We start from the raw sequence: 57,500 nt of genomic DNA on the forward strand, positions 1-57,500 counted from the left end.
TAATTCCCCAAGGATAACACCTGGGCCCATTGTTAGACTGCACCCATGTTTTCAGTCTTGTCTCCCGTTCGTGTCTTTTGGGTTTTTGATGTTGGCCGATTGTCCTCTGCTTCCTAGGTAGGCCAGCAAGATATTCTGAGGGCAAGCCCAGGAGACAAACATCCCCCTATCAAAACCGGGAGGAAAGGCAAAACAAGTCAGTGGCCAATGAACCATAGTGGAAGTCACAAGCTGTTCTTCCTTCTCCAAGGGGCCTTTCTCCTAATGGCCTCTCTATCCTGATGGCAATCCAGCACCCACTAACACGTCCTACCACACCCTGGAGGAAGGAACAGCACTACTCATTGCTTTATGAAGCATCTGCAATTTGCAAAGGTACGTCTGGGAAGCAAGGAACTCTGCCTGGTATCTGTTGTCTTTATCTTTTTCTCTCAAACTTACTCACGTTTAATTATTCTGGTCGTTTTTGCTCTCAAGTGCAGTGTAACGTATGTGTCCCAGGTGTTCCCTTAAAGGCCTTGAATTAAAGTTTCTCCCATTTGAAGACGCAAAATTAACGTAATACTCCCTCCCGATTCTTGCATTAAATTAGATGTGTGAGATGGTAATTAGGACAGTGTGTTATTTAGACATCTCTCTGTTTCTGCAGGAGTGGTAACCTGGGTTGATATCTCAAGTGTATGTCTATCCTGACCCAAGATTTCTGGGAATTGCATCATTAGAAAACTTTGTTGCCGTTCATTTCATTTACTTAAGAAATAGAATTTCCTTATTCATTATTGTGCCCTTTTGCAATGGGGATTCTCTTCATTTAAACATTGAGTGGTGTCCTGGCGTTGTTTACACTGTTAATTTATCCTGTAGACTTGTAATTAAAGTAATTGTAAATTTCTAGGGCTTGATACTGAGTGAAAATGAGATAAGAATGGTGAACCTGTTGAGATATTTCATTTCTCTGGCATGAGAAGAGTAAAAGGGGTCATAAATGTGGAACTGAGTAAATGTAGAGAAAATGTTAGTGCAGATTAAAGGATAAATCATTGTGTCTTATATGGTCTGGTCATGCATAAAAAACGAAAAACGAAAGTTTGGTGAAAAGCGTAATTCAATTCAGAATTTGTAAGAAAAGGGAAACTTAGAAAGTGCCGGATGGCTGTGATAAAAGAAGTGCTGGAAAGAAAGGAGGGGACTGATATTCATGAGGTGCAAAGATGCCTCTACGATGGAAAAGAACAGCGCAGTTTGAGTGTGTGACGGACTCAGTGCGCTCCATATGTACGTGCTGTACGTCCTAATAAGTGTTACAAGAAGAAATTCTTTCATTAGTTTTTCCTCACAGCAGTAGTAGTGTTAGTCTAGTAATGAATATTGCATTTCTTTTTCTGTAACCACCCCTTAGCAAGGGACGCGGCTAGATATTGGGGATATGCACATACAAACACACACACACACACATACACACGCTCTCGGGTCTGCCAAGTTCTTTCATCATCATTCCCGCAGACCTCTACAAGAGAGTTAGGAAAATAGCTCTGGAGAAAAGGAGTACAGAATTTTCTAAGAAAATATGTCAATGAACCTGAAACTTTCGCATTTTTATGGCCTCCCAAAACACATAAACACATAACCCACCGAAATCTATCATTCAGGTGCGAGGGTTTTGTGAATAAAATCTCGAAATGGTTGGCAGGCCTTCTCTCCCTTTATGGGGGAGGGGTGGATATTACTTCCGTTCAAGTAAGATGGTTTTAAGAGTTATACATGATATTCAATAATGGAAATATTCCTATAGACAAAAATTCCTGTATTTAATGAAGCACTTGCATTTGTGCCCAAAAACTTTGCTCCACGTATGTACTGACCAAATTATCGTTTTTAAGTAATTGTGATTTTCAAAGACAAAAATTAGAATTCTGCCTAAGTAATCCATTCATCCAGATTCTATTCATTATATATATATATATATATATATATATATATATATATATATATATATATATATATATATATATATATATATATATATATATATATATATATATATATATATATATATATATATGACTATTTATCACATCACCGTGATTCATATACAATCAGAAAGCTACAAACGTCCTTTAATATCCAATTCACTCTACCTCGGAAGTAATATATTTTTTCATATATGTTACCGAAGGAATTTTTAGTTGATAATAAGTCCACCGTCCGTAGGGTCGTAAACCAGCGACGGACGAGGAATCAGGACTACAGTGACACACTAACCAGTCGGCCACAAGAGAGGTATAAGTGAATACCATCTCCCATCAACTCACCCGTCGAACTCAGGTGTTTGGCGTTTTGGAGGCGATATCCACCCACCTCTGCCATGTTGACCGTGTAGTGCGTTTGTCGCCGCGTAGCCATATATGACTATATATCACATCACCGTGATTCATATACAATCGAAAGCTACAAACGTCCTTTAAAATCCAATTCACTCTACCTCGGAAGTAATATATTTTCATATATGTTACGAAGGGATTTTTAGTTGATAATAAGTCCACCGTCCCGTGGTCGAACCAGCGACGGACGGGAATCAGGAAGTGACACACTAACCAGTCGGCCACAAAGAGGTATAAGTGAATACCATCTCCCATCAACTCACCCGTCGAACTCAGGTGTTTTGCGTTTGAGACGATATCCACCCACCTCTACCATGTTGACCGTGTAAGTGCGTTTGTCGCACGTAGCCATAATATGACTATTTATCACATCACCGTGATTCATATACAATCAAGCTACAAACGTCCTTTAATATTCAATTCACTCTACCTCCACAAGTAATATATTTTCATATATGTTACCGAAGGAATTTTAGTTGATAATAAGTCCACCATCCCGTGAAGGTCGAACCAGCGACGGACGAGGAATCAGGACTACAGTGACACACTAACCAGTCGGCCACAAGAGGGTATAAGTGAATACCATCTCCCATCAACTCACCCGTCGAACTCAGGTGTTTTGCGTTTTGGAGACGATATCCACCCACCTCTGCCATGTTGACCGTGTAGTGCGTTTGTCACGTAGCCATATTATGACTATTTATCACATCACCGTGATTCATATACAATCAGAAAGCTACAAACGTCCTTTAATATCAATTCACTCTACCTCAGAGTAATATATTTTCATATATGTTACCGAAGGAATTTTAGTTGATAATAATCCACCATCCGTGGGGTCGAACCAGCGACGGACGAGGAATCAGGACAACAGTGACACACTAACCAGTCGGCCACAAGAGAGGTATAAGTGAATACCATCTCCCATCAACTCACCCTTCGAACTCAGGTGTTTTTTGCGTTTGGGGCGATATCCACCCACCTCTGCCATGTTGACCGTGTGAGTGCGTTTGTCGCCGTAGCCATTATGACTATTTATCCATCACCGTGATTCATATACAATCAGAAAGCTACAAACGTCCTTTAATATCCAATTCACTCTACCTCGGAAGTAATATATTTTCATATATGTTACCGAAGGAATTTTAGTTGATAATAAGTCCAAAATCCTGTCAGGTCGAACCAGCGACGGACGAGGAATCAGGACTACAGTGACACACTAACCAGTTGTACAAAGAGAGGTATAAGTGAATACCATCTCCCATCAACTCACCCGTCGAACTCAGGTGTTTTGCGTTTGGAGACGATATCCACCACCTCTGCCATGTTGACCGTGTAGTGCGTTTGTCGCACGTAGCCATATGACTATTTATCACATCACCGTGATTCATATACAATCAGAAAGCTACAAACGTCCATTAATAACCAATTCACTCTACCTCGGAAGTAATATATTTTCATATATGTTACCGAAGGGAATTTTAGTTGATAATAAGTCCACCGTCCCGTGGGGTCGAACCAGCGACGGACGAGGAATCAGGACTACAGTGACACACTAACCAGTCGGCCACAAGAAGGTATAAGTGAATACCATCTCCCATCAACTCACCCGTCGAACTCAGGTGTTTTGCGTTTGGAGGCGATATCCACCACCTCTGCCATGTTGACCCGTGTAGTGCGTTTGTAAGCAACGTAGCCATATTATGACTATTTATCACATCACCGTGATTCATATACAAGAAAGCTATGAACGTCCTTTAATATGCAATTCACTCTACCTCGGAAGTAATATATTTTTCATATATGTTACCGAAGGAGGGAATTTTTAGTTGATAATCCAGTCCGTCCCGTGAAGGGTCGAACCAGCGACGGACAAGGAATCAGGACTACAGTGACACACTAACCAGTCGGCCACAAGAGGTATAAGTGAATACCATCTCCCATCAACTCACCCGTCGAACTCAGGTGTTTTGCGTTTGGAGGCGATATCCACCCACCTCTGCCATGTTGACCGTGTAGTGCGTTTGTCGAACGTAGCCATGTTATGACTATTTATCACATCACCGTGATTCATATGCGGTCAGAAAGCTACAAACGTCCTTTAATATCAATTCACTCTACCTCGGAAGTAATATATTTTCATATATGTTACCGAAGGGGAATTTTAGTTGATAATAAGTCCACCGTCCCGTGGGGTCGAACCAGCGACGGACGAGGAATCAGGACTACAGTGACACACTAACCAGTCGGCCACAAGAGAGGGTATAAGTGAATACCATCTCCCATCAACTCACCCGTCGAACTCAGGTGTTTTGCGTTGCTGGTTCGACCCCACGGGACGGTGGACTTATTATCAACTAAAAATTCCCCTTCGGTAACATATATGAAAATATATTATTTCGAGGTAGAGTGGTGGATATTAAAGGACGTTTGTAGCTTTCTGATTGTATATGAATAACGGCGATGTGATAAATAGTCATAATATGGCTACTCAAAACAAACGCACTACACGGTCAACATGGCAGAGGTGGGTGGATATCGCCTCCAAACGCAAAAACACCTGAGTTCGACGGGTGAGTTGATGGGAGATGTATTCACTTATACCAAACTTGTGGCTCGACTGGTTACTGTCACTGTAGTCCTGATTCCTCGTCCGTCGCTGGTTGACCTCAACGGGACGGTGGACTTATTATCAACTAAAATTCCTTCGTAACATATATGAAAACATATTATTGGGAGGTAGAGTGAATTGATATTAAAGGACGTTTGTATTGATTGTATATGAATCACGGTGATGTGATAAATAGTCATATTATGGTTAATAAACAAACGCACTACACGGTCAACATAGCAGAGGTGGGTGGATATCGCTCCAAACGCAAAAACACCTGAGTTCGACGGGTGAGTTGATGGGGAGATGATCCTAAATTCACTTATACCTCTCTTGTGGCCGACTGGTTAGTGTGTCACTGTAGTCCTGATTCTCATCCGTCGCTGGTTCGACTCCCACGGACGGTGGACTTATTATCAACTAAAAATTCCCTTCGCAACATATATGAAAATATATTACCTCCGAGGTAGAGTGAATTGATATTAAAGGACGTTTGTAGCTTTGATTGTATATGAATCACGGTGATGTGATAAATAGTCATCATATGGCTACGCGAGAGAGACAAACGATCACAGTCAACATGGCAGAGGTGGGTGGATATCGTCTCCAAACGCAAAACACCTGAGTTCGACGGGTGAGTTGATGGGAGATGGTATTCACTTATACCCTCTTGTGGCCGACTGGTTAGTGTGTCACTGTAGTCCTGATTCCTCGTCCGTCGCTGGTTCGACCCCACGGACGGTGGACTTATTATCAAAAAATTTCCTTCGGTAACATATATATGAAAATATATTAGGTTGAGGTAGAGTGAATTCATATTAAAGGACGTTTGTAGCTTTTTGATTGTATATGAATCACGGTGATGTGATAAATAGTCATAAATATGGCTACGCGGCGACAAACGCACTACACAGTCAACATGGCAGAGGTGGGTGGATACGTCTCCAAACGCAAAACACCTGAGTTCGACGGGTGAGTTGATGGGAGATGGTATTCACTTATACCTCTCTTGGCCAACTGGTTAGTGTGTCACCAGTCCTGATTCCTCGTCCGTCGCTGGTTTGACCCTCATGGACGGTGGACTTATTATCAATAAAAATATCTTCGGTAACATATATGAAAATATATTACTTCGAGGTAGAGTGAATTGATATTAAAGGACGTTTGTAGCTTTCATGATTGTATATGAATCACGGTGATGTGATAAATAATCATAATATGGCTACTATGCGACAAACGCACTACACGGTCAACATGGCAGAGGTGGGTGGATATCGTCTCCAAACGCAAAAACACCTGAGTTCGACGGGTGAGTTGATGGGAGATGGTATTCACTTATACCTCTCTTGTCAGCCGACTGGTTAGTGTGTCACTGTAGTCCTGATTCCTCGTCCATCGCTGGTTCGACCACGGGACGGTGGACTTTTACAACTAAAATTTCTTCGGTAACATATATGAAAATATATTACGATCCGGAGGTAGAGTGAATTGGATATTAAAGGACGTTTGTAGCTTTCTGATTGTATATGAATCTTGGTGATGTGATAAATAGTCATAGACGTGGCTACGCGCATAACAAACGCACTACATGGTCAACATGGCAGAGGTGTGGGGTGGATATCGCCTCCAAACGCAAAACACCTGAGTTCGACGGGTGAGTTGATGGGGAGATGGTATTCACTTATACCTCTTGTGGCCGACTGGTTAGTGTGTCACTGTAGTCCTGATTCCTCGTCTGCCGCTGGTTCGACCACACAGAGTGGACTTATTATCAACTAAAATTCTCCTTCGGGTAACATATATGAAAATATATTATTCGAGGTATAGTGAATTGATATTAAAGGACGTTTGTAGCTTTCTGATTGTATATGAATCACGGTGATGTGATAAATAGTCATAATATGGCTACGTGCGACAAAAGCACTACACGGTCAACATGGCAGAGGTGGGTGGATATCGTCTCCAAACGAAACAACCGAGTTCGACGGGTGAGTTGATGGGAGACGGTATTCACTTTATACCTCTCTTGTGGCCGACTGGTTAGTGTGTCATCATGTCAGTCCTGATTCCTCGTCCGTCGCTGGTTCGACCCCACGGACGGTGGACTTATTATCAACTAAAAATTCCTTCGCAAATAACATATATGAAAATATATTACTTATGAGGTAGAGTGAATTGGATATTAAAGGACATTTGTAGCTTTATATATGATATATATATATATATATATATATATATATATATATATATATATATATATATATATATATATATATATATATATATATATATATATATATATATATATATATATATATATATATATATATATATATATATATATATATATATATATATATATATATATATATTTTTTTTTTTTTTTTTTTTTTAAATATTACGCTGTTCGCCCTCGAACATTTAGGGATAGTAGTATCAGCCTGATCAAGACAGGAAATTGCTTTGTCCCACTCTAGAAGCGTCTTCAGTTCAAACCTTAACGTCCGTTGGAGAACGGGATAGGTAAGTTAGGCCTTCCACCCTATAGGAAAATTTCCCATATCAGCCTTAAAAATAGGTGGTCCTAAGGTCCTTTTTCCTTTTACCTGTCTCTCGTGGCGAATGTTTTTAACAGAGCGTAGACGCCTAAGGCATGACTGTAGGCCTGTTTGACCCAGGCCGGTCAGGGAACGACAGAAAGACTGGAGCATTCGGAGAGCCACATGTCCGACTGGGCCTCTTCTCCTTTCTTTGTCTATTATCCTATTAGTGAAGTGAAGAAGCAATTTGAAGAACCCCGGCGGTGTTGGTGCGCACAACGTTCGTCCTAAGGTAAAGTCGCTTTTGTTCAAAACTTCTCCCATTCTTTTATTTTTTCCTGTATTTCGCATTTCTTTGTTTCCTCCTTCATCCCCACTTACTGTATATGTGTTTACGAAGTCTAGATTAAGCCTCATTATTATATTGTTAGCGTCAACCCCGTTATTCCAGTAAAATACCTAGGATTTAGGGTAAGCAAAATCAGGTTAAATCTCGATGCTTTGTATGCCTCGCGTCGAATGTTTGGAAGAACTGTTGCGTTTAAAATCAAATTCATCTCACATATTCTTTGTTAAGGTTAATAACCTTAACTGGCGACCTTTTGGCTAATTAACGACTGTCTTTGAGGTTAACTTTTGGCTTCAAGTGGCAGGTTACGTGTAATCTTGGTTTGCAGGGCCGTGAAAACTACGTAAATTGAATAATACATGATCAACCAAGAACCTCACACGTAACATTGGCGACCTTTGCGTAGAATCTAAAGTACATTTTAGAGAAAGAATCTGGAGAAAAGGAAATTAAAATTACATTAATTCCAAAGATAAAAGTCAGATATTGAATTCCATTTCATTCTTCCAAACCAGGAACGAGGCATAATAATAAGCAGTAAAGAGGATAGTTATAATAACAAGTGTAGTGAGAATTAGCTGTAGGTAAGAAGGGACTCGAGAGCAGAGCGAATCACAATTTATAACGTCTAAGACAAGGACATTACCGTGTTCGGATCGTGAATCAAGTCGTTCAAGTAACGAATTCAAAGGCCGAATCGCGGAGCCCATTTCATGTACACAAAGTAATATACTAATCGCGTCAGCAATTCCGATCGTTATTGTTTGCATATAGCGGGGAATCATTCAAAACCGTGTCAGTGAAGTAGCAAACGAACTGAAATAGTAATTTTACAATAAAGGTACCGTTCAACAACGTAAATTTACGCAGGCAGGCTAGCATTTCTCTTTTCATTCTTTTGTTTAATGTCCGGGTGAGAATACGATAACAAAAGACAAAGTTGTTTGTAATTTAGTTTTCCATCCGTAACGTAAAACGCTATGCATGAGTGGTATATTTAAAGTAAAATCTGGATACCTGCATTTGTTGCGTTGTTTTGAATTTGTTTGAAAAAGAAAATACCCGCCATCTTGGATTCCTCCGCCGTGTTCATTGGTTGTTTTGAAATTGTTCGAACTGTTTGTGAGAGAACGGCCATTTTGGTGTTCCTTCGCCGCCCGAGGTTGTTTTTGAAATTTAGGCCTAACTTGGGACCCTGGCCGCCATTTCAGACCCTTGTTATTGTCATCCGCTGTTGTGACCAGACTCTGCCCGAGCCACTCTTGAGGTTATATATCTTTTTTTTTCCTTTCATGAGCGAACCCACCTCGCAATATCTTAGCTAGAAAAAAACAAAAAGACAATTTAGGCAGGGAAAGATAGGCCTTAGTTAGGAGTACCATAACAAGTTCCTACTGGAATACCTGCTATAAAAATCATATAAAGAGAATTTAAAGTTTTACGATAAACTTTTTGTGACGTCGGCTCCCAGGAAAATTAAGATAATAAAGCCATCCCTAAGGAAGTCAAGACTGACGCATCTATATCATTTTATTAAGATCCATGCCATTGTGCATGTATAAAATCTTTGTTTACATGTTCTCAAGCAGCAAGAAATTAGCTGATTGAAAATCTCTCTCTCTCTCTCTCTCTCTCTCTCTCTCTCTCTCTCTCTCTCTCTCTCATTCGATTGTTGCACTCTGCAGGGGTGTAGAGTGCCTTTCCTCCCATATAGCCTAGTTGGACTCCAGTAGAGGGTCCCTAGGAACACATTGGCACCATAAGTGAAAACTAAAGAAAACAAAAGGGAAACACAGAGAAAGTTCTTCTGAACCTAACCTGCACCAGTGCCTAGGGATACTGAGTGCCACCAGTGTGACCTGTACACGGCACACCCAAACTACAGTGCCACCTTTTGAAAGGGTGCCACGTCATTTGAAGAGACACTTTCCTCGCTGCCCAAGTACGCCCAGTCGACCCGGTTAGACGCCCTTCCCCACCAGAACCATGGCAGCAGAGCATTATAAAACCTTCCTGGGGCTGGACGACTGAGTGCCGGCAGGTCTCACCGGCTCGGAACTTACCACCTGGGTTAAAGGAGCAAGTGGACGACTTGGCCAAGCGGGAGAAGGAAGAAAGACTCGAGCAGAGGAAGTATGAAGCTGAGCAGAGGAAGTATGAAGCCGAGCAGAGGAAGTATGAAGAAGAAGGGGGAGGAGGTGTATGAAGCCGAGCAAAGGCAATATGAAGTGGAAAGAGAAGAAACAAGGAGACAGCATGAGTTAGCCTGCAAGGAAACTGAGTTAGCCCTAAAGGAGAAGGAGCTCGAGCTTGAGAGAGCGAAAATGGAGAATGCCGAAGCTATGGCTAGCCATCAAGCCTCCAGTCCTACACCTGCTGCATCAAACGCTCCAATTTCGAGCATCAATTCCCTAGTCCCCAAGTGGACTGAGGACGAGCCAGAAGCATGGCTGGAGAGATCGAGGCTCTTTTCGATAACTACAGCACCACGGAGACGGAGAGAGCCTTAATACTGGCCAAGCATATGGAGGGGAAAAGCCAAGGCAGCGCTTCGCTCACTGGAAAAGAGCCAGAGAGGCAACATGGCGGAAGTTCGTAGAGTCATTACCAAGGCCTGAGATAACCCCAGAAAAATGGAGACAACGGTTCCGGGGTCTTGCCAAGGAAGTCGGCTGGTCTTGGACGGAATGGGCATGTCACAAAACCCAGTCCGACGCGCTGGTTCGACTCCTTGGCCTGCACGACGTTTGAGGATCTCTTCAATCGGACCATGCTAGAAGACCTCTTCCAATGTGTGCCAGGGCCCCTTGCAGTATATCTTAACGATAAACAGCCCTCCACACTTATGGAAGCTTGTCGCATGGCTGATTCGTGGGAAACTTTCAATCAGTCGCATAGCACCTCTCAGAAGCGAATCATCCCTCCGGCCTACCTCTCGAACTCCACTCGCCCGAAGAATGGACTACCTAGCAAGACCCTGTGCAACTATTGCAAGAAGGGGGCCACGCTGAAGCTGAATGCCGATACAAACTCGGCACAAATAAGCAGCCTAACCCTACCAGCCAGAACTCCGCTCCTGATTCATCCGCTCAGCCCTCTCCTCCAACAGTTACTGCAGGCCACCCGAGCCCATCCAAAAGGCCCGTGCAGATCCTGTGGGGCTGCTAGCCACTACAATGCTGGATCTCCGGCCTGTCCACATCATGTCCCCACCACCAAATTTGTCAACCTAATCAGCACTTCATTTTCTGCTGCTGGTCCGCACCGGATCCTTTACCCCGAGAGACTGAAACCCAGTTCATCTCGGTGGCCCCTCTTCAGAGCACTAGCCTGCCCGTGACCCTTCCGGTCACAGTAGACACTGCGGCAGACATTAGCCTGGTCACTAGGGCCCAAGTGCCAGCCGGTGCTGTGGTTGACGAAGAAACCCGGTGGGAAATGAAGTGGATGAGGGCCACGCCATCACCGTCCCCACGGTCCAACTCAGGTAATGACACCTTGGGGCACGATACCCCACCGCCTTGGCGTGGTAGGTGGAATTCGGCCCGGGTGGTCTTCTTGTTGGGTCGGGATCTTCTCTGCGGAAGCCCGTTATAACGCCACTTCCAGCCGCGTTACCTCCTCCACAGAGGCCACATGTAAAACTCTCAACCATGACAAACCTCCACCTTCCGCCCACCAAAGTGGTCCCGGAAGGGGCACAACAAACTATTCCAGGCCTAGCCCTCTCCAATTGCGAAGGGCTGGCCTGAAGGTCCCCCCTCCACGAAGAGCGATTCAGGAGGAGCAGTACCGCTGCAGGACGTGCAAGCGGGCAGACCCTCCCACAAATTGGGAGGGCTGCCCAAACAAGCAACGCCCAGCGGGCGCCCCTGAACAAAACTCACCGAGAGGCTACGATCTCCGCTGGGGCAGGAATCTCTGCCGCAGCCAACCACAAGTCGTCCGCGAGGTATTGCACCTCGGACCCCTCATCAGGCATGCCTGACCCCTCAACTGCTGCCAGTGCCACTTGCGAGCACTGAGCAGTGCCAGACTCCGTCCGCCACGGACGTTGAGCTACCAATGGAAAAGGCCCTATGCCGGGTCTAAATCATGAGGCGAATCCTCCTCCGGAGATTTAGGATTCCCCATGCAGTTGATCATCGTGACTGGAGAGCCTCCAGCACCGAAACTTCTTCTTTGCAAGATTCTTCTTTGCAAATTTGACTCCAGGATGAACCCTGGAGGATCGAAATAGTACCCCTTCCTTGGAAGACCAGGAACTGGCATCCTCGGATGCAGAAGTTGAGATCGCTCTCGCTCGGTTGTCGCAGCAGCCGGAGTAGGGAGTCCTCCCGCAGCTTTTGCAGTTGCCCCTGACTTCGCGCCCGCTAGCCCTTCTGGCCTGTCCCTGGAGTCGGTGCTCTCATCACCTGCTAGGCCAGCTACTGATAGGCCTTGGAGGAAACCGAAGAAGAAGAAGAAGGGGCGGAAGAGAGCCCAGTAGTTGCCGAGCTATACGCTCATCCTGGCACTAGTGCCCTCTCGGCACAGTGCCCTAACATCTAAGAGTGATCCTGGCCCCTTGCCCAGAGAAGGTAGCCAGTGTGATCTCTTCCTTTTATTTTGTACCTAGCCTAGGCCACCTTAAAGTACAGTACATCAATTTAGTAGCCTTGTTCTTTCCACTTACCACCGAGCCGCAGTAATCATGTAAGTAGCCTAACTAATTTCAGTAATCTTAACTATTGTGAAACGAGCCACGATGCTCGTGACACGCATGGCCTAAGACCTCAGTGAGGCACCCATTTATCATATGAGGCAACCCTCATGAATTAACTAGTAAATTTTAATTGTATTAAACATAAACCATGTTGTAATTTAGTTAGAATATTAACTCTTATGTTGGTGCTACGGTCGGGTTAGGATAGGTTAGGCTAGGGAATATCATAGAATGTACCACTAGGCTAGGTCTAAAACACATCATGATTGTAGGAGGTAGCCTATAATAACCGTGAGCACCTTCTAGTACTATTAGAATTAGGTTAAGTAGTGATTATAGCTCATATCCTATCTAGGGTTAGGTAGTTCTGTAGCTAGGTAGGCTAACCAGGACTAATCTGCTCATGGGAAGGAGAGTAACCTATGAGAGGCGAACAGCTTGTTAGTATAGACCTTCACGCCCGAAAAGGGAGTGAAGGCCCTCTTAAAGGGGGAGCTTTTATAAATATTTACGCTGTTCGCCCCTCGAACATTTAGGGATAGTAGTATCAGCCTGATCAAGATAGGGAAATTGCTTTGTCCCACGCTAGAGCGTCTTCAGTTCAAACCTTAACGTCCGTTGGAGAACAGGATAGGTAAGTTAGGCCTTCCACCCTATAGGAAAATTTCCCATATCAGCCTTAAAAATAGGTGGTCCTAAGGTCCTTTTTTCCTTTTACCTGTCTCTCGTGGCGAATGTTTTTAATAGAGAGAGACGCCTAAGGCATGACTGTAGGCCTGTTTTGACCCAGGCCGGTCAGGGAACGACAGAGAGACTGGAGCATTCGGAGAGACCACATGTCCGACGGGCCTCTTCTCCCTTTTCTTTGTCTATTATCCTATTAGTGAAGTGAAGAAGCAATTGCAAGACCCCTGGCGGTGTTGGTGCGCACAACGTTCGTCCTAAGGTAAAGTCGCTTTTTTGTTCAAAACTTCGCCCATTCTTTTATCTTTTCCTGTATTTCGCATTTCTTTGTTTCCTCCTTCATCCCCCACTTACTGTATATGTGTTTACGAAGTCTAGATTAAGCCTCATTATTATATTGATAGTGTCAACCCCGTTATTCCAGTAAAATACCTAGGATTTAGGGTAAGCAAAATCAGGTTAAATCTCAATGCTTTGTATGCCTCGCGTCCGAATGTTTGGAAGAACCGTTGCGTTTAAAATCAAATTCATCTCACATATTCTTTGTTAAGGTTAATAACCCTTAACTGGCGACCTTTGGCTAATTAACGACTGTCTTTGAGGTTAACTTTTGGCTTCAAGTGGCAGGTTACGTGTAATCTTGGTTTGCAGGGCCGTGAAAACTACATAAATTGAATAATACATGATCAACCAAGACCCACACGTAACAATATATATATATATATATATATATATATATATATATATATATATATATATATATATATATATATATATATATATATATATATATATATATATATATATATATATATATATATAACCTGGCAAATAAGAAACAACCAAAATTCTAATGACGTTAATAGAGAAACAATCAAGAACTCTTTCTCATAAGAAATTTGGCTAGAATGCAATCATGAACTATTCGTTAAGTAAAAAATGTGACGATATTGCAATTAATTATTTAAATGCCCACACACACGTACACACACACTCACACACATATACAGTATATATACCGGTAATGATGATTATAATCACTCTAACGTGTGATTCGTTTATCACACATTAACACTGGAGAAAAATAAGAGACCGGTTTCGACTTTATTTCCAAGTCATTTACAAAGAACTGATAAATAGTATTAGAAATCACAAATGTATACATTACGAAGACAGCACTGAAACACATATACGCAACTATTTGAGTCTACAGATCCCCCGCTGACAGGTGTCAACTTACGAGTGGCTTCAAAACTCATCTGGGTAGAAATCACAATATACTCTCGATGGACAATACCCATAAAACGATAAACGTACTGACTGTAGAAGACTACAAATCCACACCTGACAGATGTCAGGGAGGCGGGACAGGAAAACGCATTAGTACTCCTGGCCCCGTACTGTGCTTACATATAGCTCTAGTGCTTTCCTCAAAATTTAAACATTTAAAAAAATTATTTTGATATTATAGGATCAAGTTTATACATGCCTTTATGGCCATAACATTCTTTTATAATGCTAGATTTAATTATATTCCTTTCCAGTGCATTATTAGAATACACTATCTGGTTTGTCCCTTCCCAGTTGATAGAATGATTGTTCTCACTAACATGTACGTCAATACCACAGTTCCCCTGTGAAGTTGGTGAATGGCTGATGGCAACTAAGGAATGCCAGTTTTTGCTCACTTATAAATTACGGTTATTTGTAGAAAGATAAAACAAGAAAAGCAGAGAAAAAAAGCTAAAATAACGAGACAAAGAGAAATAAAACAAAATCATTTGGAAGGAGAGCGACGAACAGCTAAGAGTTCCCTGCTAAGTTCAAATTCAAATTCAGATTCAAAAGGTTTACTGATATACATCAAATGGATTGTAGCAACATGCTGCCACACCCACCAACAAAATTCAAAAGAGATTCCAGGCAATGAAAAACAAATATTTAACATGATAAAAATTTTAAACCAATTCAAACAAAAGCAAATGTTACACTAAATCAAAAATTATATTAAGCAAAAGTTAAACAAATCAGTCATACTAATGCCAAATTATAACGCAAACTTTATACAAATCGAAAGTTAATAATATACTATAGCAAAATTACATTAGGCAAATGTCATACAAATTAAAAGTTACAAAAGTAAACGTTATATGAAAGGAAAAATTATTTTACGAAAAGGTATAAAACTCAAAAGTTATACAAAAATTATACTAAAGCAAAGGTAAATGGATCAAAAATATTTATTCCCAAATAAATAAGGAAATTTCTTTACAATTCTGGAACAAACATCATTTTCAGAAAAATAACATACTTCAATTTTGTTATGTCATCTATTCTGGGGTTACGAAACTCCGATAATCTATTACATTCCATTGCAAAGTATGTTTCCGTAACTCACCACATAACTTACATTTAGAGTTTTCATCATCAATGTATTCCAGAGAATATTTATATCCCAAACGTAACTCCATTATCAAAGTAAATGCCCTGCCATATACAATATTGTTGTTTTCGGACACAAACAAAAAATGTCTCATGCTGACACTACCATCATTTAAAATTTGTCGAATTTCAGCCGCTTCCCACAAAGACCTCTATTTTTATCCCCTTCTTTATGCTACTCAGAGTCATTGTGCTTTCTATACCAATAATACTTTTATTTGTAGCATCCTTTGCCAAACTATAAGCCATCTCATTCATGTGAATACCAACGTGAGATGGTACCGAGAAAAACTTAACAAAATACCCTGATCTTCTATTGCATATACAAGTTCTTTACACTTACTTATCTAATTCCCTGCCAACCGAGTATCTATAGTTACGTGCAAGAAGAGCACTCAGGCAACCAACGAAAACAAACACATCTTTCATCTTGTTTACTACTAAGGTTAACCTTTCATGAATAGCATGTAATTCAGGGAGTAGTAGAAGTAGTTTTATCCTCTATTCGTTTTGACAGTGTCTCATCAGCACTCAAATCATTTCCATGATATCTCTTAAAACCACCCCACATCCAACCTTGATACCATTCACTGAACCATCGGAGTGCATATGTATACTCTTAACCTTAGGCAATGAGTTAATTTTAGATAAATTAATTCTTTCAATGCATGCGTATTACAGTCATTTTTTTTTACAATCAAGTTTACAAATACTTACATTTATTTCGTAACACAACCACGACTTAATTGGATCTCCTTCTGGTAATTTTACACAAAATTTTTAAATATCATATTTCATCAATATATTATACAGTTACTTAAAATAAATGTTATATTTAACAGTCCTTTCTCTTCTAATCATACGAAGAGCAGCCATACCAGCTACCTCCCGTATTCGGTCAACAACTCTCGGTGTATTTAATTCCAGTCTCATTATTTCAATCCTAGTACTCATGGAACAACCCAAACTAATTTTCAGTGTTTTATTCTGAACAACTTCCAAAGGTCTCAACACTGTGTTCGAATAATTCAACAGAACAGGTGATGCATAATCAATAACTTTTTTTTATCTTTTATTACAAAAATACAATTACATTTCAATAATTTACATTGAGTAATTCTCGTAATACAAAAATATAAATATAAACTTAGACAACATTTTGCTACAAAATAATGCAAATCAAAATCAAAACTTATAATTTAAAAATTCTTTGGTTACATACTTGGAAATATTGCTTGTATATCTACATTTAATATACATCCTTTGTGATTCTAGTTTATTTTTCAAAAAATCAATTATATTTTGGCAGCTATTGTTGTGTCTGTAACACATCCACAAACAGTACAAATAGCTGTTGATCAATAAAATGACTGTGTTTTTATCAACGTTTGATTTCCCTACTATATCATAGAATAATAGTTTCAATAAACTTTAATTATTTAGTTTACAGCATTTCCTTAGAATGGAATTAAACTAATTTACTATATTTTTCTTTTCTCTACAGAAGTAAAAAATATGCATTTGAGAGACTGTTTCCCCACATTGGTCACATTTTGAGTCCTCTCTTAACTTCAACATATGGAGCCTTTGTTTTGTTGCTAGTGACTCATGAATATACCTGAACACAAATTCCCTTTCCTCTACTTTAATGAATTGACTATTAATATTTCTCCAAATATTTTTCTATTTAAGTGTGGGATAATTATTTTCTACTACTGGAATTTCTTTCCTCCAAATGATTGAAAACATTTCCCTGTTATTTATATTTGGAAAGAATTTATTGTGATATGCTTTCCTAATATCATCTACTGCCAAAGAATAATATGCAGGGGTAAAATATGCTATTTCTGATAAATTATCTAATTCCATCATACCATCTAATCTTACAGAACAATCATACCTGGTTAACCCGTTACAGTTTATTATACTTTTTAAACAAGTTACACTGAAGATTGCTCTTGCCTTTTCCTCAATACTTATTATTCCTAAATCCCCTTCTATTTTTGACAAATGCAGGGTACTGCGTTTTATAGGTCGATACATACCACACCATACATACTTGAAAATATTGCATTCACCTTTTGAGCTTGTCTTTTACTTAACGGAAGTGTGTGAGCTACATACCATATTTTTGACAATATCAAAGAGTTGATTATTAATGCTTTCTGGTAAAGTGTTAAATATCTTTTACACAACATGCCTTTTCAGTTTTTTTCTGTATATCTGACCTAAAATTTTAGCACAATCCACAACTTTGAAACAAGTTAACTTCCAGTCTCTTCTGCCGGACCATTCACCTATTCCTAAAATGCCAGATTTTTCTTTATTTAATAATGAGCCAGTTGCTGCTTCAAATTTCTTTATTTCATAGTGAATCTCTATTAATGAATCATCGTCTACAAAGATTACTGTTGTATCATCATCAAATCCCTGTACTTTAATTTTGTCATTGTTTGGTAATGTAGGGGGTACAATTTTTTTATTGGTTTTTAATGCTAGGTACAATGGTTCTTGGAAAATGACATACAATAACATTGATAGCAGACAACCTTGTTTAACCGACCTTCTTACATTAAAGGTGCCTATAAATAGTCCATTCACACATATCATACTTTTACAATCTTTATATAATATTTTTAACCATGTAATAAATTTTTCTGAAAATTCAAACTTTTCCATAATTCTAAAAGGAATGGCAAGTTCACCCTATCAAAGCTTTGGACCAGTCCAAGTTTAGCATCCCTGCATTCAAATGATTTTCCCTTACATAATTTATTATGTCTCTTATTGTATTATTGCAGTGAATTATAGATCTGTTTGGAACACCACAATATTGTTCAGGTGATATGATTTTTCCAAGTAGAAGCTTCAACCGATTTGTCATTGTTTTTGCTATAATTTTATAATCAACATTTAACAGAGTGATTGGTCTCAGTTTTCAATCAGTTCCAAATTTCAGCTTTTGGACATAGTTTTATTATTCCTAAATTTTGTGATTCCGATAAATTTCTTCCTTTCAACACACATTTTATTACCTCTAAAAATCGTTTTTATAATATAACAAAATCTTTTATAAAACTCTACAGTCAATCCATCACTTCCAGGTGATTTCCCTTTACTCATTTTATTCAATGATACCCATAATTCTTTTGTATCAAATTCCTCCCTAAAATTTCATTGTCCTCTTCATCTACCTTTTTTTTTTTTTTTTTGCATTTCTCAAGCAGATATGATTGTTCTTCGTGATTTCCTCAATAAATTCATACATTATTTTAAAATGATCCTTAAGAAACAGGAGAACAGCCTTTGTATCTGTTAGCATATTTCCACTTTTACCTTTTAGCTTCTTTACCAGGTAATTGCCTTTATGCTTTTTTCCCTCCCAAGTAAGTGCGATGACAATTTTTCCCCTTCCACTTGATCTTTTAATTTTGCTCTTATTTTAATTCCTTCACAAAGTTCGTTTTGGAGACAGTTTATTTTACTTTTTGAAAGCATAAATTTCATCATATCTATCATTCCCAGCATTACATAAGCCATAAAAGATATTTTAATCGATACTGCAATAAATTTATTAAGCCATATTTTTCATTTGATACCCTCGTTGCAACCTTAATGAAAAACCTTTTACATTCCTTTTGAGCAAATTCCCACCATTCAATTATATTTTTAAAACTATCTTTTTAAGTTTTAAATGTCTCCAAAAACATTCAAAATTTTCGCCAACTCCTTCTGTCTCCAGTAAAGACGCATTCAATTTCAAAATCCTTTCCCCTTTTGCACATCGTCTTTCCTGAATTTAGCAATGACCATACAATGATCAGAGAAGGCCACAGGCACTGTATCAGTACTTATCATATTATGGAGTAGCTGTTTAGTATATAGGCGATCTATCTTAGAATCATAGCTTTTTCTAATGTAGGTCTATTTTGGAATGCCTTTACAAGTGCATGTTACATCTTTTAATCCTACATTTTTATGAAGGTCTGCAATGATTTTGACACTAAATTATCTTTCCCCTTATTAACATCTCTGTTAGATGTAACATAATTAAAATCCCCTGAAAACTACATTTTCAACATTTTTACGAAAATAATATAAGATTTTATTACTAAAAATTATTTTTGTTCTTTCTTTTATCTGTACCAGAAGGTGCGTAAATATTCACAACTGGTATTTCATGATTTAAACAGGATATTTTAGCTCCTATTATCTGTCCTCAGTATCCATTTCCTTGCTTATGACAGATAATGATTTAAACTTATTTATACAAACTGCTGTATCTCCTTTAAGATTATTACTTGTGTTTAACAAAACATCATAATAATTTGTGAAAAAAACTCAGGGCTTTTAAATCCTTCACATTATGTTCTTGCAATAACCAAACATCTATATCATAATACCTAGACAAGGATAACAACTTCATTTGTTTACGTCATTTAATCCATTCACATTTAAACAACCAATTGAGAGATTGAAGGTGTAAAACTAGGAAGATTCCAACTTTTTCCTTTTCTGGTCTCTCAATTTTTTCCAATTTTCCTCATCACTATTGTCCTCAGATCTTGAATATTTTTGGGTTCCTATTTTCTTCTTTGAGATTCTCATCTTGACGTCATTTTCCATTTGAATTTTCCAATTTCCGCTTCCAGACGCACTTTCCAAATTTCCATCAGTCTCCATTAATCCTTCGTCAATATATTCTGCACTAGTTTGTCCTCCTCCTTCTCGTCCTTGACCAATTTCGTGTCCCGGTTTCAGATTTATCTTTCTGTCCTCTTGATGAACGTCAACATTCGTCGTGACAACGGTGTTGCCTTCAACAGGTGTAGTTTCTTGTGGTATAATCACCAATTCAGACGCTTCCCAACTTGGTCCACTATGTACCTCCTCATCGATAGATATCACCTCCTCCTCCTCATTTGAATCCTTATCCTCACATTCTTTGAGTTTTTCACTATCCTCAAGCTCAATATTCTTCCTTTCCGTTAAAACACTTGGCTCGTTGTTGCCATTTTCCACTACTTCACTCTTGATATTATGAACATTTTTGCCATTTGGTGTATCTTCACCTAGTGACTCTTGCTTTTCCTTCTCAAAGTTTTGTTCGTTCCCTTGTGTTTCGTTCTCTTGTGTTTCGTTTCCTCGTAGATTCGGCAGACTTGGAAAATCCTTATCATGATAAAAAATATTCACTATTCTGTCCACGGAGCAATCTACAGCAAAATGATTCTCACTGCCACATTTGAGACATGTCTTTTTTTGTCCGTTATACATGAAAGAAATATGTCCTCCTATGAAAAGCGCCGATGGAATGTTTTTCTTAATTTCCATTTTAGCCGTCCGTATTCCGTTTAACAGTCCTTTATGTCTACCGAGTGAGGTAGTATTATCACGTATCCCAATAACTTTCCCGTACGAGCTTAATACATCACTCAACACACTGTTTTGCATATCAAATGGAGCGTACCTTATTGAGACAAATGTAAAGACACTGTTGAAATTAACTACTTTCACCTCCAGACCATTAGGTAAACAAATTACTTTTTCATCATAATTTTTTAGAAAAGTTTCATATACACATTGTTCCGGAACTTCAAGATCACTTTATTGCCTCGCATTTCTTGAACACCAATCAAATCTTCAATATCAATTCTCAGCTTTTCAAAAACTACATCATCAACATCATTCAAGCTCGGTTTACCCGAAAATATTAAACCAACGGAGTCTTTTCTCCTAATGGGTGCCGTATAAAATGAAGCTATTTTCACTTCGTCTGAACGCTCTATACGTCACTTCTATTACGTCACAGCCATAGCCCGAGGGCATATGGCCTGCCCGGCCAGGCCAGGAAAGTGTTCAGAAAATTTCTTTCCTGTCTACTTTAGTTTCACTGTCAACAAGGAAATGTTCAATATCTATGCTATCCTTGATACTTTAAAAGCTTCATGACATTACCTTAGGCATTCTATATTGTCCTCGTTCACCGAAATAATCAAGAAAAATAGGAGCCTGTAAAATGCCGACCTTTGTTTACACTGCACTTCTTCCATAATCAATAACTGAATGCTTCATACAGATGTACACCCTTAAAACAGGAATACCAGCACCATTACCTCTCTTTGCTAACACCTGCAAAGGTCTCATTCAAGCTAGACAAACATTTTCAAGTAATTTCATCCATGCTTTCGTTAAATCCAGCACACATACCTAGATATTTATGATTATTTACTTTTTCCAATGTTTTACTATTTATGGCAACCGTATTACTATTAACCATCCTTGACTGAAATTTGCTCTTTTCTTCATTTATCACCAAGTCCATGAGCATGCATAAATTCTGTAATTCTGCCATAGCCCTCATTAAAATGATTTCACTAACACACTGTATTAAAATGTCATCAGCATAAAAATTAGCTTCAGTACCAGCAGGAAAATTATGCCTCGCAATTTTATCCATCAAAACATTACAAAAGGTAGGGCTCAGAACACCACCTTGAGGAATACCTGACTCCATCACCATTTCCCGGACTCATATCCTTGGAACTAAACTTTTGCTCTTCTTTCAGTTAAGTAACTCCTAATCCACCTCAGTAAAACCACCCTGACACCTTTGTTGATAAGCTCTTCTAGAATAACATCACTGCAAGCCCTATCAAAAGCTCCTTTTAAGTCAACAAATGCTCTACTTTTAGCATTAGCATCACTTAAGGCCTTAATAACGCAGTCTGAAGAACTCTTCCCCTTTATAAAACCAAACAGATTCGACAATAATTGGTCACCAATCATATAAATTAATGTATTCGATACAAATCTCTCCATTAATTTACACAAACAAGATGTAAGTGAAATAGGCCTATATTCTCAGTTGCCCTTCAGTATAGGTACAACAAGAGCTATTTTCCATTTCTTAGGTAGCCTGCCACTTTTATAAGAAAAATTAATTAGATCTAAAGAGGACTATCCTCCATCATGATTAAACAGTTTATAACATCATATGTTATCCCATCCTCACCAGCAGCAGTAGATTTACCCTTCGTCATGCAAAACAACAATTCGTCTTTTGTAAATGACAGACAAGCCTCACAATTTATAGCCTCTTGTACACTACCAGCCACGAGTTGTCTTCGTTTATACCGCCTGTAAGGCCCCGTCCACACGGTCTAGCTTTGCTCTGCGAACTTTGCTCGGTGTGACGTCAGAAATGGAGAAACGGGGAGCAAAGCTTCGTATAGGGCTTTCCTAATGTTTATCGCAGTATCGAGGCTTTGCCTGCAGCAGAGCTGTTAACTGACGGAAATATTTCTGGTAGACGGATAAAGACGTCACCTACGGAAAAGTTTCTGTAAAGAGCAATTTCATGCAAAACCTTCACGAGTAAATAAAGGAAAATAAACAAGAGTTTCCCGTTATTTTACCATTCATAATGAATACGTCAGGTAAGTATGACTTATGGGAACTTTGAAAACCAAATATATTAACATCCTTTATTGTAATGCTACGGAAATGTCAGTCTAGCCCATTATGCATGGAAATCCTAGTGTTATACTGCAGTGATCGGTAGTTGCATCCTGTTGACAGGTCCATTCTCATATAGTTGATGAAATCTGATTCATAGCCATGTCTCAGTTCCCGCAATATCATCATATGACTTCCTATGTCTGCTCTTCTTTCTAGCCACTCTTTACACCACGTCCTTTTCCGCCTTGTCGCTTTTATCTTTGCACACATTGCTACAACAATACACAGCGCGGTCTTCTTCTTGCGTGTCTCACGATCCATATTGTACACAACTCGGCCCTGTGTCAGTCACCGCCAGGCTCTACCCAACCAGCGTCGTTCAAGATCATAAATATACGAAAGGGCTGATCTCACACCTGGCTCACGCCCAAGTCTCAGCTCTATCAACCAGCGTCGTTCAGACATCCTATGCAGCATAAATTGCGCATGCCAAAAGGGACACGAGTATATTTTGTCCAAAATTGGCTATTTCAGAGCCTTCAAGAGAAAGTTTGGCTGTATGTTTAAGGTAAAAAAACACAAAATTAATTAATGAATTTTTACCAAATATAATTATATTCCAAATGCTATGCAAATATTCTGTCCAGCTCGACCAGTATAGGGCTAAATCGAACCTTCCTGTTTGAACTGAAAATAGAAGTTTGCTTAAAAAGCAAAAAAGTTCCATAGGGTAAAAAGAAATTACCCTTCCACAAATTCAAAAAAAGTCTACATTTCATTATAATTTTCTTAGCCTGTGACCATGGTTTGGTTTATCATTAAAGAATATTTGAGCGCGACCAATTGCGTGACCGCAAAGTGGCAAAAGTTTACCGAGCAGAGCTCGACCGTGGACTAAACAAGCCTGTCCATGGTTTGGGAGACCGCTGATACTTGAGGCTTCAGACCATTTCCTAATCAGTTCATTGGCCTTACCATTCGGATCATGATGAGCTACGATTTTCTTCCTTTTCTTTCTCAATTTATTGACTAAATTCCATACAGACCTAACTTCTTTAGTAAAAGAAATTTCTTCTAAGAAAATATTCCAATATTTACTTCTTACCTTCCTCTTTCCCTCTGCCGTGGCCGTCCCGTCTGCTATCCGTATCATAGTTTCTCTACTCTGATTATCATTTGATTCTTACTCCAATTACTTTGAGCTTTTCGAAGCAATTTATTCCAACCCCGAACTATTTTATTTGAATATACAGGCTTTTTAAATAACATGAAGCCGCTTTTTATAGGAATATTTAAAATACTATCGATGACAGTGAGCAAATCATCTTAGAATATGTTTTCATCGTTTTGATGACTATTAACATCCTTGTAATTATGTACCACTCATCAACTTTATTCATGAACTCTAATTTTTATCAGGTTTTAAATTATACCATTTCTTTTTTTTACTGGCAAACATCTTGTTTAGGCTTAAAGATACTTCTATAGCAAAATGATCACTAACAAGCTCACTAACAATTAATGCATCAGCTGTACAATCAAACATTAAAAAGTACGGCGTATAATGACAGAAACTGCATTGAAATCCTAGTTGTACACTTAGCGATGAGTAAGAACACCCAGATGCTGAGAACCTCAGTGTTGCTTCCAGACGACCTTCTACACTTACACTCGGCCTGAAGAGGGTAACCTGCTTTCGGATGTATGGTTCCACTTTCGCAAGGAGAGTATAAAAACTATCTACGTCCATTCTCATGTACAGGGTACTTAATAAATTCATTGCCACGGCTATCTTGAAGTTCACGTAATACAGTCACTTTACTTCCCAACTCTTCTCTTGTACGCGGCCACTCTTTACACCACTCGCTTCTGTGCAACAGTTTTCTTTTCAATCTTTTTTTTTTAAACACCAACCATTACTCCACACAACGCTTTTTTTTTTCTCTCTCTCTTTTCCGTGGTGCTGGGCATGGTGAGACTACCTTCTTCTTCTCTTGCCTACTCAACGAGCTTTACTGACCAACCGAATATGGAGCCAGAACGATGCGATTGTCTGGTAACACTGCTTCAAAAGAGAGAGAATACATAAACAGCTGGAAGTGCCCGACGGGCATGCCGCTAGTGTGGACAGGCCATAACAAAATGTTTGAAACAATAAAGCTTAATTCAAGAATCTTGACATGACAAGGAAGTGAGTGTGGTACTTTTTAAATATTTTCACTACCTGTCAATGAACTCTGCTGTGTAGATTTGGCTAATCCCCTCACCATTCGGGTATCTGACGGTGTTACAGCAACAGCACAAACGATTACCATTATTGGCCACTCTAACGTTTGAACATTTGACTTTTGGGATGTTAATGAACTTTGTGCTATTGTTAGTAGTGTGAAATCTATAAAGAGCGTAAAGGCTATGATATTCAGGTAACAATAAGCTAATAATACGTTGGCATACATCAAATGCGCTCCGATTGTCAAAACCTTTTAAATCTTTTTTTTTTTTTTCCTTCTTAACCCAGTATACAGTCATATTACATAAGGAAATGGTAGTGCATTTCTACAGTATTAAAAATTAAGGAACGCGAAAACTGCTCATTCATCGCCGTTGTAACGAGGAGGACTGTTCATTCTTAGCTAGACGTTAACATTACTGTTCTTATATCCTTATTGTATCAAAGACATCCTTATTGTATCAAAGACATCTGCGTCAAGTTAGTGAAGACTAAGCTTATCCTTTTTAATAACAATGTAGCTGAGTAAACACTTAAATAACTGGCAGTTACTATATTAAAACAGATCAAACTAAAGCATACACTCATATTCCTTGTGGCTGTTTAGCGTCATCATGGAATAATAACGTGATTACTGCCTCAGAGCCGAGTCAGGGTTCAGAAGGTTCAGGAACAATTTTTATTGCTACTTAACAATAGTCGTAAAAAAACAAGTCCCTAAAAATTCCAGTGGTCTTATGACAAACACGTTTCACTAATCATATCTTCCACTCCGTTTGTTTAAGAAGATGAACGTTTGTTATCAACGGAAATCGTTATTACTCTTTATAACTGAAAATATCAGCCAGGCGTAGATGAAAGCATTTCTCGTTTGAGATAAAACATTTACCTTTACTCAAAAACCAACACATTTCTGACAATGGAAATATTTAAATTTTTAAAGATTATGTTATAAAGTATCTTTTGCAAAAAATCAGTGATGCAAGATATATTCACAACTGACACGAATTCAGCTGAACTGGAATGAGGCACATACCATCAGTCATAAAAGCATTATCGGTTCAAGAAATTGTACTTCCAAAATACTTAACTTCGTATATTTTCGTAATCTACGATAATTCTGTAATGGGGTTTCTCTTAGCAGTTTGAAAGCCAATTTACATTTTCACTTATTTATATATTTTTAAGACTGACAAAAGATCTTAACCCTTCAAGGGAATTTGCAGTGCTCATTCAGTTTCATTTGTCAATCTCACGTTCTGTGTCAAACCGTAGGTCTGGTGTCAGATGGTCATATAGGCTTATGAAATATAAACAGGGAATGCAAACCAACATTTCCCATTGTTATAATGCCCTAGTTAATGTGAAGCCCTTCAATCATATACTGTGGCACTCAAAGTGAGAATAGTGAACACTACCCAACCCTCCAATCATATAGTGTGGCACTCAAAGTGAGAGTAGTGAAGACTACCCAGTCCCTGGATTTGACTCATTTCTATTTTATTGCTTTAAAATGTGAAAGAAAGCGTCTTCAATTACTTTCAAGTAGCTTAGCTGGACACTGTAGCCACGATCATTAAGATTAACTACCGACTGATATTGCTCAGTATAAAACTACCTACAAAAGTTGCTTGATAGGTAAATCTATAACTGATAACCTTCGTCTAAAGAGAATTCTTCTCCGTATGGAAATGCATTGCCATAGAGATTGTTTAGGGTGTGGATCAAGTCCCCAGATAGAAAAGCTAAGTTGAGTTTAGGTTGCTTCATCTTGAGGCTTCATGAGTGCCTTGTCAACTGCCTGCAGTTATTTTGACTGTATTTGCCATTTATTGGCTCTCAGGACTTCATTCAACAATTCTTGATCCATCGATTCTCAAAGATTCTAGTTAGTTGCTAACGTGACAAAACACTGAAAACAGTAATTTCAAGTATTAACGAGTAAAAAACCTCAAATTTTTCCTTAAATTACTAACTGATGGAACATCAGCCTTTACCCAAGGTCTTCTAGGTAACATTAAGCCACAGTATTGTAAAACTCAACCCGGTCAAGGTAAACTGCTTAGGTTCTTTACATAATTCATTTTGGTATTATGGGAAATTTATGCCAAGAAAATCTAAGTCTGCAATTTCTTTTAGTGAAGGTAAGGACGTTCATATTTACATGTTATCTTCATTGAACAATCAGTTAACTAATTACACCTTGTAATCAAAGCAAGACAACTTTCGGCATAAAGTGCAGTACATCAGTAACACCAGGCTCCTGCCTCACCTCATTAAAATATGTTGTGTTGTAAAAGCAAAGAACACAGGAGTTCTTGAATAACAGGGTCTCAACTATCCCAATACACAGACTGTAAAGCGAAAAAACTACGGCAGAAATGTTTGTACTTATTACAAATAAAAAATTACAACACCTAAGATTCATTTGGTCAGTAAAATATAAGGTTTTATTCACTTAGATGAACTGAAGCCTTCGATAGTTCCAATTTGCTTCTGACCAACCAACCACTCAATAAAACCTTTGACCAAAGCCAAAAAAAAAAAAAAAAAGTGTTAGCAAACCAAGGAACGGGAGGCGTCAAAAAGTGCCAACAATTGAGTGACCAACCAGGGAAACGACCGCATCAAACGTCACGACGTTTAAAGCCGCCCAGCAAAATTACAAAAGGTCATTTTGCCAAGTTTGTTAAAAGAGCACAGCACGTTCTGGCATCACTCGCTGATTGTATAAAATAGTGTAGCTGTCTATTGTACTGAAGTGAAAACACTCAGGCCTGTCCATTGTATGATTAACATGAGTTTCGCTCAAGTTAAAAGATTTAAACTATTAACGGCAGCTATAACTTACGTTAGAATATCATATGTTAAAAATTAAAATTAATATCTAAATAAAAAGACGTTAAATCTTCGTTTTTGAAACCATGCATTATTAAAAACTTAAGTTATTTTTTCTGAAAACACCAAAAGTTAAACCACCTTATAAGTACAGATGCAATTGCTAAGTTTGGAAATTGGGGCCTTAAACGATAAATATATTAACTAAAATCTCTCAAGAAATATTTAGAAGATTACGTGAACTATTTTACTATAAAACTAATTGCAAAATAAGTTAAAAGGTCTTCACTGATAACTGCAAAATTCGAGAATAATCCTTAAGCGATCAATACAAACGTTACATTACTTTAAATTTAAAAAAATCTGAAGTCAAGTTTCTTTATTACTAAAAATAGCTAGACTGATGCACTCACCACCTGAAAGGGAAAATTTATTAGTTGGTTTGAACCTCCCATGCACCCGCCAATAGGCCTAGGACCTATCGAACAGGGCATGAGATGGGCCTCCACCTGTAGGGGTGGGGGTAAAAAAAATGTTAAATAGATGCACAAAAAAAAAAAAAAAAAAAAGTCGGAAAACCTTTGCACAGATGCCAAAATACTTCTAGCTTTTAAGCCAAAAATGGGGAGAGTTAAAGTCCGATTTTCAGTAGTTGGAGAAACTTTCTGGCAGGAGAATTTTGACCTCTATTTCTCACAAGCGTAGGTTGCTTCATGAAATGGTATAGATGTCACAAATCTGGAATTAGTTTAAAATTAGAATTGTAGCAGGATATGGATTTTCTTTAATAAATTAGAAATATAACTTGTCATATCTTTGCAAGATACAAGGTAGATATAAAGCTTTAAAAAAGGCTTTACACGAAAGTCAAGATTTTAACAGGCACTTCATTTCCAAGTATAAAGTAAATTAAATAATAAACTTCACGGACCATCAGATCTCCTGGCCCTGAAACATATATTTATACTGCTGAAGTAAATGAAACAACCTACTACAGTTTTATAGTCTAAAGGCGAAATATAGGATAAAGTAATGCTATATGATAACTACAGCTTAAAGAATTACTAAACTTCAGTGCTGTCATTAAATGGCTGTAAATTAATATCTTCTGTACAGCAAAATTTTAAGGTAAAACATGACATGAAATACTTAAAATATCAATTTAGTCTAACCTAAACAAAATCAAAATTTAAAAATCCTTGTTCAACAAGCAAAAGCCTGATGCAACAAACTATTACGTCATGTATCCGTACCCGTGAACCCTTGCGATAATGGAAAAAAACTATGGTAGAACTATATAGTAGCTCCGCGCAGCCGACGCCGCTATAACTTGAATTTTTCTACAGTTTTTTGGTTGCTAATTATGAATTTACCTTTAATTTTTGGAGCTCGAGCCTAATTAACATGTAATTAACCCCTGAAGTCCATCCAACAAGGGGTTCCCATACGCGATCTTCACAAGACAGCACGGGTACGTCTGTTTCGAACGGTTCATATCCGTCCGGCAAGTGCAATAACTTGTTAACGTATGGGTAACCCGCCCCCGAACCGGGCCCAACAAACAGATGCACCGCCAGTATCAGAGTCCTGAAAGTGTAGAAAAAAACAGTTGAAAAGGTAAAAACAGGCGCGGAGCTAATGTATAGAATTACCAGAACCATAAACTGAGGTCACGAAAATCTTTATGTTAAGTATTATAACATGAACGTAATGAAACTTAGCTTTGCAGAGCCCGGGAGAGTCGCCACAACTAAACCTAGACCGTTTATCACGCTACCAAGTTCCAATAGCAAAATCATCCAGTTCGGAATTACTTCCGGCTCCCAGGTAGCGAGGAACCAACCGAAAAACGAACAGGGTAACACTATAAATATGATACCTCACTATTCTAGAGTCGAAAACGAATCTTTGCTAACTAGATTACTTTTATTGTTAATAAAGTAGTTTATCCAGACCACTGAGCTGACTTTCCGCTCTCATAGGGCAGCAGCAATTTATTAGGGCTGGCCATTTACTAACTAGAGGATTTTCTTACCGAGAAGGCGAGAACCCGGTTGCTGTTGGGGTCACCATCAAGGACCATGGATTCACCTGTCTTGAAACTTGGACGATTTATGCAGAAGAGTACTAAGACGTCCTTGGTTTTGCTTAAGGGGAAACTTTAAAAGAATTTGTGGGTGCTTTAATTGACTGATTTTTCGCTTTATGACTCCCCGGTTCTTGATAAAATTAACCTCTGTGTTTCATAACAGAAAACCTTTATCAGTAGTTTACCGAACAAGAGAATGCATTACGTATTGTTACGCAGTAAAAAAACAAAAATTATTGTTTACTGTTTTTTTTCTCAGGTCCCACTCCAGCGAGAGTGCTCTGCGAAACTTGCAAACTCAACTCGTCACAAACAGTACATAATAATGCAAACACATTTTCGGATTCTTTTATTTACTGGATTGCGTACTCCCCATAACTTTTCAAATCTACACTGTCATCGCACTCAGAAAAAGTCAGGTCTTTAATTTTTTCTTGAACGATTTGATATTTTTAATCTTCCTGACACCAAGTACGAGCTTATTGTATAGTCTTGGGACGGCAGATTTCAAGTTTTTAAAGCCTACTTTCGAATTGCATTTTGGCTTAAATAACTTGAGTCCATCTGTACCTATTCTTGTGTTGAATCCATGCATTGGATGTATTATATGCAGCAAGTCATTCAAATTTTGTGGACACCGAGTCATGACAGCTTAATGAATCATTTCACATATTTTACACATTATTCCAGCTTTGATGTAGAACCAGTGCAACTCAACTCAAACAATACACGCTAAGTCCAGTCATGCGGTGCAACACCCTTTATTAGTCTTGGTACTCTGTTTAGTATTTAGTTTCACCTTAGGTAGATTATTTTCTGCAGTCACGTGCTTCGTCAGTGATCGAAACTATATTTCTATATATATTAGGCCGAAAACCAGCAAGGTTTCTTATTTCATTTTTCCTTCTTACCAACATAAACTCAGTTTTATTTTCATTTAATTTCAGCTGCTTAATTGTTATCCATTCCTTACACCGGTGAGGACATCATTTATTATCTCATTTGTATCGTTAATATCGTTTATGTAAAAACAAAATTGGGTGTCATCTGCAAATAGCTCGAACTTTACCCCTAGGTCTTTGTTTATACGCAGTATTTTCTGTCTAACAGGTAGCTTTTCAAATACCTAAAATCATCTTTAGTAACATCAATTATTCACATTTGCGTTCCCTTCTTCTTCTTCTTCTTCTTCTTCTTCTTCTTCTTCTTCTTCTTCTTCTTCTTCTTCTTCTTCTTCTTCTTCTTCTTTCCCTGGCCATACACAAATTATCTCGTCAACATACCTGAACCATGCTGCATTGAGAAGAATTATTTTGTTTTATACTTTCTTTTAAGTAAATTCCATATACTAATTACTTATATATTCATTTCTTTTACCTAGCTTTTCATGTCACCTCTCTCCAGAAGCGAAGCCATTGACAAATCTGTTCCAGTGAGGCTGATTTTCTTTTCATTCAGTTCTTTATGGAGAAAGCCTTCTGTAATTATTTTCGACATTCACTGCATTACTGAAACAACAACAATAATGAACCAGGTCATATGTTCTTTGGAAAAGGTTTTATTTAAATACCTTGTTTTTTTTATATCTAAATGTATTAAACTTGAGCTGTTACTTTTTATAAGTTGTAACAACCACTCACAGGAAAATAGCAATCCGTCTTTGTACTTCCACGCACGGAACCAGAAAAAACATCACGTGCGAGATTGTTATTAAATTGGGTTTCACGAATTTCGCCTAGACCACTTTTTATACTTATATTTTATCAAGAAACCTGAGAATTAGTCGAAGTAGAGAGTCACCATACTCAGGCTTTCTCGATTTTATTTCAAACAGTTCGTATTTTTATTAGAAATGGCAAGGACAGTCATACCCAAAGGAACCGCAATTGAAGCCTCTGAATTTCATCTATGGCTTTAGGGAAAGGAAGCAAGATAATCATATCAGAGGTTTAATCAACCTACCTATATTTTTGAAGATTACATTTACGATCTTGAAAAACGGTGCTTGTTCCATATGAATGCAGATTCTGTGGTTAAATAAGTTTCTGGTCGAAGCCTTCTGAAAGTGAAATGGATACTGTCTATCTATCTGAATCGTCGACGGGTCTGAATGTTGGGTGGAGGTCAGCAGCTTTAAAGGGGAAAATTGTCCATATTGAAAAAGCTCCGAACATCACATCCAAAAACACATTCTCTCCCTTTTATCGAGGGACTCCGCAATGGCCTGGTGGCTGTCAGTTTAGCTCAAAGGAAAACTGGAGTTTGGGAAATTGTAAATATATAAAGCATGATGCTTGTGTTCAACGTTGCCGTTTTTCATTGGGTTCCTCGGAAGGCTTTGTTACCTTTTAGATAGGTTTAATATAAAAGAAATAAGTAGAATGATAACGAGAAAAAGAATAAGATCTGCAGAAATATAAGAAATAAAACACAAACATGTAGAATGGGATTAAGGTTGAAAAAAGAAGCAGGGAAACAAGGAGAAATACACAAGAGGGAATGGCAGAGATCGGAAATAAAGATGAATAATTTAAGCAATCTTAGACTACTGAAAGTACTTAAAATACTGAAAAATACTTGGCACTTTAGCATCCCCGTATTTTACTTCGTCAGAAGCAGGATTTATCAAGAGTTAGAGAAACATTAAGATTTTACTTATAGTTCCTCCATTTATATATCATCTGCGAAAGAAATAAAGATTCCAAGTGAAAAACGTATTTGTTTTCTTTTCCTCGATCTCCTGAAACGATGGGGCAATGCCTCCTGGCTTTAACATTTGATAATGATTGCCGCAACTTTAGCAATTTTCTTTTGGAATGAGTCAAACACAGTTTCGAGCACGAACACAATTCGTTTGATGGCAGAGTGTAGAATTTTTATGTTGTCATTTCCGTTTGTGTTACAGATACCCGGTAAGAAAAGGAAAAATCCCAACAACCTTCTCCGTAAATGAAGTGGGAAGGAGTGTCTGTTTTCAGCGTATGTGTAAGCAGAACATCCAAAGAATGGGGTAACAGAATTTAATAAAACTTGGTAAATGAATTTATAAAATATTGAGAAGATTTACCTTAGGAGGGAATTACCAGAGATGATGATTTCTTGCAATTGGTTAGGTATACCAGGTTTCATCACATTATGTTCATCGTTCTCGATGCACTGCTAACAATCAGATGGCCAAAACTAAGACCATCGACAACTCTCAGAAATGTCTGGGTTATCAGCTGATTAAATGCTTCCCTGCACCTACGTATTACAAAGCCCTTGTTTTATCTGTTTTATTCTCAGAGGAGAAAAATAATCTCAGACACGTTTATTTAAAGGCAATCATCGTAACTAACCACATGTTTAAAAATCTACATGTAAAAGATATAGAAACAATGTAGCGCAGCAGAGGCGGAATGAATCAAATAAACTTGAGCGTATTCTATTGGGTTGGTCAAATTGAATTCTCAAGAGCAAGAGGTACAACATTTCTCAGCGTCATGAGTCATCCAGTGGAGCGAAACGAACCTTTAACAATAGACATTGAATTATTTCGCTCTCTATTTTCTTTTTAAAAACCAAGTTGATTAAATTATGTAGTGTTGCAAGCATATTGTATTTGAATATTCTACGAAAACAGTATTGTCATTGGTTTTCTGACCACTTTTATTAAAGCTTTGCTTTTCCAGTGCTGACTAATCAAAATTTTTGCCTGTTCATTTCATGCGTGAATTTCTCTCATTTCGTTTCATCGTTGTGCATATTTCAAATCTTGCGTTGACGTATCCATTAATCGTTTAAGTAATTTCACAAGTACCCTTCGTTATTTTAGACCATTTATTTATTTTCCTTATTTTGGTAATGAGTATCTGATTGTTTTGTGAAGAAAAAAGCAAACAAAAGCAAAAAGTTGTCGTTTTTGTACTATAAATCTATTTACGAAGGCTAAATAACCACAAGCCTGCAGCGAGTCGTATCTGATAGTAGGTGAAAAAAAAGTGAAAAACAGCTGATAAATTAAGCAAAAGAATTCATTACGTCAACTGAAAGACCTAGTTTCGATATGTTTGTTTTCTAACACGTGGAAAGAAGTATAGGTCTTAAAAGCTGCATTATTTCCTTTTTATGAAATTCTAATTTTTCATTTATTCTTTCCATAGTCTTTATTTTCTTTGGTAGTAGGATTACTATACCGTGCTATCGTTCCATATCTGTTTTCTTCACCACGGCGATGTTGTCCCCAGGTTGGCTTTGACTAAAGGTGGTGAATTTTCTTTCAATAATTGTGTACTTTTCCTCATTAATCAGATATTATAAAGTTAAAAGTGGAGCTAATTTATTAGTGGCCCAACCCATACGCGTTCTGATTGATCCTTCTCCCGCTTACAAGGGAGCCGGATTGTCCATGGGGACATCCAGGTTTGGGTTGCCCATGGGAACTTCTCCTCCTCCTAGACCCTGCCTTGGCGGTCACGCTAGAGACCTCTGGGTAATGCCTTCGGAACCGAAAGAGGCTGGAACGACGAAATTGTCAGCACACCATGAGCACTAATGCTTGAGGGAACTCACTTGATCATATTCTAACATTTTTTTCACCTTACTGTGAAACAATGGGGAGACTGACGTTCACACTCTAATGTAAGCGTGAAATGCATGTACACTCAGCAAGGAAAGTGAGGATACAGTTTTCATTAGATTTCGTTCATTGAATTTTATTTTTTTTTCTTACAGAAAACACATAATCTCAGTAAATTTACTCTAGAATATGAAAATACAATGAAAATTATATCATATATGTTAAATCTGCAAAACAAAAACGTTCAGATACTTAAAAACACCATACATGCCGAAGTAATCAGAATTTCTCAGATGACTTCGTTCATAGAGATCTAAAAGATAGTTTGTGGATATTTCAGTGTAATACTGTTATCAGAACGGCAATATTTACTCGTTTTCCATTATGAACAGGCTTATTATTGCATCATCATACGAGGTAATGATAATTTCTTTAATTTGTACACATTCATATTTGTATTTCACGATGTTAAAAGTCAGCTGGAATTAATGGCAGTAAATGTTGTGACAGCTAGGGTAGGTTGACCAAATCTATTTAAATCTGCAAGGGCATTCTCTATGATGTGAGGAGCAGCGCGAGAACTTCAGCGGGAAAACACGAGTAACTGGATGTTTCTTGACGTTGCCATAGTCTCTCTCTCTCTCTCTCTCTCTCTCTCTCTCTCTCTCTCTCTCTCTCTCTCTCTCTCTCTCTCCACTGCTAAAACATACTATACAAACATAGTATCGCTAAATCTCTAAAAGAAAAAAAAAATAATGAAATGAGTAGCTCTACATATAGGCCTAGGCTTACACAACAGCAGACTCTCTCTCTCTCTCTCTCTCTCTCTCTCTCTCTCTCTCTCTCTCTCTCTCTCTCTCTCTCTCTCTCATCATAACATTGCATTCATTCCTTTATGTTCCCCACGTTTTTCGCTGGACATTGCTCAAATTTAACTCTTGATTTCATTATGGAAGATCATGTTTCCGATTATGCAAGCATTCCGTTCATTGTGATGTCATAAATTCATTTGTGTAAGGTTACTTGGTAGGTTATGTCGAAAAATGTTTATTTTGCTCAGGACTGTCGCTGCAAATTACAACTTAACGAATACTGTAAAGCTTACTATTGCATTTAAGTATCAATGATTTCAGAATCGTAGAATATGATTGAAAGTTATAGGTCAAGCAAAAAATAAACACAGTAGGACCGAAGCTCCTCCCTTTCTAAAGTTGCCAGATGTCGCATTATTAAGCAATATATGTCCGAAGATTTAAAAAAACTGTATCCTAACTTTCCTTGCCGAGTGCACCTTTTCTTGCATAACCGGGAAAAATAATTTCAGGTAAAATGAATAGCTCAATAATGCCAAACTGATAAAAAATAGATAAAAGATAATAAAAGTAAGGAAATTGGACATTTAAAAATTATTTGAAATGACTGGAGTAAAAACGCTTATAATGAGAATCGAGATTTCTCGTTATTTTTTCCACTTACCTGCTGTTGAGTAACAGAAAAATGTAACAAATTGCGTCTGAATGTCGAACGTTATTTGGAAGAATCTCGGATTCACATTAAAAGTCTCTTCTTGCACAACTGAAAATCTGAAATGTGCTCACATTTTTTACACTCACACAGTAGTATGCTTTCAGCCTTTTATCTACTTATTTTGTCTCTATATGATGACGGCATTACTTTTCATTACTTATTACTTTACGATGGTGTTTTGTAAGTTTTTGTTTGCTCAGGAATTCTACTTCATCTGTCACTGAGAACTATTCTTGGAAATTTGAGAGCAGGTTTCCTATCAGTGCTTAAATGAGTATTGTCCTTGATGAAGGTAGTCTCAAAAAAAAAAAAAAATCGCCATGCTTTTCGTTGAACGCATGCATTCTTCGTAAGATTCAACCACAGAATGAGCAAGTTGTTAAAATTTCTGAACAATATTTATCCAGATATAAGATATTGAAGCATTCATGATGCATAGGCAAATGATGAAATGGTTGTTTTGTGAAAAAAATAAATGAATTTTGAGTGTGGACTACTGAAAGCTGAAAGCATTTCCGAAGTCGATGACTAGTTAGTTCTTTCATCGTTAGTTTACAAAAACTGAATCAAAACAGCCGTGTTATGAGTCTGATTCTTCATTTAGTCCACATAGTTTGCAGTGCGAACCTCCAAGTTGGACCGGACCTTCTTTGACTTCTCTGCCGGGGCTACGATGCGTCATATTGCAATCCCGCAGAGGTCAGAGCTTCAGAGGCAAGGTCTCTGTCATCTCCTTCTCTGCGTTCCATCACAACTCTCTCATTACGACGATAACGAGCGTGAGTGTGCCTGAAACAACTCTGAGAAGCGACAGTCGTTGCTGAAAATCGGTATGCGCTGCACAAAACACTAGTAGAGGGATTATTTCATACGACAGAAAATTTATCTGAAATTCCGATTATTCTTGATTCCAGAATCTATTAATTCTTTCATTATTGTTAAGAAGTAGCATTTCTCTCTCCATTCTGCTTCAAGTTTCAGTGTATACAATTTTCTGATCATTTAAGTCAAGCTGTTGTCGTATACCACAATTTTGTCAGGGGCTTCATACCCAGGACCCATTTTCTATTCAGCTGGATATTTTATTGCATCTCAAATCGTTGAAGGTGTCTTTGACCATTTCATTATGATTGCTGCTTAATTATTTTTGTCTCGCTTTTTTATAAAAGCGTGTTCAAGGTGAGAATAAACTTAGCTGCGACGCAACAGTGAAGACTTACAATGCGATCTGCATCTCTTTGATTGAGAGCGTTAAATATTCTTGCCCTCTTTGAGAAGCAATCATCCTCTGCTTCGGAATGACATAAAGTGTTGGCTGTTTTTCCGATTACCTCCACGTTCTGAGTTTCATGGCCGTTTTTTTTTTTTTTTTTTTTTTTTAGCAATTTCCGTGTCTTAGTTCGTAACCTGCGACGTACCATCGCCTCCCCACCCAACCCACACCCCATGCTCTTCTCTCTCAAGGAGAGAAAATTTATTTGCATCTGTTTTGTCAATCAGGATCTGGTCCGACTTTAAAAAGAAAGGGAAGAATCTCGACGGGGATTTTTTGCTGCTATTTTGAACTTTCACTCTAATTCCCTTCAACTGGATCAACCTCTTATTTTTTTGCATCTCTTCCTGTTTTATCTGGCATCTCTGTTTTCAAATAAGTAAAATTACTGAGCACAAATACGTTAAGTTTATCTGTTAAAATGAATTAAGGTGTTATATATATATTTTTTTTTTTTATTTTTGGTGTGGAGACTGCTGAAAGCAGGAAGCTGGTAACTCGAAAAAGTTTATGAATTCTGCTCCAGTACTGGAAACAACAGTTTCGATTCCGATATCTGAGTCCATTATAAGTTCTAGGCTAATGTTAGATTTAAATACAAAGCCATAGAATATTACTTTCTGGCTTTCCTGTCCACAGAATACAAGAACCTTAAAATTATAGATATTTGAATTAACGGCTTGATCTGTTTTCTGTTCAGTAAGTAAAAATGTGTAAAATTAATTGCTACTCGAACAGAAACATTAAGTACATAAAATGGCTGTAAATGATCTTTCTTCACGTGGGGAATCTCTTTTGATCAAACGAAAAGGAATTATACAAATCCTGATGAATATACAAAAGTAAGTTAGATATTCATCAAAGATAATTCCACGTGAAAGGACAAAATTAAAAAAGACAAAAAGGAATGAATGTGAGAATTACATCAACATAGCGCAAGGGAGCTGGACCATGCAAAGAAAGCAGCCAACGGAACAACAAAGGAGAAAGACCGGTGAAATACTGCACTTAATTAAAGAAAAACAAATCCTCACAAAATATCTTTGTAACCTCAAATGTATCCCCATTATGTAGGAACAAATGTACGCTTAGGATAATCTGGGCATTTTAAAGAACGCAGAACGCTACATAAAAAAAAATACAAGAAAGCGCAAAGATATTATAATATGTTTGCAGGAATGTTGCTACGCTGTTTTATTTATCATTAGTTCCATAGAAGTACATCATAATGTTTTGTAGGAGGGAATTTCTTTTGCTGCATTTTTAAAGGACTGGTTTGATTACGCATTTTTAGTTTGTTTTTCATACAGCTCTGCTTAACATGGAGGAACCTACTGAATACACACACACACACATATATATATATATATATATATATATATATATATATATATATATATATATATATATATATATATATATATATATATATATATATATATATATATATATATATATATATATATATATATATATATATATATATATATATATATATATATATATATATATATATATATATATATATATATATATATATATATATATATATATATATATATATATATATATATATATATATATATATATATATATATATATATATATATATATATATATATATATAATCATGTTTTTTCTGGACAATCTGGTTTTGAGATAGTTTCTGTGAGACAGGTAGCAACATTTACAGAGAATTTAGCCTTGTGATTCTGACTTTGTGGGCCCAGTGAAACATAAAACAAGAGAAAAGGGGGAATTTCATATGAGCCTAAGGCTCTTACTTCTGAAAGGAAATATTACGTAAACACGTGGGTAAACTTACAGGAGTATATTTACATAAAGAACATTAGTACAGGAAATAGAAATGCAATTAAATTATTGATCCTGAAGGGGATCCCAATGGGATGAATGAAACTGGGGATTCCAGGCACAGTCCGAGAAGATTCCACGATATAGGTCCCTCTGAAATGAGAGATGTACAGATTATATGCCAGTAATGGAAACAGACAAAAGGATAATGAATTCGAAGCTGCACTGAGGGTGCCAATGGGCTTTGATGAGTTAATAATGGATTAGCACTGAGAGCAGTCACTCGAATAACACAGGTGGAATTGAACAAAAGATTCTGTGATTACTGGCTTTGATCTTCCACGTGGTAGGATGTAGGGGTGCCGACGGTGCAGGCAACACATGGGTGACTTCACGAAGCTCCAGGTAATGGAGTGGGTTAGGATCAGGCCAGCAGCGAAGGGAACATGTGGTTGGTGGTCGAAGTGCACGAAGGTAAAAGTATACTTTGAGGGGCCACGTGGTTAGTTGGAGAAGGGATGAACTAAGGGCGGCGTCCAACCAGGGGCATGGTCCTCCTGGTGGGGTTGGTGGTGAGCTTGGTCATCGTGTCTCTACTCCATGTTGTACAGCGAGAGTCTGAGAGCTAGCCTTTGTCTGTCTGTCCTTTTATGCCATCTGCCATGGTCAGAGGGGCACATTCTCCGATAGGGAGTCGAGTCATTTTCAGCTGTTGTCCTCGGCTGGGGGGGGATGGTGTTGCCTGGAAAGAATTGGCCAGACAGATTCACTTTTGCCTCGAATAAGGAATTATATACTTAAAAGGAGTGTCCTACAATCGATTTAACCCCTTGTATTCTGACCGTGCTAACCAATTGTCCATCTCAGGCTGATAGAAAGGTAGGCACGCAAGTCGATAGACAGATATGTCTGTCGATAGGTCGTCAGACAGGAAACGAAAAGGGAGCAATTTGCCAGCGAATTCTTGCTAATGAACAAGAAGGTATATGACTTTATCGTTTATATATTATATATATATATATATATATATATATATATATATATATATATATATATATATATATATATATATATATATATATATATATATATATATATATATATACATATATAAACGAGAAAGTCACTACCTTCTTGTTCAAACGGGTACTGTGTTAAGTCGAATCCAGAGGTGCAAGCAGGCGTCTTAATGCTTTCAACTTAATCCATACCTACGGGAGTCTTCGCAATTGGAGTGATGCCAGCATTAGGTCAGCTTAAAGTAAAGCAATCAAAGAACGAGCATTACAGATAGCGAGATGATCGAGCTGAGTCAGTTAACCAGTATTTCGACTGCCTGGACTGACAGACTCTATGATATTTCTGTATTCTTGAAATCAGTGCCTTTCTCTCCCTCCTCTACCTATATCTAGAAGAATTTTCTTCTTGCTTCTGTAATATACAGACCCCCGAATACTAAAGAGTTTGACATAATAATTGACCAATTGGATGATATATGTAGAAATCACAAAGACTGGACTATACTCCTATCCAGAGACTTTAACTTTCCTTTCGTAGAATGGAAAGAGCGAATAGGAGACTGTGGTTGTATTTATACATATAAAAAGGAGAGTAATAGTAGTGCAGAAGATAAGAGGCAATTTGAAAAGCTATTAGATATGCTACTAGAACATAACATTCAGCAAATAAATCACCTGCCAACAAGAAAGGATAATATTTTAGACCTAGTATTTGTGAATGAGGTGAACTATGTTAAAGAAATAATAGTGTATAATACAAGTATTTCCCACCATGATGTCATAGAATTAACAGTCCGTTCCAAAGCACATGAAAACAGAGATAAGCAAGAGAAGAAAAAATGGGAAGGATATGGAAAATATAATTTCTATAGTAAAAATATAAATTGGTCAAAAATAAATGAAGAATTAAACAAAGACTGGGAAAACATATTCATAAGTGATAATATACAGGTAAATACAGATATATTATATAAAATATTAGAGGAAATAGTGGAAAAATATATACCGAAGAAGAAAAGTAAACATCAGTCACGCATACCAAGAGACAGAAGAATCTTGTTCCAGAAAATCAGACAGTGGAAAAAAGTTCTTGCAAAAGAAAAGAATGCTTGGAAAGTGATGGAGCTAAAAAGTAAGATAGAAAATGCAGAACAAAAGATTATACAGTCAAAAGAAAAAGAAAATCAGGACCTAGAAAAAAGGACCCTACAAAATATCAAGCAAAACCCAAAAATTTTTTACTCATATGCAAAAAAGATGAATAAAATAAGAGTAGAAATAGGCGCTCTAAGAATTGGAGGGTGATTAACAAATTAAAAAAAGGAAATATGTAACATATTAGCAGAAAGATATAAGAGTGAATTTACACCTAGAATTGATAATGAAGATAATGATACAGAAATAAGAGATGAAAATTGTGAATATTTATCCGACATAGATATTACTGAAGCTGATATTGTGCAGGCTATTAATGAGATTAAAAATGGATCAGCAGCAGGACCAGATGGTGTACCTGTCATTTTGTTAAAGAAAGTGGTTCATTCAATCGCAAAGCCACTCGCAATATTATTAAGACAAAGATTAGATACAGGCAAGATTTATGATGAGCATAAATTAGCGTATAATACTCCAACTTTCAAAGGTGGATCAAGACTAGAGCTAAGTAATTATAGGCCTGTGAGTCTGACATCTCATATTATGAAAGTTTACGAAAGAGTAATGAAAAAATATATAATGAAACATTTAATGAAAAATAGTTTGTTTAATATAGGACAACATGGTTTTGTACCCAGAAGAAGTACACAAACCCAACTGTTAGTCCACCATGAAAGCATATATAAAAATATGATAAACGAAAAAGATACAGATGAGGCTTAGCTAGACTTTGCAAAAGCTTTTGACAAGGTAGACCATAATATATTAGCAAAAAAGATTAGAAGACATTACATTGTGGATAAAGTAGGAAGATGGATAAAAGAATTTTTGCAAAACAGAAAACAGATAGTGATTGCTAACGACGAGAAATCGGATGAAGCTACGGTAATATCCGGTGTGCCACAAGGTACGGTGTTAGCTGCATTGCTGTTTGTGATTATAATTGCAGACATAGACAGTAATGTTAAGGAATCAGTAGTGAGACGTTTCGCCGATGACACAAGAATAAGTAGAGAGATTACTTGTGATGAAGATGGGAACTCGCTACAAAGAGACCTAAACAATATATATATTAATGGGCAGAGATAAATAGGATGGTATTTAACTCTGATAAATTTGAATCAATAAACTATGGTGATAAAGAAGGAATGCTATATGCATATAAAGGACCTAATAATGAGACAATCACAAATAAGGAAGCAGTTAAAGACCTTGGTGTGATGTTGAATAGGAATATGTTATGCAATGATCAAATAGCAATACTACTGGCAAAAGGCAAAGCAAAAATGGGAATATTATTCCAACACTTCAAAACAAGAAAAGCTGAACACATGATTATGCTTTATAAAACGTACATACGTAGTCCACTTGAATATTGCAATATAATATGGTACCCACACTACCAAAAGGATATTGCACAAATAGAGAGTGTATAAAGGTCCTTTACAGCTAGAATAGAAGAAGTTAAGGACCTTGACTACTGGGAAAGACTACAATTCTTAAATTTATATAGCCTTGAAAGGAGAAGAGAACGCTACATGATAATCCAGGCATTGAAACAGATAGAAGGAATTATCGAAAACATCATGGAGCTAAAAATATCAGAAAGAGCAAGCAGAGGTAGATTAATAGTGCCCAAAACTATACCAGGAAAACTAAGGAAAGCACACAGGACATTAATCCACCACGCACCTGCATCGATAATGCAGCGTCTATTCAATGCGCTACCAGCTCATCTGAGAAACATATCAGGAGTGAGCATAGATGTGTTTAAGAATAAGCTCGACAAATATTTAAGATGTATCACAGACCATCCAAGACTGGAAGATGCAAAATATACTGGAAGATGCATTAGCAATTATCTGGTAGACATCTTAGGTGCCTCACACTGAGGGACCTGGGGCAACCCGAACGAACTGTAAGGTCTGTAAGGTAAGGTCCCTGAGTATTGTTACAACCTTCATTAATTCTCTTATCTCCTGATTGACATAAGATTTAAGCTTCTCTCAGGAGGCTGACTCCAAAGAGCTGGTACATCTTCGTGCTAATTAGGAACAACTCTCTCTCTCTCTCTCTCTCTCTCTCTCTCTCTCTCTCTCTCTCTCTCTCTCTCTCTCTCTCCGCTAATTTGCTACCGTATATTGACAAATATTACGTTAAAATCTGAGTTTAATTACTAAGTACATGTTTTGATTTTTATATCACTCTAAATCACTCTTATTTTTGGTACATCTTTCATGGAATCAATTCAAAAGATATTGTAAGCCACAAAACATTGGCGGCTTTTGACGCCAGAGTTTCAACTTTCTTGGAGTTTACGAAATTTAGTTTTACAGAGGTCTTAGGAGTGTATGTGATATAAGTTTGCCATAATGATATTTCATTGTTTTCTTTCCAAACATGATCCGAATTAATTGTGGCTTATCACGATAATAATTAAACCATTTTTAAGGTGTTCAAGAAATTAATTTTTATACTGTATAAAATGTATCGTAAAACAAACTATAATGAATCAAGAAAGGAGAAATAAATTGGACGCGCTGTTAAAAATCCTGGAATTTTACTTCAATTGTTTATTATCTATGAGTATTTCTGTTACTATTTAACATTTCTCGTATGCTGCAGAATTCTGAATTTCTGTTATTTCTTGATGCAATAAATCCTTGTCATAAATATTCATCCGAAATACAGCCTCGGTGTCAGACATGATAATGTTACTGGTATATAGAATAAACAAGCTTCGTGCTATGTAATATATCTCATAGATAATACTGCGAGATATATTAAACTGGCAATCTTTCTCGGTGATTTCTCTTTATTGCAGAAGGCGAGATGGAGAAAGAACAAAGGGAGTAGAATCACACGAGTGGGAAACTAGGGAAAATAAATAAATAAAAGCATTAATGACAATGGCGATAGTTATGAACAATAAAAATCATATATTGCGAGCATCTTGTGACGGAAATAAATATTACAACATCATTTCCGGTTTGTATCACACCTAAGGGCCAGTTTCATCACAGGGAAAGCTTTCGGTAATCATGCTATTATTCACGCTAGATATTAAAAGGCGAATACAAACCATCCTGATAGCTGGCAATGATTTTATATATATGCATAAAGAAATGCTCGGTAATAAAAATGTGTTGCTTGTTAAGGTAACGTAATAGTGATTACTGACGCATGAGATGATTAGTAGTTTTTATGTTTTTTTCATACCGTACACAAATAATAATTAGTTATCATCTTGCATAATATGTACGAACGTATTGGTAACTATGTACATCATCTTCGTGGCTACACCTTCAGCAGGATATTGAATGGTTATTGCTTTTGGTATCGGAAATGGGATCTAATGAGATAATGAAATAATGGAAAAGAAGAGTTCAATAAGTAAATGAATAAGGAAGAAGTAGGATGAGATAATGCATATCCAATTAATAATGAAGTGGAATAAAGGCATTAGTCAAACAGGAAAAGAAATGAAGAACACAAAATAATCAACCACACCCAAAGTGTCAGGACACCACCTTTCGGGAATTCTCTTCTTTCAGCCCTGATGAAACAAGAGCTTCCTTCCTATTGCTAGCTCATTTTTCTTAAACTTGTTGATTATGATGTAGATGACTTCGTGAATAATGTTTCTGGCCCAGATTCTAGTTATAGATTACTTGATTACTTTATTGATTTGATTTGGGTAGCTAAAAAAAAAAAAAAGATTTCCGGTTTAACAGTCAACTTTTTTTGTTATGGTGATAACTTTAGTCTATTATTCCCTCAGTGTCTTTCTTTCCTATTACGATAATTCCTTTTAAGATACTTGAGAATAGTAACTCAAATTGTAAGAATATTAATATTCATCCAACAGAAGTGCTAAATCTTTACCCTCAGCCTTGGATAATCCATCAGATGATAATGATTTGGCCATGATATAAAACTTCAGTGTCTGGCCTGATTGCCAACAAAGATCAACCATAATATAGATTATCGTTTTTATTTTTTTTTATTAAGTTTGCGTGACAATATAATTGACGAGGTGAGATTTAATTAATACAGAAAGATAATATAGAGACGATATACTTTCACTAGCTTGATATGGAGTACTAGTGCAGCGCAAGAATTATTTTACCAAAGTGGACCATTTTAAACTATCTGATTTTCACAAATTCTACCTTTGAAAATCTTCCAAAGAACGGAATTTAATTTTTAACGAAATTAGGAACAGAGATGTTTGTAGATAACTTTATGACAATTCCCGCCACAAAAAAAAAAAAAAAAAAATGCCCCCATAGGTAACTTCCACATCCTATATATCTTGCGAAGACATAATTTGAGAACAAGTCTCGTTACGGAATGCACAGAACGTGAAATTCTTGAAGGAATCCATCACTTTCGATTTTGTGGGTCTTCTTAGGACGTGCTGTCACTAACCTGCCTGGGGAACGAACAGAATCTCGACTTAAGGGTACGCGTCACAAGATCCATGGTATGACAATAACATCTGGGTCAAAGCAAGAACGGTGGTCGACCAAAGGTGCATCTCCTAACTACCTCCCTCCGGATGACCATTTTACCGGAAGAATGACTTTGCCTCGTTGGGTATGGTGGCGAGAGCAGTTTCATTTCTGTGCTTCCATTTCATCACGGATTTCATTAATAAACATACTAGAGGCAATATTAAAACAGATTTCCTTTTTCGACGAATGCTTCAATGTTGGAAGAATGGATGCGGTGTTAGTATTGATTAAGATAACACTTAAGTATCGTTTTATAAATTATTGTTCCGAACTGACAGTCAGTACAAAGTGTTGGTAATGCGAGTAAGCAAGGTTCCAATATAGAAAAGGAGCTCGCGAGAATAACTAAGCCTCTGATATCATAAGTATCTTGTGTGTCCTTACTGGCCTCAGTGTTGTCGTAATTAACTCTAAGAAATTTCTCCCTCTCTCTCTCTCTCTCTCTCTCTCTCTCTCTCTCTCTCTCTCTCTCTCTCTCTCTCTCTCTCTCAGATGAAAATTTTGTCATTAGCGTCTCCAGAAAGTTGAGCGAAAAGCCCCTTTTATTCAGTGATCAGGAAGTAAAATAGAAAGTAACGTGATGTAGCATTTTCAAAAGAAACCAGAATTCCTCATATTATATAAAAATTATCATTCCTTCGACACTTAGAACTATGGGCATGCATTCCAGAACAGACTAAAAATTTAGAAAATGTAGACACGCTAAGCTGACATTAACTTTTTTCTGTCTTCACGTTCTTCAGCGACGTACCGGTTCGAGTTTGAAACTACTAATTACTAGAATAATAATTTTATACAGTTTCTTTGTAAGAATCGTAATGAGTAATTTTAGTTTCTCTTTGAATTTTTTAAACTTTCTTTGACAAACAAACTAAAAAGATAAACAGCCCTAAAAATTCTCGAACAGTGGTAATGCCTAATAGCCTACTTGTTTTAAAGTATCATTCGTTAAAATTTCATCAACTTTATATAAAACTACGCTGATTTTAATAAATTGTCAGTCTATTTTAATTATACAGGATTCTATTAAATTTCTTTTTACTAGACCTTTGCAAAACAGAATTTCCCTTGATTCCGTCCAGTTAATACCGTGATTACTATTATTCATGTGTACTAACAATGCATTTGAAATATTACCAGTTTTTACACAATATTTGTGTTATTTTAATCGAACAGCCACTTTGTCCTACATAAGTTTTATTACATTGTTTACATGGAATCTTATAAATACTGTTTTTTTTTTCTGTTATGTTCTTAGGGGCACGGCTGGTCAATAGCCCGAAATTTTTTAGATCAACCTTCCGCCAATTCTGCATTTATCCGCATTTGTCGTCCTTCCAGTTCTTCTAACGTCACATTAACTATGCTAACGATTCCTCTCAGCAGCCACAGGCTTTTCCTTATTAATTGCTTTTAAGATCCCCCCGTGGTGCAATAAGAGTGGATAAGTAAATGGATAAAAGCCTTACGCAGGAGACTTGTGTGATTTTTCGCTATTTAACCAAAATGAACGGGCATATAGAATGCCGAAATGAAAGAGGAAATTAATCTTCTGATAAATGCGGCAGGACAAAGGCTTATGAAGCTCAGTATCCAGACTGAACGGGCTAATTTCTTAGGGAAAAATCCTTAATGACTTTATTCATATTCTTTGCTCTGCTTTGCAAGACCCCCAAATTATTCTTCATAAATCTAGGGGTTAGAAAAGAGGTTACATAGGAAATTTTCATCTTTCGAAAAGGTTGGTATAATACTAAACGGATGAGCACAAATCTCTTCTCTATTCACGTTTTTTTTTTTTACTTTAATTACAAAAGAGCCATTATAACGATGGGTGTAGAGGACGAGATACGCGAGGCATGTTTGTGAAATAATAAGAAAATTTAGTATGCTGTATAAGGAGTGGATTGACTAACGTTTGGAAATAATAGTGTTTACTGGTAGGAGCAAAGCAATGACCAGGGGATTTGTGATCAGGTAAGGAGGTGATGCTAACTTTGGATTGATTTATAAGTAGGAATAACTTCTGTACTAATGCCAATGGTCATGGACGGTGAAGTCATTTGAAAAGAGAAACTTATTAATTCTTATTAGCAAGAATCCTGTAACAGAGGATTATGGAGGCCAGAAAGATCCACGAGAATTGTTAGTATGGAAGGTGCTGGAATAGTTGCATTCGATTCATAGAATTATTTGGGAATAAATGTAACGGGTGATGGTAAGACGTAAGAGAGAGAGAGAGAGAGAGAGAGAGAGAGAGAGAGAGAGAGAGAGAGAGAGAGAGAGAGAGGCCTATTGTGAATCAACTTCCAGACAGATAGGAAACCCAAAATTGATACTAAACTTAGATCCGCTGCAAACATTATTGAAAGTCGATGGTTGGGATCACCAGTAACAGGTGAGTTTTCAGAAATCTCTCTCTCTCTCTCTCTCTCTCTCTCTCTCTCTCTCTCTCTCTCTCTCTCTCTCACGCAAACTTTCTGCACTTGATCTCTCTCTCTCTCTCTCTCTCTCTCTCTCTCTCTCTCTCTCTCTCTCTCTCTCTCTCTCCGTGGTGGTGATAGTAATGATGCTGAAAATATCCTCCTCCTCCTCCTGTCCATTTTTGTGTTTAATTTGTGAATTTTGCGTTACTGACTTGTGGTATTCATGGTGAATTTCTCATTTTATTTAATACGAAAACAACGTTTCTCTTTTTGATCACTTTTAATCGATACTTGAATGTTTCATTTACTACCCGCGTCCTTTTACATTTCTTTTTACTATTTTTCCTTTCTTTTCATTTCCTGTTAGAAAATATTCTTCGAGTTCCCCCTAACAAATTTCTAGTTTTTACATGACTCCAGTTTTAACTCGTTTTAATCTTTCTGGGGTTCTGTATTCCCATCGTTAGTAAAACTGATTCAGTCCCATTTTATTTTCTCGTTAATGTCCAGCTTTAAAGTCATTTTCCCCTCAATTCTTCGTTTGCATGCTGCTGTGTCACTGTTATAGTTCCATATATGCATTTGCTTAATATTTTACAGATGTTTCATAGTATTGCATGTTTCCCAGATATTTTGTCATTCATTACTCGATTGCCTATTTCCTTTATATTATCGGATCTCTGTTTCAATAATAATAATTTCGTTTTGCTCTACGTGCAAAGATCTTCATGGGTACTTTTCATGGTCACTAAGTTATAATCAAACAGAAGAGAACGATAAAGTACACTTGATATCCCAATTATCAGATCTTTCTTAACTACACAATCTTCATTGTTTGCCAGGCACACCACTCAAAACTTCGTTTGTTACTCGAGCGATTCTTGGTAAGGTGCTTGTGAGAATATGTACCAGATATTCAATAGTTAACGTAGGCGCTCATGCGTTTCTGAGTAAGGTATTCATGTGATTTTTACTTTGTTTCCTCGCAATTCGAATTTTTTGTTACGTACACGGTCGATTCCTAGCCAGGACGCCATTAAGAGGTCTTGAAGGACTTTCTAGTACCAGCTTGGATAGTGCCAGAGACGCTGGCTCTTTTCTTTCTTCGCTACTGAAAAGGAATAAAAATATGTCGTATTTTTTTTTCTTATTTTCTGTACATGATCACATGTGTTGTTACGTTGCTTACATACTCACGAAATTCTTTCTTATTATCACAGTGTGAAACGTACAAAGTTTTAGAAGGAAAGAATTCAGACCAAAAGCCTTGGTCTATTTCCAGGATCTTCTAAGATGTCAAAATATATATATATATATATATATATATATATATATATATATATATATATATATAAATGTATATATATATATATATATATATATATATATATATATATATATATATATATATATATATATATATATATATATATATATATATATATATATATATATATATATATATATATATATATATATATATATATATATATATATATATATATATATATATATATATATATATATATATATATATAATATAAATATAATCCAAAAGCAAAAGAAAAACTTCTTTTCAGATCGATTCTTAAAAATTCATTAAGGAGGATAAATAACGCGGTATTTGTATGACGTCACTCTGAATTTCTAAAGACAATTTTACCTATAGAGAAACCTCTGATCCTTTGCCTTGGTTTCGAGGAGTTTGTACTCTTTTCCGTCTATTTCTTTTTCTTTGATTCTTCAGGTCATTTTCTTTTGCAAGTTTTTTCTTAATAATAAATAGTATATTACCCCATATCAACCTTTATTAGGCGTAGTTAATCAAAGTTTGGTTTTCTTGCCTAGAGAATTCCATAAGACAATTCATAAGGCACTCTTATTTTGAACATCAGAATCTTGGAGTGAGTGAATGCGATTTAGTATTTCTACAAGATTTTCTTACAGGGAGGCAGCAGCGAGTTGCTGATGATGGGATCTTTCGCGAGCTAAGACCCATCAGGTCTGGTCTTCCAAGAGGCTGTGATCTTGGTTCACTGTTATTTTTAGTGTTTACAAGTGATATGGTATTTGGCCTGGAAAACAAGATTGTTCATATGCCGATAATGCAACACTTATGGGTGTAGTAAAGTCTCCACTTGTGAGAAATGAAGAGGCCCTTAGTCTCTATCATGACTTGGAGCGGATAAGTGAAGAGTATTCGGTGGAGTCTAAGGCTGAACTCCAGTAAAACGAAAACGCTATAGGTCCCGTACCGATTTTCCACCCTATGGGACTCAGCTGAATGAATCTGAAGCTTTAACTATGCTTGGTGTAACTTTGGACTCATATCTTACTTTTGAAAAACAAGTAATACCGCGCGGAAGGCATCAAACACTTATAATAGTGATAAAATCATCGCACCCTGTTTTAGGTAATATGTCCTTCCTTTACTGGAATAATTTTCCCTGGTAAGTATGTGTACTTCTGCCTGAGGTTTATCTCTTTTAGATAGAGTGGTGGGTGACGGTAAGTTTCTGCTTCCTAGCATTAAGAGCAATGACTTGGCTATTGACAGATGATCTCTTGTTTATCAAATTTTAAGTTGTACTTTACCAGAAACCTTTCACATTCACAATTGACCCCTAATCCTCTTTTCCTGCCGAATAATAATAATAATAATAATAATAATAATAATAATAATAATAATAATAATAATAATAATAATAATTATTATTATTATTATTATTATTATTATTATTATTATTATTATTATTATTATAATTATTATACTAAAGAGATTTAGGTAATAGTTCTTCTTCCACTTAAAGTCTAGCGTAAGATAATTACTGTTCTCTTGCTGTGATATAATAATCATATTTGACCTTAATGTCATAGCGCTTTGTTTTTTCCAGCAAGCATTGAAATTGATTGCTGGATAAAACAGACCAAGAAATGTCTATTCGACGTCGTCTTCGAATATATCTTGAAGGTGATCAGGTTCTGACAGTCAGTGATATAACGTTTTAGAAGTGTTCCATAATGAAACAACTTTGTTTAAGAAAATTTTCCATCTTTTACTATATTCGGGATGCTGTGATGGTACGTCATGAAAAGCAAACAAAATTCCAGACGAAATATTGGACGAAAAATGGCACTATTTCCTTTTAGCACAGCCGAAATGCTTTCCTCACTCCAAGTGATTTTCCTATGATTTTTTTTTTTTTTACTCAATAGATTTTCCTTAAAATAAAAGAAAGGGTTAGATTTTGATAATAAGGTTACGGAGGAGAAGAAGTAAGAAGAACAATTAATGATTAATAACAGACTAAAACCAAAAGAAAAGGCTGAAAGATGACCTGATCTAATGCATCACCAAGCATTAAAATATTTGACCTGTTGTGAGAATCCAAATCGAAATGCTCTTTTCTTTGTTATTTCATTCATAAGTCCGGTGGGGATATACCCGGAACTGGAATTGAAAAAGTTCCTTTTATTCTAGTCTTTGAAATGGCAGTGAGTGCAGTGCGCCTTCTGTTTGTATTATAAGAAATTCACGACACCCGAAACAGGTTGCAGGAAAAACGTTCAACCTCGATGTTTAATATTATTGTGTCGCCATTTTGCAAAAATTGAGTTGTGTTCATATTTTTCAACATATTTTGGCCTTTTGCCTTCCAGTGATTTAAAAGCGAAAAATGCCATACCATTTTGTTCTAACCTGGAAAAAGGCACATTGCAAATAACGGTTTGGTGATGTATTCAAAATAATAACCTCTATCAGATGATGTTCTGTCAGGTGAATAGATTATCTGCTTTCCCAACCTGGAGTAATAATCATCATATCCCTAAATCTTCAAGAAGGTACGTTGAACACCTGAAATTCAAAAAAGCAAATTACAGAACTGAAATCTAACAAAGGAGTAGATATTGTTCTCGAGAGTCCTCTAAATTTAAGCTTTTCTGGAAAAAATAACTCTTAAAAATATATATTTGATAATGCTTAATAAAATAAGTGCATATATTTGACAAAAGAATCGTATACTAGTAACGTCCACAGCAACGTTGTTTTTCTTTCGTTATTTACGTTTAACCTGATGCATTTGACATAAAATTTAACTGTAAATAAACTTTAGTGTAAAATAAAATGTAGTAGGTCATCATATGAGTCATGTTCTCATACACCAATTCAGTTTTATTAGCTGGTCCGCTGGTATAATGGCTGGTGTCGTGAAATGCCACTCAGATGTTGCGGGTTCGCGTCTTCCCCGGGGCGATGAAAAATCGCTGGCTCTGTATCATGATCAGCTGTAGTGTGGGGTCAGCGGTGGAAGGCTGAAATCAACATTCTTTGGAAGCTTGAATTTCAAGTCAATGGCCCCTGTGCGCTTGTTCCATGTGAATAGGTTTCATATACTGAAATAATAATAATAATAATAATAATAATAATAATAATAATAATAATAATAATAATAATAATAATAATAATAATAATAATAATAATAATAATAATAATGCCGGCATTAAAGCATAAAAAGGCAACGATTTACTTCCCAAGAGATTATAACCATTCTACGAGACGTGAAAACGACGTCTTTTGTACGATAGTTGGAAGCAGAGCACTTTTGACTCTGTAATGCCATTAGAATTTAGGTATATTGGTATATATGGAAGGAATCTCATGACAAGAAATGCAGGGACAATGCTTTATCGAGTTCGGAACTTCCGTCACAGCAGGTAGGAAATAATATAGGTTATGTGCTTTCTAGCGTTAAGTAGAGTTCTTAGTGAATGCGAACAATAATTAGTTTTTAAAAAGAGTGTAGAGAATTTCAGCCACTATAATAAATGAATAAAATAAAAAAAAGAGAGAGGTCTGTTCTAGGGAAAGTTCGATGGAAAGCTTGTGAGCAACTAGTGAAAATTCTCACAAACACCAAAAATTATTTATACCAGACGTTCTTTATTGCCCTATACAATTATTGTATTTCGCATCTTATATGCATATATATATATATATATATATATATATATATATATATATATATATATATATATATATATATATATATATATATATATATATATATATATATATAAATTTCAAGCACTGTGAACTTGCAAAGAATGGAACTAAAGGAAACTATCAGAGAAGGTATTATTAACAACAACAGTAAGATGTGAACTGCAAAAGCTACAGAGCCCACCATCACTTATCAGGTTCAAATGCAAAGTGATCAGTAATCAAAATCAACCACACCCGTATAGGTGTGAAAGCACAGATACGCACACACACATCTCCAACCTCGAACATGAGGCAAAAGAATCTATCACACAAGAATTACATTTTTTTACAAACAAATAACCCTTTAATAGGATATTAGGTCAAAATGCAAGACAACTTCATTATCCTTGAATAAAATAACTATAGTACCGGAAAACGGCAAATCGACAACCATCTTGATCACGCCACATTCAAATGCAAGCATCCTGTTGACGTTTGAAAACTCTAACCAACATTTTCCTAAACACTAGCTCCGAGAACTCTCTCACTCCAAAACTGTCTTCTTCATTGCATATTACAGAAGTTATTTTAAGGGTAACATATGACCATTACGAGTGTCAATATCATTATGATTATAATAAATTTCACAGGCATATCAATATTTTACATAAACACAACACACACACACACACACACACACACACACACACACACACATATATATATATATATATATATATATATATATATATATATATATATATATATATATATATATATATATATATATATATATATATATATATATATATATATATATATATATATATATATATATATATATATATATATATATATATATATATATATATATATATATATATATATATGTGTGTGTGTGTGTGTGTGTGTGTGTGTGTGTGTGTGTGTGTGTGTGTGTGTGTGTATCTTGAATATTTACGAAGGTCCTGAGTCTGGGAAAGTTTGATTCCACCTGTCGTAAGGTATTTCCTTTCTCTCCTTGAGAGGAGAGAGGCCACACTCACCTTAATGTAAAGATTTCAGACAGAGACTTCGCAAACCCTATTTTGGGCAATGGAAAAGCTTGCAATCTATATACATTTAAAGCCAGATATATTAGAATAAAAGGACAATATACCAGTTTTATGCATGAGTCAGGGGAGAAAATTAAGTGAAGATATTTTAAATTTTTCTCTGGTTTAGTCCGGATAGTGCTGAAATAGTTACTGCTCTGGCTTTTGTTGTTGTTCTTAATGATGTTTACTTTCTTTAAGACCAAAGACCCCGAGAGCATTTCGATTCCCAACACTGTTCGTCAGCTATAGTAACCTTATAATGCATGTTATGAAAGACTGACTTGTTTGCAGTTTCGGTGCTATTATCGGCAATTATATCACAAATTCTCCAACGATTTTTCCTTTTAATTTCAACTGTTTAACTATCATACTATCAGAACTTTTACTTTCACCTCTCATTTATCATTCCTGAGTAATTCCAGTAGATGGGTTGCCCTTTCACCTGTGTGTGTGTGTGTTTGTGTGTGTGTGTGCATATGTGCGTTTAAGCTGGATATTTCAAGGAAGGAAAGCGGATTTTGAAAATACGAGTGGAAATCTCAGGTGTGTGAACCTTCTTTTGATGAAAGATAGAGTTTATTGTCATAGAAGCTATCTTGTGTTTCATTGTTCCAGCTTTCAAGTGGAGGTTGAAAATGAAAACCTGTAAACCAGGATAGTGAATACATTACTTGAATTAGAGAATAACAATTACCTTCATACCAATGACTTGCAAAAAAGATATGGTGTAATTTTGTTTTTACATTATGATAAAATTAAAATTGTTTTTTAAAGTGAAGGTTACACTTTCCTCATAACCCAAATTTAGCAACTCTGTTGTCCTCCCCCTAGACTTTGCACCAGAATAAGCGAATTACTCTGTTCTAGATTAAGAATATCAACGATCCTTTGTATTATAAAAGCAGATCTACTTTTCTTTAAAACAGACAAAAAGGCGAACATGCATAAAAATGGACGTAGCTTTTGGAATGTTGCAAATATCTCTCTTGTTCTCGATTCAATACAGTTCTGAGGAGAACAACTGGTCTAGTCCATAGAATACCTGAAAAATTGTTTTATACAAAAGCCAAGCACTCTGCCTGTGTATATGTACAACTATGAAATAGACAAAAAAAAAATATAATAGGATTTCTCAGTAGTACTCAAAAGCATTCCTGAAGTCCAAATTCCTTTCTTTTTCAGTAACTGACGCTAAAGGAAGGCCCTTGTAGCCAGAAATGCTTTGAAAATCAAAGTTTACTCTCTCTCTCTCTCTCTCTCTCTCTCTCTCTCTGTTTAGTTCACACGAGAAATCTTCGATGCGGGATTGCTGACTCTCGCTTCGTCTATTATACTCACAATCCAAAGTCCGGCACCAATAAACATAGTAAAAAACTAAAAAGCACCAAACTGTGTGGGTGTGTCTGTGCTTGTGTGTCTGTGGGGGGGGGGTGCTATACGCTAAGATTCTAACAGTCTGCTCAACATGAAGGTGTATTTATTGTTAATAAAATTATTTTATAATGATTTAAGTTAAGTGTGTTGCTTAACTATGAAATATATCAAATTTGCTTTGCTTTATTTTCAACCCTTAATGTTCACAATATTTACACATCAATAAATAATAGAAAAGCAAGGCTTCTTTATCTTCCTGGAAAGAGACGTTAAAAAGGTTCGTTTATAATTTTGTTCCCGAGTCTTTCTCCATCGTAAAAATTATTCTTATTTTATAACAGGAGATGATCACGGTTTTTTTTTTTTTTTTTTTTGGGGGGGCGATCTAGATATCACCGATAAGACCCAAGAAGATCCGATTCTTTCCTAGACAAATCTTTTATCCTGTGGCACCCTGGATGCGACAGAAAACTGCTCATAAAGTCGACCGGTTCGATGGGGCAGATTTCAGTACAGCGAGTAGGCTCTATTGCCAGTGAACTGAAGGTCGAGTTTTCTTACCTACTTTTCCCATTCATTAATAACACCTGGTGGAGGGTGTTACAACGTCACGCATGCAAGACGAACAGCCGAGGCGAGACTGAAGTCTGATGCCCTGATGAGAAGGAAGCGGAAGAAAGCTTAGTTTAAAAGAATTGTTTCCATCCGAAATCTTTTATTCCTTCTCCATGATTTCACCTAAACGAACCTTCGTCCTCAGGGTCATCAGTGAACAAAAGACTGAATGCAAAGAACCTGAATTACGAGACGTCGGCACCTTTTGCAGCAAGATGAATTCTTGACGGTTTCATTGAAAGATTTTCATATATTTAAATGTGGATCTCCTGGTAAGGTAATTTTCCTCTCTCTCTCTCTCTCTCTCTCTCTCTCTCTCTCTCTGCCTTTTCCATATTCTCCTTTTCCATATTCCGCTTTGTTTCTCTACTTTAGAAAAAGAAAACTATGTGAGCCGAAGAAAATCAAAGGATTAGATTATCTGAGAGGAGGAGGGAGGAAAAAAGAGAGAGAGGAAAGAGAGAGAGAGAGAGAGAGAGAGAGAGAGAGAAACATATGAAATGGCCTTGAAGATGGTTTAACAGCTTGTATCAGAAAAGGTGTTGGTCATACTTTTTGGTAGACTGACGCTCTATCAGTTAGGAGAGACGTAAAAACTTCAATGTCCAAATTTTGTTATCACGTCCTGCTTGGTTATGCATCTGACAGCAAATATAATACTCATCAATTAGCATTAAATGGGAAAAGAATTAGTGTGCAAGGCATTGTTTGGTTATGGCAAAAAAAAATAATAAATAAATAAAATTATAGGCCGAATTTACTGGTGAAGTCATGGGGTGAATCCAACCTTCAGGTATTTACAAAATTAATCTT

General features: G+C 36.8%; 1 protein-coding gene across 1 annotated transcript; it reads right to left on the minus strand.

The window, feature by feature from the left end:
* Positions 1 to 20,200: 20,200 nt before the first annotated feature.
* On the minus strand, positions 20,201 to 40,086 carry LOC136830453 (WW domain-binding protein 4-like). Its single transcript, XM_067089988.1, has 5 exons — positions 40,042 to 40,086; positions 36,365 to 36,367; positions 31,490 to 31,581; positions 29,690 to 29,828; positions 20,201 to 20,884 (listed from the first exon to the last, which is right to left on the minus strand). Exons 1-5 carry the CDS (start codon positions 40,084 to 40,086, stop codon positions 20,201 to 20,203), a joined length of 963 nt encoding a protein of 320 aa, XP_066946089.1.
* Positions 40,087 to 57,500: the final 17,414 nt, after the last annotated feature.

The sequence above is a fragment of the Macrobrachium rosenbergii genome, chromosome 46, assembly GCF_040412425.1.
Source record: "Macrobrachium rosenbergii isolate ZJJX-2024 chromosome 46, ASM4041242v1, whole genome shotgun sequence".
Classification (NCBI taxonomy): Eukaryota; Metazoa; Arthropoda; class Malacostraca; order Decapoda; family Palaemonidae; genus Macrobrachium; species Macrobrachium rosenbergii.

Excerpts from the sequence above, each read along its gene's own strand:
- LOC136830453 (XM_067089988.1), bottom strand. The coding sequence starts at position 40,086 with ATGACCAAGCTCACCACCAACCCCACCAGGAGGACCATGCCCCTG. Across the intron at positions 29,829-31,489 it reads AAGAAGAAGGGAACGCAAAT|GACTCTGATACTGGCGGTGC; the intron begins GTGAATAATTGA and ends CTACACTTTCAG. Across the intron at positions 20,885-29,689 it reads TGCTGTCTTGTGAAGATCGC|GATTTTCCAAGTCTGCCGAA; the intron begins GTATGGGAACCC and ends TATCATGATAAG.